The sequence below is a fragment of the Leptodactylus fuscus genome, chromosome 1, assembly GCF_031893055.1.
Source record: "Leptodactylus fuscus isolate aLepFus1 chromosome 1, aLepFus1.hap2, whole genome shotgun sequence".
NCBI lineage: Eukaryota > Metazoa > Chordata > Amphibia > Anura > Leptodactylidae > Leptodactylus > Leptodactylus fuscus.
In genome coordinates, this window is record NC_134265.1 from 74,811,228 (window position 1) to 74,883,316 (window position 72,089).

A 72,089-nucleotide genomic window follows, 5' to 3' on the forward strand; every position below is an offset into this window, starting at 1 on the left:
GCAATATATAGCAGTAGCAAAAATTGTGGGTGCACATAACCCCAATATAATCTTTGAATTCCCAGTGAGACAATGGCACTGTATAGCAGTAGCAAAAATTGTGGGTGCACGTAACCTCCATATATTCTTTGAATTCCCAGTCAGACAGTGGCACTATATACCAGTAGTAAAAATTGTGGGTGCACATAACCCCAATATATTCTTTGAATTCCCAGTGAGACAATGGCACTGTATAGCAGTAGCAAAAATTGTGGGTTTACGTAACCCCCAAATATTCTTTGAATTCCCAGTCAGACAATGGCACTGTATACCAGTAGTAAAAATTGTGGGTGCACATAACCCCAATATATTCTTTGAATTCCCAGTGAGACAATGGCACTGTATAGCAGTAGTAAAAATTGTGGGTGCACATAACCCCAATATATTCTTTGATTTACCAGTCAGAAACTGGCACTATATAGCAGTAGCAAAAATTGTGGGTGCACATAACCCCAATATAATCTTTGAATTCCCAGTGAGACAATGGCACTGTATAGCAGTAGCAAAAATTGTGGGTGCACGTAACCCCCATATATTCTTTGAATTCCCAGTCAGACAATGGCACTGTATACCAGTAGTAAAAATTGTGGGTGCACATAACCCCAATATATACTTTGAATTACCAGTCAGAAACTGGCACTATATAGCAGTAGCAGAAATTGTGGGTGCACATAACCCCAATATAATCTTTGAATTCCCAGTGAGACAATGGCACTGTATAGCAGTAGCAAAAATTGTGGGTGCACGTAACCCCCATATATTCTTTGAATTCCCAGTCAGACAATGGCACTATATACCAGTAGTAAAAATTGTGGGTGCACATGACCCCAATATATTCTTTGAATTCCCAGTGAGACAATGGCACTGTATAGCAGTAGCAAAAATTGTGGGTGCACGTAACCCCCATATATTCTTTGAATTCCCAGTCAGACAATGGCACTGTATACCAGTAGTAAAAATTGTGGGTGCACATAACCCCAATATATTCTTTGAATTCCCAGTGAGACAATGGCACTGTATAGCAGTAGCAAAAATTGTGGGTGCACGTAACCCCCATATATTCTTTGAATTCCCAGTCAGACAATGGCACTGTATACCAGTAGTAAAAATTGTGGGTGCACATAACCCCCATATATTCTTCGAATTCCCAGTCAGACAATGGCACTGTATAGCAGTAGCAAAAATTGTGGGTGCCCGTATCCCCCATATATTCTTTGAATTCCCAGTCAGACAATGGCACTGTATACCAGTAGTAAAAATTGTGGGTGCACATAACCCCAATATATTCTTTGAATTACCAGTCAGAAACTGGCACTATATAGCAGTAGCAAAAATTGTGGGTGCACATAACCCCAATATAATCTTTGAATTCCCAGTGAGACAATGGCACTGTATAGCAGTAGCAAAAATTGTGGGTGCACGTAACCCCCATATATTCTTTGATTTCCCAGTCAGACAATGGCACTATATACCAGTAGTAAAAATTGTGGGTGCACATAACCCCAATATATTCTTTGAATTCCCAGTGAGACAATGGCACTGTATAGCAGTAGCAAAAATTGTGGGTGCACGTAACCCCCATATATTCTTTGAATTCCCAGTCAGACAATGGCACTGTATACCAGTAGTAAAAATTGTGGGTGCACATAACCCCAATATATTCTTTGAATTCCCAGTGAGACAATGGCACTGTATAGCAGTAGCAAAAATTGTGGGTTCACGTAACCCCCATATATTCTTTGAATTCCCAGTCAGACAATGGCACTGTATACCAGTAGTAAAAATTGTGGGTGCACATAACCCCCATATATTCTTCGAATTCCCAGTCAGACAATGGCACTGTATAGCAGTAGCAAAAATTGTGGGTGCACGTAACCCCCATATATTCTTTGAATTCCCAGTCAGACAATGGCAGTGTATACCAGTAGTAAAAATTGTGGGTGCACATAACCCCAATATATTCTTTGAATTACCAGTCAGAAACTGGCACTATATAGCAGTAGCAAAAATTGTGGGTGCACATAACCCCAATATAATCTTTGAATTCCCAGTGAGACAATGGCACTGTATAGCAGTAGCAAAAATTGTGGGTGCACGTAACCCCCATATATTCTTTGATTTCCCAGTCAGACAATGGCACTATATACCAGTAGTAAAAATTGTGGGTGCACATAACCCCAATATATTCTTTGAATTCCCAGTGAGACAATGACACTGTATAGCAGTAGCAAAAATTGTGGGTGCACGTAACCCCCATATATTCTTTGAATTTCCAGTCAGACAATGGCACTATATACCAGTAGTAAAAATTGTGGGTGCACATAACCCCAATATATTCTTTGAATTCCCAGTGAGACAATGGCACTGTATAGCAGTAGCAAAAATTGTGGGTGCACGTAACCCCCATATATTCTTTGAATTCCCAGTCAGACAATGGCACTATATACCAGTAGTAAAAATTGTGGGTGCACATAACCCCAATATATTCTTTGAATTACCAGTCAGAAACTGGCACTATATAGCGGTAGCAAAAATTGTGGGTGCACATAACCCCAATATAATCTTTGAATTCCCAGTGAGACAATGGCACTGTATAGCAGTAGCAAAAATTGTGGGTGCATGTAACCTCCATATATTCTTTGAATTCCCAGTCAGACAATGGCACTATATACCAGTAGTAAAAATTGTGGGTGCACATAACCCCAATATATTCTTTGAATTCCCAGTGAGACAATGGCACTGTATAGCAGTAGCAAAAATTGTGGGTGCACATAACCCCAATATAATCTTTGAATTCCCAGTGAGACAATGGCACTGTATAGCAGTAGCAAAAATTGTGGGTGCACGTAACCCCCATATATTCTTTGAATTCCCAGTCAGACAATGGCACTGTATACCAGTAGTAAAAATTGTGGGTGCACATAACCCCAATATATACTTTGAATTACCAGTCAGAAACTGGCAGTATATAGCAGTAGCAAAAATTGTGGGTGCACATAACCCCAATATAATCTTTGAATTCCCAGTGAGACAATGGCACTGTATAGCAGTAGCAAAAATTGTGGGTGCACGTAACCCCCATATATTCTTTGAATTCCCAGTCAGACAATGGCACTATATACCAGTAGTAAAAATTGTGGGTGCACATGACCCCAATATATTCTTTGAATTCCCAGTGAGACAATGGCACTGTATAGCAGTAGCAAAAATTGTGGGTGCACGTAACCCCCATATATTCTTTGAATTCCCAGTCAGACAATGGCACTGTATACCAGTAGTAAAAATTGTGGGTGCACATAACCCCAATATATTCTTTGAATTCCCAGTGAGACAATGGCACTGTATAGCAATAGCAAAAATTGTGGGTGCACGTAACCCCCATATATTCTTTGAATTCCCAGTCAGACAATGGCACTGTATACCAGTAGTAAAAATTGTGGGTGCACATAACCCCCATATATTCTTCGAATTCCCAGTCAGACAATGGCACTGTATAGCAGTAGCAAAAATTGTGGGTGCACGTAACCCCCATATATTCTTTGAATTCCCAGTCAGACAATGGCACTGTATACCAGTAGTAAAAATTGTGGGTGCACATAACCCCAATATATTCTTTGAATTACCAGTCAGAAACTGGCACTATATAGCAGTAGCAAAAATTGTGGGTGCGCATAACCCCAATATAATCTTTGAATTCCCAGTGAGACAATGGCACTGTATAGCAGTAGCAAAAATTGTGGGTGCACGTAACCCCCATATATTCTTTGATTTCCCAGTCAGATAATGGCACTATATACCAGTAGTAAAAATTGTGGGTGCACATAACCCCAATATATTCTTTGAATTCCCAGTGAGACAATGGCACTGTATAGCAGTAGCAAAAATTGTGGGTGCACGTAACCCCCTTATATTTTTTGAATTCCCAGTCAGACAATGGCACTGTATACCAGTAGTAAAAATTGTGGGTGCACATAACCCCAATATATTCTTTGAATTACCAGTCAGAAACTGGCACTATATAGCAGTAGCAAAAATTGTGGGTGCACATAACCCCAATATAATCTTTGAATTCCCAGTGAGACAATGGCACTGTATAGCAGTAGCAAAAATTGTGGGTGCACGTAACCCCCATATATTCTTTGAATTCCCAGTCAGACAATGGCACTATATACCAGTAGTAAAAATTGTGGGTGCACATAACCCCAATATATTCTTTGAATTCCCAGTGAGACAATGACACTGTATAGCAGTAGCAAAAATTGTGGGTGCACGTAACCCCCATATATTCTTTGAATTCCCAGTCAGACAATGGCACTGTATACCAGTAGTAAAAATTGTGGGTGCACATAACCCCAATATATTCTTTGAATTCCCAGTCAGACAATGGCACTGTATAGCAGTAGCAAAAATTGTGGGTGCACGTAACCCCCATATATTCTTTGAATTACCAGTCAGAAACTGGCACTATATAGCAGTAGCAAAAATTGTGGGTGCACATAACCCTAATATAATCTTTGAATTCCCAGTCAGACAATGGCACTGTATAGCAGTAGCAAAAATTGTGGGTGCACGTAACCCCAATATATTCTTTGAATTCCCAGTCAGACAATGGCACTATATACCAGTAGTAAAAATTGTGGGTGCACATAACCCCAATATATTCTTTGAATTCCCAGTGAGACAATGGCACTGTATAGCAGTAGCAAAAATTGTGGATGCACGTAACCCCCATATATTCTTTGAATTCCCAGTCAGACAATGGCACTGTATACCAGTAGTAAAAATTGTGGGTGCACATAACCCCAATATATTCTTTGAATTCCCAGTGAGACAATGGCACTGTATAGCAGTAGCAAAAATTGTGGGTGCACGTAACCCCCATATATTCTTTGAATTCCCAGTCAGACAATGGCACTATATACCAGTAGTAAAAATTGTGGGTCCACATAACCCCAATATATTCTTTGAATTCCCAGTGAGACAATGGCACTGTATAGCAGTAGCAAAAATTGTGGGTGCACGTAACCCCCATATATTCTTTGAATTCCCAGTCAGACAATGGCACTGTATACCAGTAGTAAAAATTGTGGCTGCACATAACCCCAATATATTCTTTGAATTACCAGTCAGAAACTGGCACTATATAGCAGTAGCAAAAATTGTGGGTGCACATAACCCCAATATAATCTTTGAATTCCCAGTGAGACAATGGCACTGTATAGCAGTAGCAAAAATTGTGGGTGCACGTAACCCCCATATATTCTTTGAATTCCCAGTCAATCAATGGCACTATATACCAGTAGTAAAAATTGTGGGTGCACATAACCCCAATATATTCTTTGAATTCCCAGTGAGACAATGGCACTGTATAGCAGTAGCAAAAATCGTGGGTGCACGTAACCCCCATATATTCTTTGAATTCCCAGTCAGACAATGGCACTATATACCAGTAGTAAAAATTGTGGGTGCACATAACCCCAATATATTCTTTGAATTACCAGTCAGAAACTGGCACTATATAGCAGTAGCAAAAATTGTGGGTGCACATAACCCCAATATAATCTTTGAATTCCCAGTGAGACAATGGCACTGTATAGCAGTAGCAAAAATTGTGGGTGCACGTAACCTCCATATATTCTTTGAATTCCCAGTCAGACAATGGCACTATATACCAGTAGTAAAAATTGTGGGTGCACATAACCCCAATATATTCTTTGAATTCCCAGTGAGACAATGGCACTGTATAGCAGTAGCAAAAATTGTGGGTGCACGTAACCCCCATATATTCTTTGAATTCCCAGTCAGACAATGGCTCTATATACCAGTAGTAAAAATTGTGGGTGCACATAACCCCAATATATTCTTTGAATTCCCAGTGAGACAATGGCACTGTATAGCAGTAGCAAAAATTGTGGGTTCACGTAACCCCCATATATTCTTTGAATTCCCAGTCAGACAATGGCACTGTATACCAGTAGTAAAAATTGTGGGTGCACATAACCCCAATATATTCTTTGAATTCCCAGTCAGACAATGGCACTGTATAGCAGTAGCAAAAATTGTGGGTGCACGTAACCCCCATATATTCTTTGAATTCCTAGTCAGACAATGGCACTATATACCAGTAGTAAAAATTGTGGGTGCACATAACCCCAATATATTCTTTGAATTCCCAGTGAGACAATGGCACTGTATAGCAGTAGTAAAAATTGTGGGTGCACATAACCCCAATATATTCCTTGATTTACCAGTCAGAAACTGGCACTATATAGCAGTAGCAAAAATTGTGGGTGCACATAACACCAATATAATCTTTGAATTCCCAGTGAGACAATGGCACTGTATAGCAGTAGCAAAAATTGTGGGTGCACGTAACCCCCATATATTCTTTGAATTCCCAGTCAGACAATGGCACTATATACCAGTAGTAAAAATTGTGGGTGCACATAACCCCAATATATTCTTTGAATTCCCAGTGAGACAATGGCACTGTATAGCAGTAGCAAAAATTGTGGGTGCACGTAACCCCCATATATTCTTTGAATTCCCAGTCAGACAATGGCACTATATACCAGTAGTAAAAATTGTGGGTGCACATAACCCCAATATATTCTTTGAATTCCCAGTGAGACAATGGCACTGTATAGCAGTAGCAAAAATTGTGGGTGCACGTAACCCCCATATATTCTTTGAATTCCCAGTCAGACAATGGCACTATATACCAGTAGTAAAAATTGTGGGTGCACATAACCCCAATATATTCTTTGAATTCCCAGTGAGACAATGGCACTGTATAGCAGTAGCAAAAATTGTGGGTGCACGTAACCCCCATATATTCTTTGAATTCCTAGTCAGACAATGGCACTGTATACCAGAAGTAAAAATTGTGGGTGCACATAACCCCAATATATTCTTTGAATTACCAGTCAGAAACTGGCACTATATAGCAGTAGCAAAAATTGTGGGTGCACATAACCCTAATATAATCTTTGAATTCCCAGTGAGACAATGGCACTGTATAGCAGTAGCAAAAATTGTGGGTGCACGTAACCCCCATATATTCTTTGAATTCCCAGTCAGACAATGGCACTATATACCAGTAGTAAAAATTGTGGGTGCACATAACCCCAATATATTCTTTGAATTCCCAGTGAGCCAATGGCACTGTATAGCAGTAGCAAAAATTGTGGGTGCACGTAACCCCCATATATTCTTTGAATTCCCAGTCAGACAATGGCACTATATACCAGTAGTAAAAATTGTGGGTGCACATAACCCCAATATATTCTTTGAATTCCCAGTGAGACAATGGCACTGTATAGCAGTAGTAAAAATTGTGGGTGCACATAACCCCAATATATTCTTTGAATTACCAGTCAGAAACTGGCACTATATAGCAGTAGCAAAAATTGTGGGTGCACATAACCCCAATATAATCTTTGAATTCCCAGTGAGACAATGGCACTGTATAGCAGTAGCAAAAATTGTGGGTGCACGTAACCCCCATATATTCTTTGATTTCCCAGTCAGATAATGGCACTATATACCAGTAGTAAAAATTGTGGGTGCACATAACCCCAATATATTCTTTGAATTCCCAGTGAGACAATGGCACTGTATAGCAGTAGCAAAAATTGTGGGTGCACGTAACCCCCATATATTTTTTGAATTCCCAGTCAGACAATGGCACTGTATACCAGTAGTAAAAATTGTGGGTGCACATAACCCCAATATATTCTTTGAATTACCAGTCAGAAACTGGCACTATATAGCAGTAGCAAAAATTGTGGGTGCACATAACCCCAATATATTCTTTGAATTCCCAGTGAGACAATGGCACTTTATAGCAGTAGCAAAAATTGTGGGTGCACGTAACCCCCATATATTCTTTGAATTCCCAGTCAGACAATGGCACTGTATACCAGTAGTAAAAATTGTGGGTGCACATAACCCCAATATATTCTTTGAATTCCCAGTCAGACAATGGCACTGTATAGCAGTAGCAAAAATTGTGGGTGCACGTAACCCCCATATATTCTTTGAATTCCCAGTCAGACAATGGCACTATATACCAGTAGTAAAAATTGTGGGTGCACATAACCCCAATATATTCTTTGAATTCCCAGTGAGACAATGGCACTGTATAGCAGTAGCAAAAATTGTGGGTGCACGTAACCCCCATGTATTCTTTGAATTCCCAGTCAGACAATGGCACTGTATACCAGTAGTAAAAATTGTGGGTGCACATAACCCCAATATATTCTTTGAATTACCAGTCAGAAACTGGCACTATATAGCAGTAGCAAAAATTGTGGGTGCACATAACCCTAATATAATCTTTGAATTCCCAGTGAGACAATGGCACTGTATAGCAGTAGCAAAAATTGTGGGTGCACGTAACCCCAATATATTCTTTGAATTCCCAGTCAGACAATGGCACTATATACCAGTAGTAAAAATTGTGGGTGCACATAAACCCAATATATTCTTTGAATTCCCAGTGAGACAATGGCACTGTATAGCAGTAGCAAAAATTGTGGATGCACATAACCCTAATATAATCTTTGAATTCCCAGTGAGACAATGGCACTGTATAGCAGTAGCAAAAATTGTGGGTGCACGTAACCCCAATATATTCTTTGAATTCCCAGTCAGACAATGGCACTATATACCAGTAGTAAAAATTGTGGGTGCACATAAACCCAATATATTCTTTGAATTCCCAGTGAGACAATGGCACTGTATAGCAGTAGCAAAAATTGTGGATGCACGTAACCCCCATATATTCTTTGAATTCCCAGTCAGACAATGGCACTGTATACCAGTAGTAAAAATTGTGGGTGCACATAACCGCAATATATTCTTTGAATTCCCAGTGAGACAATGGCACTGTATAGCAGTAGCAAAAATTGTGGGTGCACTTAACCCCCATATATTCTTTGAATTCCCAGTCAGACAATGGCACTATATACCAGTAGTAAAAATTGTGGGTCCACATAACCCCAATATATTCTTTGAATTCCCAGTGAGACAATGGCACTGTATAGCAGTAGTAAAAATTGTGGGTGCACATAACCCCAATATATTCTTTGATTTACCAGTCAGAAACTGGCACTATATAGCAGTAGCAAAAATTGTGGGTGCACATAACCCCAATATAATCTTTGAATTCCCAGTGAGACAATGGCACTGTATAGCAGTAGCAAAAATTGTGGGTGCACGTAACCCCCATATATTCTTTGAATTCCCAGTCAGACAATGGCACTGTATACCAGTAGTAAAAATTGTGGCTGCACATAACCCCAATATATTCTTTGAATTACCAGTCAGAAACTGGCACTATATAGCAGTAGCAAAAATTGTGGGTGCACATAACCCCAATATAATCTTTGAATTCCCAGTGAGACAATGGCACTGTATAGCAGTAGCAAAATTTGTGGGTGCACGTAACCCCCATATATTCTTTGAATTCCCAGTCAGACAATGGCACTATATACCAGTAGTAAAAATTGTGGGTGCACATAACCCCAATATATTCTTTGAATTCCCAGTGAGACAATGGCACTGTATAGCAGTAGCAAAAATTGTGGGTGCACGTAACCCCCATATATTCTTTGAATTCCTAGTCAGACAATGGCACTGTATACCAGTAGTAAAAATTGTGGGTGCACATAACCCCAATATATTCTTTGAATTACCAGTCAGAAACTGGCACTATATAGCAGTAGCAAAAATTGTGGGTGCACATAACCCTAATATAATCTTTGAATTCCCAGTGAGACAATGGCACTGTATACCAGTAGCAAAAATTGTGGGTGCACGTAACCCCCATATATTCTTTGAATTCCCAGTCAGACAATGGCACTATATACCAGTAGTAAAAATTGTGGGTGCACATAACCCCAATATATTCTTTGAATTCCCAGTGAGACAATGGCACTGTATAGCAGTAGCAAACATTGTGGATGCATGTAACCCCCATATATTCTTTGAATTCCCAGTCAGACAATGGCACTATATACCAGTAGTAAAAATTGTGGGTGCACATAACCCCAATATATTCTTTGAATTCCCAGTGAGACAATGGCACTGTATAGCAGTAGTAAAAATTGTGGGTGCACATAACCCCAATATATTCTTTGAATTCCCAGTCAGACAATGGCACTATATACCAGTAGTAAAAATTGTGGGTGCACATAACCCCAATATATTCTTTGAATTCCCAGTGAGACAATGGCACTGTATAGCAGTAGCAAAAATTGTGGGTGCACGTAACCCCCATATATTCTTTGAATTCCCAGTCAGACAATGGCACTATATACCAGTAGTAAAAATTGTGGGTGCACATAACCCCAATATATTCTTTGAATTCCCAGTGAGACAATGGCACTGTATAGCAGTAGTAAAAATTGTGGGTGCACATAACCCCAATATATTCTTTGAATTACCAGTCAGAAACTGGCACTATATAGCAGTAGCAAAAATTGTGGGTGCACATAACCCCAATGTAATCTTTGAATTCCCAGTGAGACAATGGCACTGTATAGCAGTAGCAAAAATTGTGGGTGCACGTAACCCCCATATATTCTTTGAATTCCCAGTCAGACAATGGCACTGTATACCAGTAGTAAAAATTGTGGGTGCACATAACCCCAATATATTCTTTGAATTACCAGTCAGAAACTGGCACTATATAGCAGTAGCAAAAATTGTGGGTGCACATAACCCCCATATATTCTTTGAATTCCCAGTCAGACAATGGCACTATATACCAGTAGTAAAAATTGTGGGTGCACATAACCCCAATATATTCTTTGAATTCCCAGTGAGACAATGGCACTGTATAGCAGTAGCAACAATTGTGGGTGCACGTAACCCCCATATATTCTTTGAATTCCTAGTCAGACAATGGCACTGTATACCAGTAGTAAAAATTGTGGGTGCACATAACCCCAATATATTCTTTGAATTACCAGTCAGAAACTGGCACTATATAGCAGTAGCAAAAATTGTGGGTGCACATAACCCTAATATAATCTTTGAATTCCCAGTGAGACAATGGCACTGTATACCAGTAGCAAAAATTGTGGGTGCACGTAACCCCCATATATTCTTTGAATTCCCAGTCAGACAATGGCACTATATACCAGTAGTAAAAATTGTGGGTGCACATAACCCCAATATATTCTTTGAATTCCCAGTGAGACAATGGCACTGTATAGCAGTAGCAAAAATTGTGGGTGCACGTAACCCCCATATATTCTTTGAATTCCCAGTCAGACAATGGCACTATATACCAGTAGTAAAAATTGTGGGTGCACATAACCCCAATATATTCTTTGAATTCCCAGTGAGACAATGGCACTGTATAGCAGTAGTAAAAATTGTGGGTGCACATAACCCCAATATATTCTTTGAATTACCAGTCAGAAACTGGCACTATATAGCAGTAGCAAAAATTGTGGGTGCACATAACCCCAATATAATCTTTGAATTCCCAGTGAGACAATGGCACTGTATAGCAGTAGCAAAATTTGTGGGTGCACGTAACCCCCATATATTCTTTGAATTCCCAGTCAGACAATGGCACTATATACCAGTAGTAAAAATTGTGGGTGCACATAACCCCAATATATTCTTTGAATTCCCAGTGAGACAATGGCACTGTATAGCAGTAGCAAAAATCGTGGGTGCACGTAACCCCCATATATTCTTTGAATTCCCAGTCAGACAATGGCACTATATACCAGTAGTAAAAATTGTGGGTGCACATAACCCCAATATATTCTTTGAATTACCAGTCAGAAACTGGCACTATATAGCAGTAGCAAAAATTGTGGGTGCACATAACCCCAATATAATCTTTGAATTCCCAGTGAGACAATGGCACTGTATAGCAGTAGCAAAAATTGTGGGTGCACGTAACCCCTATATATTTTTTTAATTTCCCAGTCAGACAATGGCACTATATACCAGTAGTAAAAATTGTGGGTGCACATAACCCCAATATATTCTTTGAATTCCCAGTGAGACAATGGCACTGTATAGCAGTAGCAAAAATTGTGGGTGCACGTAACCCCCATATATTCTTTGAATTCCCAGTCAGACAATGGCACTATATACCAGTAGTAAAAATTGTGGGTGCACATAACCCCAATATATTCTTTGAATTCCCAGTGAGACAATGGCACTGTATAGCAGTATCAAAAATCGTGGGTGCACGTAACCCCCATATATTCTTTGAATTCCCAGTCAGACAATGTCACTATATACCAGTAGTAAAAATTGTGGGTGCACATAACCCCAATATATTCTTTGAATTACCAGTCAGAAACTGGCACTATATAGCAGTAGCAAAAATTGTGGGTGCACATAACCCCAATATAATCTTTGAATTCCCAGTGAGACAATGGCACTGTATAGCAGTAGCAAAAATTGTGGGTGCACGTAACCTCCATATATTCTTTGAATTCCCAGTCAGACAATGGCACTATATACCAGTAGTAAAAATTGTGGGTGCACATAACCCCAATATATTCTTTGAATTCCCAGTGAGACAATGGCACTGTATAGCAGTAGCAAAAATTGTGGGTGCACGTAACCCCCATATATTCTTTGAATTCCCAGTCAGACAATGGCACTATATACCAGTAGTAAAAATTGTGGGTGCACATAACCCCAATATATTCTTTGAATTACCAGTCAGAAACTGGCACTATATAGCAGTAGCAAAAATTGTGGGTGCACATAACCCCAATATAATCTTTGAATTCCCAGTGAGACAATGGCACTGTATAGCAGTAGCAAAAATTGTGGGTGCACGTAACCTCCATATATTCTTTGAATTCCCAGTCAGACAATGGCACTATATACCAGTAGTAAAAATTGTGGGTGCACATAACCCCAATATATTCTTTGAATTCCCAGTGAGACAATGGCACTGTATAGCAGTAGCAAAAATTGTGGGTGCACGTAACCCCCATATATTCTTTGAATTCCCAGTCAGACAATGGCTCTATATACCAGTAGTAAAAATTGTGGGTGCACATAACCCCAATATATTCTTTGAATTCCCAGTGAGACAATGGCACTGTATAGCAGTAGCAAAAATTGTGGGTTCACGTAACCCCCATATATTCTTTGAATTCCCAGTCAGACAATGGCACTGTATACCAGTAGTAAAAATTGTGGGTGCACATAACCCCAATATATTCTTTGAATTCCCAGTCAGACAATGGCACTGTATAGCAGTAGCAAAAATTGTGGGTGCACGTAACCCCCATATATTCTTTGAATTCCTAGTCAGACAATGGCACTATATACCAGTAGTAAAAATTGTGGGTGCACATAACCCCAATATATTCTTTGAATTCCCAGTGAGACAATGGCACTGTATAGCAGTAGTAAAAATTGTGGGTGCACATAACCCCAATATATTCCTTGATTTACCAGTCAGAAACTGGCACTATATAGCAGTAGCAAAAATTGTGGGTGCACATAACACCAATATAATCTTTGAATTCCCAGTGAGACAATGGCACTGTATAGCAGTAGCAAAAATTGTGGGTGCACGTAACCCCCATATATTCTTTGAATTCCCAGTCAGACAATGGCACTATATACCAGTAGTAAAAATTGTGGGTGCACATAACCCCAATATATTCTTTGAATTCCCAGTGAGACAATGGCACTGTATAGCAGTAGCAAAAATTGTGGGTGCACGTAACCCCCATATATTCTTTGAATTCCCAGTCAGACAATGGCACTATATACCAGTAGTAAAAATTGTGGGTGCACATAACCCCAATATATTCTTTGAATTCCCAGTGAGACAATGGCACTGTATAGCAGTAGCAAAAATTGTGGGTGCACGTAACCCCCATATATTCTTTGAATTCCCAGTCAGACAATGGCACTATATACCAGTAGTAAAAATTGTGGGTGCACATAACCCCAATATATTCTTTGAATTCCCAGTGAGACAATGGCACTGTATAGCAGTAGCAAAAATTGTGGGTGCACGTAACCCCCATATATTCTTTGAATTCCTAGTCAGACAATGGCACTGTATACCAGAAGTAAAAATTGTGGGTGCACATAACCCCAATATATTCTTTGAATTACCAGTCAGAAACTGGCACTATATAGCAGTAGCAAAAATTGTGGGTGCACATAACCCTAATATAATCTTTGAATTCCCAGTGAGACAATGGCACTGTATAGCAGTAGCAAAAATTGTGGGTGCACGTAACCCCCATATATTCTTTGAATTCCCAGTCAGACAATGGCACTATATACCAGTAGTAAAAATTGTGGGTGCACATAACCCCAATATATTCTTTGAATTCCCAGTGAGCCAATGGCACTGTATAGCAGTAGCAAAAATTGTGGGTGCACGTAACCCCCATATATTCTTTGAATTCCCAGTCAGACAATGGCACTATATACCAGTAGTAAAAATTGTGGGTGCACATAACCCCAATATATTCTTTGAATTCCCAGTGAGACAATGGCACTGTATAGCAGTAGTAAAAATTGTGGGTGCACATAACCCCAATATATTCTTTGAATTACCAGTCAGAAACTGGCACTATATAGCAGTAGCAAAAATTGTGGGTGCACATAACCCCAATATAATCTTTGAATTCCCAGTGAGACAATGGCACTGTATAGCAGTAGCAAAAATTGTGGGTGCACGTAACCCCCATATATTCTTTGATTTCCCAGTCAGATAATGGCACTATATACCAGTAGTAAAAATTGTGGGTGCACATAACCCCAATATATTCTTTGAATTCCCAGTGAGACAATGGCACTGTATAGCAGTAGCAAAAATTGTGGGTGCACGTAACCCCCATATATTTTTTGAATTCCCAGTCAGACAATGGCACTGTATACCAGTAGTAAAAATTGTGGGTGCACATAACCCCAATATATTCTTTGAATTACCAGTCAGAAACTGGCACTATATAGCAGTAGCAAAAATTGTGGGTGCACATAACCCCAATATATTCTTTGAATTCCCAGTGAGACAATGGCACTTTATAGCAGTAGCAAAAATTGTGGGTGCACGTAACCCCCATATATTCTTTGAATTCCCAGTCAGACAATGGCACTATATACCAGTAGTAAAAATTGTGGGTGCACATAACCCCAATATATTCTTTGAATTCCCAGTGAGACAATGGCACTGTATAGCAGTAGCAAAAATTGTGGGTGCACGTAACCCCCATGTATTCTTTGAATTCCCAGTCAGACAATGGCACTGTATACCAGTAGTAAAAATTGTGGGTGCACATAACCCCAATATATTCTTTGAATTACCAGTCAGAAACTGGCACTATATAGCAGTAGCAAAAATTGTGGGTGCACATAACCCTAATATAATCTTTGAATTCCCAGTGAGACAATGGCACTGTATAGCAGTAGCAAAAATTGTGGGTGCACGTAACCCCAATATATTCTTTGAATTCCCAGTCAGACAATGGCACTATATACCAGTAGTAAAAATTGTGGGTGCACATAAACCCAATATATTCTTTGAATTCCCAGTGAGACAATGGCACTGTATAGCAGTAGCAAAAATTGTGGATGCACATAACCCTAATATAATCTTTGAATTCCCAGTGAGACAATGGCACTGTATAGCAGTAGCAAAAATTGTGGGTGCACGTAACCCCAATATATTCTTTGAATTCCCAGTCAGACAATGGCACTATATACCAGTAGTAAAAATTGTGGGTGCACATAAACCCAATATATTCTTTGAATTCCCAGTGAGACAATGGCACTGTATAGCAGTAGCAAAAATTGTGGATGCACGTAACCCCCATATATTCTTTGAATTCCCAGTCAGACAATGGCACTGTATACCAGTAGTAAAAATTGTGGGTGCACATAACCGCAATATATTCTTTGAATTCCCAGTGAGACAATGGCACTGTATAGCAGTAGCAAAAATTGTGGGTGCACTTAACCCCCATATATTCTTTGAATTCCCAGTCAGACAATGGCACTATATACCAGTAGTAAAAATTGTGGGTCCACATAACCCCAATATATTCTTTGAATTCCCAGTGAGACAATGGCACTGTATAGCAGTAGTAAAAATTGTGGGTGCACATAACTCCAATATATTCTTTGATTTACCAGTCAGAAACTGGCACTATATAGCAGTAGCAAAAATTGTGGGTGCACATAACCCCAATATAATCTTTGAATTCCCAGTGAGACAATGGCACTGTATAGCAGTAGCAAAAATTGTGGGTGCACGTAACCCCCATATATTCTTTGAATTCCCAGTCAGACAATGGCACTGTATACCAGTAGTAAAAATTGTGGCTGCACATAACCCCAATATATTCTTTGAATTACCAGTCAGAAACTGGCACTATATAGCAGTAGCAAAAATTGTGGGTGCACATAACCCCAATATAATCTTTGAATTCCCAGTGAGACAATGGCACTGTATAGCAGTAGCAAAATTTGTGGGTGCACGTAACCCCCATATATTCTTTGAATTCCCAGTCAGACAATGGCACTATATACCAGTAGTAAAAATTGTGGGTGCACATAACCCCAATATATTCTTTGAATTCCCAGTGAGACAATGGCACTGTATAGCAGTAGCAAAAATTGTGGGTGCACGTAACCCCCATATATTCTTTGAATTCCTAGTCAGACAATGGCACTGTATACCAGTAGTAAAAATTGTGGGTGCACATAACCCCAATATATTCTTTGAATTACCAGTCAGAAACTGGCACTATATAGCAGTAGCAAAAATTGTGGGTGCACATAACCCTAATATAATCTTTGAATTCCCAGTGAGACAATGGCACTGTATACCAGTAGCAAAAATTGTGGGTGCACGTAACCCCCATATATTCTTTGAATTCCCAGTCAGACAATGGCACTATATACCAGTAGTAAAAATTGTGGGTGCACATAACCCCAATATATTCTTTGAATTCCCAGTGAGACAATGGCACTGTATAGCAGTAGCAAACATTGTGGATGCACGTAACCCCCATATATTCTTTGAATTCCCAGTCAGACAATGGCACTATATACCAGTAGTAAAAATTGTGGGTGCACATAACCCCAATATATTCTTTGAATTCCCAGTGAGACAATGGCACTGTATAGCAGTAGTAAAAATTGTGGGTGCACATAACCCCAATATATTCTTTGAATTCCCAGTCAGACAATGGCACTATATACCAGTAGTAAAAATTGTGGGTGCACATAACCCCAATATATTCTTTGAATTCCCAGTGAGACAATGGCACTGTATAGCAGTAGCAAAAATTGTGGGTGCACGTAACCCCCATATATTCTTTGAATTCCCAGTCAGACAATGGCACTATATACCAGTAGTAAAAATTGTGGGTGCACATAACCCCAATATATTCTTTGAATTCCCAGTGAGACAATGGCACTGTATAGCAGTAGTAAAAATTGTGGGTGCACATAACCCCAATATATTCTTTGAATTACCAGTCAGAAACTGGCACTATATAGCAGTAGCAAAAATTGTGGGTGCACATAACCCCAATGTAATCTTTGAATTCCCAGTGAGACAATGGCACTGTATAGCAGTAGCAAAAATTGTGGGTGCACGTAACCCCCATATATTCTTTGAATTCCCAGTCAGACAATGGCACTGTATACCAGTAGTAAAAATTGTGGGTGCACATAACCCCAATATATTCTTTGAATTACCAGTCAGAAACTGGCACTATATAGCAGTAGCAAAAATTGTGGGTGCACATAACCCCCATATATTCTTTGAATTCCCAGTCAGACAATGGCACTATATACCAGTAGTAAAAATTGTGGGTGCACATAACCCCAATATATTCTTTGAATTCCCAGTGAGACAATGGCACTGTATAGCAGTAGCAACAATTGTGGGTGCACGTAACCCCCATATATTCTTTGAATTCCTAGTCAGACAATGGCACTGTATACCAGTAGTAAAAATTGTGGGTGCACATAACCCCAATATATTCTTTGAATTACCAGTCAGAAACTGGCACTATATAGCAGTAGCAAAAATTGTGGGTGCACATAACCCTAATATAATCTTTGAATTCCCAGTGAGACAATGGCACTGTATACCAGTAGCAAAAATTGTGGGTGCACGTAACCCCCATATATTCTTTGAATTCCCAGTCAGACAATGGCACTATATACCAGTAGTAAAAATTGTGGGTGCACATAACCCCAATATATTCTTTGAATTCCCAGTGAGACAATGGCACTGTATAGCAGTAGCAAAAATTGTGGGTGCACGTAACCCCCATATATTCTTTGAATTCCCAGTCAGACAATGGCACTATATACCAGTAGTAAAAATTGTGGGTGCACATAACCCCAATATATTCTTTGAATTCCCAGTGAGACAATGGCACTGTATAGCAGTAGTAAAAATTGTGGGTGCACATAACCCCAATATATTCTTTGAATTACCAGTCAGAAACTGGCACTATATAGCAGTAGCAAAAATTGTGGGTGCACATAACCCCAATATAATCTTTGAATTCCCAGTGAGACAATGGCACTGTATAGCAGTAGCAAAATTTGTGGGTGCACGTAACCCCCATATATTCTTTGAATTCCCAGTCAGACAATGGCACTATATACCAGTAGTAAAAATTGTGGGTGCACATAACCCCAATATATTCTTTGAATTCCCAGTGAGACAATGGCACTGTATAGCAGTAGCAAAAATCGTGGGTGCACGTAACCCCCATATATTCTTTGAATTCCCAGTCAGACAATGGCACTATATACCAGTAGTAAAAATTGTGGGTGCACATAACCCCAATATATTCTTTGAATTACCAGTCAGAAACTGGCACTATATAGCAGTAGCAAAAATTGTGGGTGCACATAACCCCAATATAATCTTTGAATTCCCAGTGAGACAATGGCACTGTATAGCAGTAGCAAAAATTGTGGGTGCACGTAACCCCTATATATTTTTTTAATTTCCCAGTCAGACAATGGCACTATATACCAGTAGTAAAAATTGTGGGTGCACATAACCCCAATATATTCTTTGAATTCCCAGTGAGACAATGGCACTGTATAGCAGTAGCAAAAATTGTGGGTGCACGTAACCCCCATATATTCTTTGAATTCCCAGTCAGACAATGGCACTATATACCAGTAGTAAAAATTGTGGGTGCACATAACCCCAATATATTCTTTGAATTCCCAGTGAGACAATGGCACTGTATAGCAGTATCAAAAATCGTGGGTGCACGTAACCCCCATATATTCTTTGAATTCCCAGTCAGACAATGTCACTATATACCAGTAGTAAAAATTGTGGGTGCACATAACCCCAATATATTCTTTGAATTACCAGTCAGAAACTGGCACTATATAGCAGTAGCAAAAATTGTGGGTGCACATAACCCCAATATAATCTTTGAATTCCCAGTGAGACAATGGCACTGTATAGCAGTAGCAAAAATTGTGGGTGCACGTAACCTCCATATATTCTTTGAATTCCCAGTCAGACAATGGCACTATATACCAGTAGTAAAAATTGTGGGTGCACATAACCCCAATATATTCTTTGAATTCCCAGTGAGACAATGGCACTGTATAGCAGTAGCAAAAATTGTGGGTGCACGTAACCCCCATATATTCTTTGAATTCCCAGTCAGACAATGGCACTATATACCAGTAGTAAAAATTGTGGGTGCACATAACCCCAATATATTCTTTGAATTCCCAGTGAGACAATGGCACTGTATAGCAGTAGCAAAAATTGTGGGTTCACGTGACCCCCATATATTCTTTGAATTCCCAGTCAGACAATGGCACTGTATACCAGTAGTAAAAATTGTGGGTGCACATAACCCCAATATATTCTTTGAATTCCCAGTCAGACAATGGCACTGTATAGCAGTAGCAAAAATTGTGGGTGCACGTAACCCCCATATATTCTTTGAATTCCTAGTCAGACAATGGCACTATATACCAGTAGTAAAAATTGTGGGTGCACATAACCCCAATATATTCTTTGAATTCCCAGTGAGACAATGGCACTGTATAGCAGTAGTAAAAATTGTGGGTGCACATAACCCCAATATATTCCTTGATTTACCAGTCAGAAACTGGCACTATATAGCAGTAGCAAAAATTGTGGGTGCACATAACACCAATATAATCTTTGAATTCCCAGTGAGACAATGGCACTGTATAGCAGTAGCAAAAATTGTGGGTGCACGTAACCCCCATATATTCTTTGAATTCCCAGTCAGACAATGGCACTATATACCAGTAGTAAAAATTGTGGGTGCACATAACCCCAATATATTCTTTGAATTCCCAGTGAGACAATGGCACTGTATAGCAGTAGCAAAAATTGTGGGTGCACGTAACCCCCATATATTCTTTGAATTCCCAGTCAGACAATGGCACTATATACCAGTAGTAAAAATTGTGGGTGCACATAACCCCAATATATTCTTTGAATTCCCAGTGAGACAATGGCACTGTATAGCAGTAGCAAAAATTGTGGGTGCACGTAACCCCCGTATATTCTTTGAATTCCTAGTCAGACAATGGCACTGTATACCAGTAGTAAAAATTGTGGGTGCACATAACCCCAATATATTCTTTGAATTACCAGTCAGAAACTGGCACTATATAGCAGTAGCAAAAATTGTGGGTGCACATAACCCTAATATAATCTTTGAATTCCCAGTGAGACAATGGCACTGTATACCAGTAGCAAAAATTGTGGGTGCACGTAACCCCCATATATTCTTTGAATTCCCAGTCAGACAATGGCACTATATACCAGTAGTAAAAATTGTGGGTGCACATAACCCCAATATATTCTTTGAATTCCCAGTGAGACAATGGCACTGTATAGCAGTAGCAAACATTGTGGATGCACGTAACCCCCATATATTCTTTGAATTCCCAGTCAGACAATGGCACTATATACCAGTAGTAAAAATTGTGGGTGCACATAACCCCAATATATTCTTTGAATTCCCAGTGAGACAATGGCACTGTATAGCAGTAGTAAAAATTGTGGGTGCACATAACCCCAATATATTCTTTGAATTCCCAGTCAGACAATGGCACTATATACCAGTAGTAAAAATTGTGGGTGCACATAACCCCAATATATTCTTTGAATTCCCAGTGAGACAATGGCACTGTATAGCAGTAGCAAAAATTGTGGGTGCACGTAACCCCCATATATTCTTTGAATTCCCAGTCAGACAATGGCACTATATACCAGTAGTAAAAATTGTGGGTGCACATAACCCCAATATATTCTTTGAATTCCCAGTGAGACAATGGCACTATATACCAGTAGTAAAAATTGTGGGTGCACATAACCCCAATATATTCTTTCAATTCCCAGTGAGACAATGGCACTGTATAGCAGTAGCAAAAATTGTGGGTTCACGTAACCCCCAAATATTCTTTGAATTCCTAGTCAGACAATGGCACTGTATACCAGTAGTAAAAATTGTGGGTGCACATAACCCCAATATATTCTTTGAATTACCAGTCAGAAACTGGCACTATATAGCAGTAGCAAAAATTGTGGGTGCACATAACCCTAATATAATCTTTGAATTCCCAGTGAGACAATGGCACTGTATACCAGTAGCAAAAATTGTGGGTGCACGTAACCCCCATATATTCTTTGAATTCCCAGTCAGACAATGGCACTATATACCAGTAGTAAAAATTGTGGGTGCACATAACCCCAATATATTCTTTGAATTCCCAGTGAGACAATGGCACTGTATAGCAGTAGCAAAAATTGTGGGTGCACGTAACCCCCATATATTCTTTGAATTCCCAGTCAGACAATGGCACTATATACCAGTAGTAAAAATTGTGGGTGCACATAACCCCAATATATTCTTTGAATTCCCAGTGAGACAATGGCACTGTATAGCAGTAGTAAAAATTGTGGGTGCACATAACCCCAATATATTCTTTGAATTACCAGTCAGAAACTGGCACTATATAGCAGTAGCAAAAATTGTGGGTGCACATAACCCCAATATAATCTTTGAATTCCCAGTGAGACAATGGCACTGTATAGCAGTAGCAAAAATTGTGGGTGCACGTAACCCCCATATATTCTTTGAATTCCCAGTCAGACAATGGCACTGTATACCAGTAGTAAAAATTGTGGGTGCACATAACCCCAATATATTCTTTGAATTACCAGTCAGAAACTGGCACTATATAGCAGTAGCAAAAATTGTGGGTGCACATAACCCCAATATAATCTTTGAATTTCCAGTGAGACAATGGCACTGTATAGCAGTAGCAAAAATTGTGGGTGCACGTAACCCCCATATATTCTTTGAATTCCCAGTCAGACAATGGCACTATATACCAGTAGTAAAAATTGTGGGTGCACATAACCCCAATATATTCTTTGAATTCCCAGTGAGACAATGGCACTGTATAGCAGTAGCAAAAATTGTGGGTGCACGTAACCCCCATATATTCTTTGAATTCCCAGTCAGACAATGGCTCTATATACCAGTAGTAAAAATTGTGGGTGCACATAACCCCAATATATTCTTTGAATTACCAGTCAGAAACTGGCACTATATAGCAGTAGCAAAAATTGTGGGTGCACATAACCCCAATATAATCTTTGAATTTCCAGTGAGACAATGGCACTGTATAGCAGTAGCAAAAATTGTGGGTGCACGTAACCCCCATATATTCTTTGAATTCCCAGTCAGACAATGGCACTATATACCAGTAGTAAAAATTGTGGGTGCACATAACCCCAATATATTCTTTGAATTCCCAGTGAGACAATGGCACTGTATAGCAGTAGCAAAAATTGTGGGTGCACGTAACCCCCATATATTCTTTGAATTCCCAGTCAGACAATGGCTCTATATACCAGTAGTAAAAATTGTGGGTGCACATAACCCCAATATATTCTTTGAATTACCAGTCAGAAACTGGCACTATATAGCAGTAGCATAAATTGTGGGTGCACATAACCCCAATATAATCTTTGAATTCCCAGTGAGACAATGGCACTGTATAGCAGTAGCAAAAATTGTGGGTGCACGTAACCTCCATATATTCTTTGAATTCCCAGTCAGACAATGGCACTATATACCAGTAGTAAAAATTGTGGGTGCACATAACCCCAATATATTCTTTCAATTCCCAGTGAGACAATGGCACTGTATAGCAGTAGCAAAAATTGTGGGTTCACGTAACCCCCAAATATTCTTTGAATTCCCAGTCAGACAATGGCACTGTATACCAGTAGTAAAAATTGTGGGTGCACATAACCCCAATATATTCTTTGAATTCCCAGTGAGACAATGGCACTGTATAGCAGTAGTAAAAATTGTGGGTGCACATAACCCCCATATATTCTTTGAATTCCCAGTCAGACAATGGCACTGTATACCAGTAGTAAAAATTGTGGGTGCACATAACCCCAATATATTCTTTGAATTCCCAGTGAGACAATGGCACTGTATAGCAGTAGTAAAAATTGTGGGTGCACATAACCCCAATATATTCTTTGATTTACCAGTCAGAAACTGGCACTATATAGCAGTAGCAAAAATTGTGGGTGCACATAACCCCAATATAATCTTTGAATTCCCAGTGAGACAATGGCACTGTATAGCAGTAGCAAAAATTGTGGGTGCACGTAACCCCCATATATTCTTTGAATTCCCAGTCAGACAATGGCTTTGTATACCAGTAGTAAAAATTGTGGGTGCACGTAACCCCAATATATTCTTTGAATTACCAGTCAGAAACTGGCACTATATAGCAGTAGCAAAAATTGTGGGTGCACATAACCCCAGTATAATCTTTGAATTCCCAGTGAGACAATGGCACTGTATAGCAGTAGCAAAAATTGTGGGTGCACGTAACCCCCATATATTCTTTGAATTCCCAGTCAGACAATGGCACTATATACCAGTAGTAAAAATTGTGGGTGCACATGACCCCAATATATTCTTTGAATTCCCAGTGAGACAATGGCACTGTATAGCAGTAGCAAAAATTGTGGGTGCACGTAACCCCCATATATTCTTTGAATTCCCAGTCAGACAATGGCACCGTATACCAGTAGTAAAAATTGTGGGTGCACATAACCCCAATATATTCTTTGAATTCCCAGTGAGACAATGGCACTGTATAGCAGTAGCAAAAATTGTGGGTGCACGTAACCCCCATATATTCTTTGAATTCCCAGTCAGACAATGGCACTGTATACCAGTAGTAAAAATTGTGGGAGCACATAACCCCCATATATTCTTTGAATTCCCAGTCAGACAATGGCACTGTATAGCAGTAGCAAAAATTGTGGGTGCACGTAACCCCCATATATTCTTTGAATTCCCAGTCAGACAATGGCACTGTATACCAGTAGTAAAAATTGTGGGTGCACATAACCCCAATATATTCTTTGAATTCCCAGTGAGACAATGGCACTGTATAGCAGTAGCAAAAATTGTGGGTGCACGTAACCCCCATATATTCTTTGAATTCCCAGTCAGACAATGGCACTATATACCAGTAGTAAAAATTGTGGGTGCACATAACCCCAATATATTCTTTGAATTCCCAGTGAGACAATGGCACTGTATAGCAGTAGCAATAATTGTGGGTGCACGTAACCCCCATATATTCTTTGAATTCCCAGTCAGACAATGGCACTGTATACCAGTAGTAAAAATTGTGGGTGCACGTAACCCCAATATATTCTTTGAATTACCAGTCAGAAACTGGCACTATATAGCAGTAGCAAAAATTGTGGGTGCACATAACCCCAATATAATCTTTGAATTCTCAGTGAGACAATGGCACTGTATAGCAGTAGCAAAAATTGTGGGTGCACGTAACCCCCATATATTCTTTGAATTCCCAGTCAGACAGTGGCACTATATACCAGTAGTATAAATTGTGGGTGCACATAACCCCAATATATTCTTTGAATTCCCAGTGAGACAATGGCACTGTATAGCAGTAGCAAAAATTGTGGGTGCACGTAACCCCCATATATTCTTTGAATTCCCAGTCAGACAATGGCACTATATACCAGTAGTAAAAATTGTGGGTGCACATAACCCCAATATATTCTTTGAATTCCCAGTGAGACAATGGCACTGTATAGCAGTAGCAAAAATTGTGGGTGCATGTAACCCCCATATATTCTTTGAATTCCCAGTCAGACAATGGCACTGTATACCAGTAGTAAAAATTGTGGGTGCACATAACCCCAATATATTCTTTGAATTCCCAGTGAGACAATGGCACTGTATAGCAGTAGCAAAAATTGTGGGTGCACGTAACCCCAATATATTCTTTGAATTCCCAGTCAGACAATGGCACTATATACCAGTAGCAAAAATTGTGGGTGTATATAGCCCCAATTCTATTGCTAGGGGACTTGCAGGGTATTTCTGAGGTGAAGGTGGGGGGGAACACCGTTGGAACGGGGATTTGGGGTGTATATATGGGGTATACGGGAATACACTGTCAGTGTGTTCCATTCAGGATCCTGGGAAAGCTGGGTTGCGGCGATTGAGCCTGTCAGTGCCACGTTACACTGACAAGCTTCTCCCTGGAATTGAAGTTATATGTAAGCCCAATATATTCTTTGAATTCCCAGTGAGACAATGGCACTATATGGCAGTAGCAAAAATAGTGGGATCCGCGGAAAGCTGGGTTGCGGCGATTGAGCCCTTCAGTGCCACGTTACACTGACAAGCTTCTCCCTGGAATTTAGCTCTTATAAGAGCTGTTGGTTGTCTTCTCCTTCCTATCCTAGCCTGTCCCTGCCTACCCAGAATCTAAGCCCTAGCTAACTGGACGGAAACCTCCGTCCTCGGTGAATTGCAAGCTCAGAATGACGCGAACCTGGGCGGCGCTGTTCTTTTAAATTAGAGGTCACATGTTTTCGGCAGCCAATGGGTTTTGCCTACTTTTTTCAACGTCACCGGTGTCGTAGTTCCTGTCCCACCTACCCTGCGCTGTTATTGGAGCAAAAAAGGCGCCAGGGAAGGTGGGAGGGGAATCGAGTAATGGCGCACTTTACCACGCGGTGTTCGATTCGATTCGAACATGCCGAACAGCCTAATATCCGATCGAACATGAGTTCGATAGAACACTGTTCGCTCATCTCTAAATATAACATATTACCTACTGGGATTATATTATAGTGCTGGATCAGCACTGGACTTGGGTTTATCATACTGTAAATGCTTCTATTATAGGCTCAAAGGAGCCAAACCAGCTCTATGCCAGTGTGTATTAGCCTAAATACCTTTCCAGTTTAACCCTTAAGGTGCAGCCTACATTGAACCTTAAGAACCAAGCATCATTGTATTCTAAAGTCCATTTTGTTGGTGTAAATGTTTAAAGACTTGTCATTGCTAGATGGGTAATACTTTTCAATGGCCATCATGCCAATCCCACAGGTCTTGGTGGCTTTGCAAACTGATAAAAGAAACACTCCAGTGTTCCATCTGAATCTGATAACCTCTGCCAATTGGATGGAAAGCTGTGGGTGGCCAAATTTCTGTACAGGGGAAAGAAGCAAAGAGTTCTATAAGAATGAATATAACATAGGCATGTATGTTGTTGTAGCACTCATTTTTTGTGTTGGAATTTTTCAGTATTGTTCTGCTTTCCTCTATCCCCTCTATCATAAATAGTTTACTTACGCAGGTTAAATCCATGTCAGGTTAAATCCATGCACAGGTGTTTTTATGTAGCCCTGAGCTATTCTGGTTGACACTGATGAGAAATTTGGTCCCCCAGTTTACAATTTCAATTATTCTTTATTATTATCCTTAATTCATTAAAGGGAGTCTATCGTTGACTCTAGTGATGTTTAACTAAGCATATATTTGCATAGCCCTTAGAAAGGCTATTCTAGATATACCTTTTATTCATTATTCCTCACAGCCAATTTTCAATTTGCTCGCTTTTATTCATATGCTATTTATCCATCACGGAGCACCCGGAAGTCTTTGTGATGTTCTCTGATCACTGCATGTGTGATATGTGTAAAGAAGGGGGAGAACCAGGAAAGGCTGATGACACAACCAGTACTCGGGGAACATCACAAAGACTTCTGGGTGCTCTGTGCTGGATAATTAGCATATCAATAAAAGCGGTCTAATTCAACAGGTTTTCTTCCAGGATTGACCTGTATTTAGCTCCATCTATCTTCCTCCTGACGAAGGCTGTCGCCGAAACACGCGTCGGGCTATGGGGAGTGAGTGCTTGTCCCTGATAGAGTCTATCTACATCTCCAGAATGGGTAAGCTGTAATGTCATTGTACTTACAAGGCTATTTATGGTATGGGTAATTACATCCTCACCTAGTGAGAGTCCCATGCTGTGTGTTTACTATAGAAGTGGTTACTAAATACTGAATACTTGTAGTGTGTGCATAATACATGTTGGTTGATACTCAGCCTTGGGCTGATTTGTACACCTTCAACATTGTATATTTGTTGTTATGTGAGATAAAAGGACTCTAGGGACAGTCTTTCATCTTTGCACGTCACTAGACCCAGTTTTCTTTGTACATGTAGATTTTTCCTTTTATGTCCAAATTTTTAAACACGGTTTGTAATTTAATAAAATATGATTTAATGTATTTAAATAATATGTGTGAAATAAAAAAACTTTTTTACATACATATTAGGTGTCATACTTACCTTTTCTTTTTTGCTTGTTGGTACTTTGTACATGGTAAGGACATTGATCATTTAGGGCCTTGCAGAGTTGATAGGGGACCTATGCATCCCTTTATACATTTTCGGTTGCTTATCTATGTGTTCTGTTTTTTGTTTGTTATCTTCCTATCAACTCTGACCAGCGCTCCTGCTGAAGAAGAGCATCCCCACAGCATGACACTCCCACCACCATGTGTCTTTTTGCAGTAGTGGATGTCATTTGCGTGTGATTCCTCTCAGCGTCTCCAGGTGTGGGTTATATGTGACAACCAGGGCACCCGATTGTTTTCCTGTTTGGTATTGTATTTTAATAAATCCGATCTTGGTAACCTGGTGGCCCTGGTGATTTGGTTATCAACTGTTCTTGGATGTAACCCTGCCTCAAGAATGTGTTTTTGAGGCCTCCAAGGTGTTTGTCTCTATCTGCAGGGTTTGAACATATGCGATGATATCTGATGGCCTGGCTGTATAAAATGGAGTTCTTTACGTGTTTCGGATGAAAGCTATCCCATCTAAGTTGTTTGGGCGGTCAATTGATTTCCGATACAGTGATGTCTCAATTTTGTTGTCCTGTATCTTGATGACTGCGTCCAGGAAGTTAATTTCAGAGAAGGAGTTTATACGTATATAGTAGTAAGCCTCTTCCCCCCTCCCTCCTGAAATCCTATCCCTGTGTCCAGTTATACATAAATATGCAGCCTGCAGAAAGTGTTTTTAGATATATCTGAAGGAGAAGCCCAGAGTAAGCTTCGAAACGTCATATTCTGTCATCATTATGAGTTAGCCATTAAAAAAGATATCACCTACTGAAGACTTGCAAGTTTTATGTTTTTTTATATCTTAAAATCTCAACAAAATGCATTTAAGTTTGTGGTTGTAAAGTGACAAAAGTTCTAGGGGTAAGAAATACTTTTGCAAGCCACTGTAATCTAGCAGTTTAGATAGGATTCTTGAGATGCGAATAACCTTTCAGTAATAGCAACCAGCTGACAACTTTATTCATAAATGTAATGTTAATAGTCTTCTTTAGTATACCATACTGTAGCCCAATTTTCAGTTCACATTTGCTGACAAACAAATCCAGTAATTTCACCTTGTGATGCTAAAATGTATAATGTGCTGACACTTGTATAACTGTGCATTAACGAAAATAATGTTATACAAAATCAAATGAAAAATGTATTTGGACTTATTGAATGATACATACTGTAGTAGCTATATTTCCTCATAGCTATGTTATTAATGATTAGAGATGAGCGAACAGTGTTCTATCGAACTCATGTTCGATCGGATATTAGGCTGTTCGGCATGTTCGAATCGAATCGAACACCGCGTGGTAAAGTGCGCCATTACTCGATTCCCCTCCCACCTTCCCTGGCGCCTTTTTTGCTCCAATAACAGCGCAGGGTAGGTGGGACAGGAACTACGACACCGGTGACGTTGAAAAAAGTAGGCAAAACCCATTGGCTGCCGAAAACATGTGACCTCTAATTTAAAAGAACAGCGACGCCCAGCTTCGCGTCATTCTGAGCTTGCAATTCACCGAGGACGGAGGTTTCCGTCCAGCTAGCTAGGGCTTAGATTCTGGGTAGGCAGGGACAGGCTAGGATAGGAAGGAGAAGACAACCACAACAGCTCTTATAAGAGCTAAATTCCAGGGAGAAGCTTGTCAGTGTAACGTGGCACTGACGGGCTCAATCGCCGCAACCCAGCTTTCCCAGGATCCTGAATGGAATACACTGTCAGTGTATTCCCGTATACCCGATATATACCCCGATACCCGTTCCAACGGTGTGCCCCCCCACCTTCACCCCAGAAATACCCTGCAAGTCCCCTAGCAATAGAATTGGGGCTATATACACCCACAATTTTTACTACTGGTATACAGTGCCATTGTCTGACTGGGAATTCAAAGAGTATATTGGGAATACAAATACCCTCATTTCTTGCTACTGCCATATAGTGCCAGTTTCTGACTGGTAATTCAAAGAATATATTGGGGTTACGTGCACCCACAATTTTTACTACTGGTATACAGTGCCATTGTCTGACTGGGAATTCAAAGAATATATTGGGAATACAAATACCCTCATTTCTTGCTACTGCCATATAGTGCCAGTGTCTGACTGGGAATTCAAAGAATATATTGGGGTTACGTGCACCCACAATTTTTACTACTGGTATACAGTGCCATTGTCTGACTGGGAATTCAAAGAGTATATTGGGAATACAAATACCCTCATTTCTTGCTACTGCCATATAGTGCCAGTTTCTGACTGGGAATTCAAAGAATATATTGGGGTTACGTGCACCCACAATTTTTACTACTGGTATACAGTGCCATTGTCTGACTGGGAATTCAAAGAGTATATTGGGAATACAAATACCCTCATTTCTTGCTACTGCCATATAGTGCCAGTTTCTGACTGGGAATTCAAAGAATATATTGGGGTTACGTGCACCCACAATTTTTACTACTGGTATACAGTGCCATTGTCTGACTGGGAATTCAAAGAGTATATTGGGAATACAAATACCCTCATTTCTTGCTACTGCCATATAGTGCCAGTTTCTGACTGGTAATTCAAAGAATATATTGGGGTTACGTGCACCCACAATTTTTACTACTGGTATACAGTGCCATTGTCTGACTGGGAATTCAAAGAGTATATTGGGAATACAAATGCCCTCATTTCTTGCTACTGCCATATAGTGCCAGTTTCTGACTGGGAATTCAAAGAATATATTGGGGTTACGTGCACCCACAATTTTTACTACTGGTATACAGTGCCATTGTCTGACTGGGAATTCAAAGAGTATATTGGGAATACAAATACCCTCATTTCTTGCTACTGCCATATAGTGCCAGTTTCTGACTGGTAATTCAAAGAATATATTGGGGTTACGTGCACCCACAATTTTTACTACTGGTATACAGTGCCATTGTCTGACTGGGAATTCAAAGAGTATATTGGGAATACAAATACCCTCATTTCTTGCTACTGCCATATAGTGCCAGTTTCTGACTGGGAATTCAAAGAATATATTGGGGTTACGTGCACCCACAATTTTTACTACTGGTATACAGTGCCATTGTCTGACTGGGAATTCAAAGAGTATATTGGGAATACAAATACCCTCATTTCTTGCTACTGCCATATAGTGCCAGTTTCTGACTGGGAATTCAAAGAATATATTGGGGTTACGTGCACCCACAATTTTTACTACTGGTATACAGTGCCATTGTCTGACTGGGAATTCAAAGAATATATTGGGGTTATAAATACCCTCATTTCTTGCTACTGCCATATAGTGCCAGTTTCTGACTGGTAATTCAAAGAATATATTGGGGTTACGTGCACCCACAATTTTTACTACTGGTATACAGTGCCATTGTCTGACTGGGAATTCAAAGAGTATATTGGGAATACAAATACCCTCATTTCTTGCTACTGCCATATAGTGCCAGTTTCTGACTGGGAATTCAAAGAATATATTGGGGTTACGTGCACCCACAATTTTTACTACTGGTATACAGTGCCATTGTCTGACTGGGAATTCAAAGAGTATATTGGGAATACAAATACCCTCATTTCTTGCTACTGCCATATAGTGCCAGTTTCTGACTGGGAATTCAAAGAATATATTGGGGTTACGTGCACCCACAATTTTTACTACTGGTATACAGTGCCATTGTCTGACTGGGAATTCAAAGAGTATATTGGGAATACAAATACCCTCATTTCTTGCTACTGCCATATAGTGCCAGTTTCTGACTGGGAATTCAAAGAATATATTGGGGTTACGTGCACCCACAATTTTTACTACTGGTATACAGTGCCATTGTCTGACTGGGAATTCAAAGAGTATATTGGGAATACAAATACCCTCATTTCTTGCTACTGCCATATAGTGCCAGTTTCTGACTGGGAATTCAAAGAATATATTGGGGTTACGTGCACCCACAATTTTTACTACTGGTATACAGTGCCATTGTCTGACTGGGAATTCAAAGAGTATATTGGGAATACAAATACCCTCATTTCTTGCTACTGCCATATAGTGCCAGTTTCTGACTGGGAATTCAAAGAATATATTGGGGTTACGTGCACCCACAATTTTTACTACTGGTATACAGTGCCATTGTCTGACTGGGAATTCAAAGAGTATATTGGGAATACAAATACCCTCATTTCTTGCTACTGCCATATAGTGCCAGTTTCTGACTGGGAATTCAAAGAATATATTGGGGTTACGTGCACCCACAATTTTTACTACTGGTATACAGTGCCATTGTCTGACTGGGAATTCAAAGAATATATTGGGGTTATAAATACCCTCATTTCTTGCTACTGCCATATAGTGCCAGTTTCTGACTGGTAATTCAAAGAATATATTGGGGTTACGTGCACCCACAATTTTTACTACTGGTATACAGTGCCATTGTCTGACTGGGAATTCAAAGAGTATATTGGGAATACAAATACCCTCATTTCTTGCTACTGCCATATAGTGCCAGTTTCTGACTGGGAATTCAAAGAATATATTGGGGTTACGTGCACCCACAATTTTTACTACTGGTATACAGTGCCATTGTCTGACTGGGAATTCAAAGAGTATATTGGGAATACAAATACCCTCATTTCTTGCTACTGCCATATAGTGCCAGTTTCTGACTGGGAATTCAAAGAATATATTGGGGTTACGTGAACCCACAATTTTTACTACTGGTATACAGTGCCATTGTCTGACTGGGAATTCAAAGAGTATATTGGGAATACAAATACCCTCATTTCTTGCTACTGCCATATAGTGCCAGTTTCTGACTGGGAATTCAAAGAATATATTGGGGTTACGTGCACCCACAATTTTTACTACTGGTATACAGTGCCATTGTCTGACTGGGAATTCAAAGAGTATATTGGGAATACAAATACCCTCATTTCTTGCTACTGCCATATAGTGCCAGTTTCTGACTGGGAATTCAAAGAATATATTGGGGTTACGTGCACCCACAATTTTTACTACTGGTATACAGTGCCATTGTCTGACTGGGAATTCAAAGAATATATTGGGAATACAAATACCCTCATTTCTTGCTACTGCCATATAGTGCCAGTTTCTGACTGGGAATTCAAAGAATATATTGGGGTTACGTGCACCCACAATTTTTACTACTGGTATACAGTGCCATTGTCTGACTGGGAATTCAAAGAGTATATTGGGAATACAAATACCCTCATTTCTTGCTACTGCCATATAGTGCCAGTTTCTGACTGGGAATTCAAAGAATATATTGGGGTTACGTGCACCCACAATTTTTACTACTGGTATACAGTGCCATTGTCTGACTGGGAATTCAAAGAGTATATTGGGAATACAAATACCCTCATTTCTTGCTACTGCCATATAGTGCCAGTTTCTGACTGGGAATTCAAAGAATATATTGGGGTTACGTGCACCCACAATTTTTACTACTGGTATACAGTGCCATTGTCTGACTGGGAATTCAAAGAGTATATTGGGAATACAAATACCCTCATTTCTTGCTACTGCCATATAGTGCCAGTTTCTGACTGGGAATTCAAAGAATATATTGGGGTTACGTGCACCCACAATTTTTACTACTGGTATACAGTGCCAATTTCTAACTAGGAATTCAAAATGCGCAAGGCTCCCGGAAAGGGACGTGGACGAGGCCGTGGGCGAGGTCGGGGGAATGGTTCTGGGGAGCAAGGTAGCAGTGAAGCCACAGGGCGTCCCGTGCCTACTCCTGTGGGGCAGCAAGCATTGCGCCACTCCACAGTGCCAGGGTTGCTTGCCACATTAACTAAACTGCAGGGTACAAACCTTAGTAGGCCCGAGAACCAGGAACAGGTCTTGCAATGGCTGTCAGAGAACGCTTACAGCACATTGTCCAGCAGCCAGTCAGACTCTGCCTCCTCTCCTCCTATTACCCAACAGTCTTGTCTTCCTTCCTCCCAAAATTCCGAAGCTTTACAGAACAATAACCCAAACTGTCCCTGCTCCCCAGAGCTGTTCTCCGCTCCTTTCATTGTCCCTCAACCTGCCTCTCCACGTCACGATTCCACGAACCTAACAGAGGAGCATCTGTGTCCAGATGCTCAAACACTAGAGTCTCCTCCATCTCCGTTCGATTTGGTGGTGGATGACCAGCAACCCACCCTCATCGACGATGATGTGACGCAGTTGCCGTCAGGGCATCCAGTTGACCGGCGCATTGTGCGGGAGGAGGAGATGAGACAGGAGTTGGAAGAGGAAGTGGTGGATGATGAGGACACTGACCCGACCTGGACAGGGGGGATGTCAAGCGGGGAAAGTAGTGTGGATGTTGAGGCAGGTGCAGCACCAAAAAGGGTAGCTAGAGGCAGAGGCAGAGGTCAGCAGCTTAGGCGAAGCCAGGCCACACCCGGAATCTCCCAAGATGTTCCAGTTCGTACCCAGCCCCGAAAAACTCCCACCTCGAGGGCACGTTTCTCGAAGGTGTGGAGTTTTTTCAAGGAATGCGCCGAGGACAGATATAGTGTTGTCTGCACAATTTGCCTCTCGAAATTGATTAGGGGCTCTGAGAAGAGCAACCTGTCCACCACTTCAATGCGCCGTCATTTGGAATCCAAGCACTGGAATCAGTGGCAGGCAGCAACGGCAGGACAAAGGCCGCCTGCCGTTCACGCCACTGCCACTGCCTCTGCCTCTGCCACTGCCACTGCTGACTGTGCTGGCGATGCACTCCAGAGGACGAGCCAGGACACCACTTCATCTGCCTCCGCCACTTTGTTGACTTCTACCTCATCCTCCCCTGGTCCTGTCTTATCTCCTTCTCCTGCACCATCAAAGGCACCATCAGGCGTTTCTTTACAACAACCCACCATCTCTCAGACATTGGAGCGGCGGCAGAAATACACTGCTAACCACCCACACGCGCAAGCCTTGAACGCCAACATCGCTAAACTGCTGGCCCAGGAGATGTTGGCGTTCCGGCTTGTTGAAACTCCCGCCTTCCTGGACCTGATGGCAACTGCGGCACCTCGCTATGCCGTCCCTAGCCGTCACTACTTCTCCCGGTGTGCCGTCCCCGCCTTGCACCAGCACGTGTCACTCAACATCAGGCGGGCCCTTAGTTCCGCGCTTTGCACAAAGGTCCACTTGACCACCGACGCGTGGACAAGTGCATGCGGACAGGGACGCTACATTTCACTGACGGCACACTGGGTGAATGTAGTTGAGGCTGGGACTGCTTCCCAAACTGGCCCGGTGTACCTCGTCTCCCCGCCTAACATTCCTGGCAGGGACACGAGAAGAACACCCCCCTCCTCCTCCTCCTCTACCGCCTCCTCCTCCGCCACCGCCTCCTCCTCCGCCACCGCCTCCTCCTCCGCTGTTAGATTGACCCCAGCTACGAGTTGGAAACGTTGCAGCACTGGCGTTGGTAGACGTCAGCAGGCTGTGCTGAAGCTGATCAGCTTGGGGGACAGACAGCACACTGCCTCCGAGGTGAGGGATGCCCTCCTCGATGAGACGGCAATATGGTTTGAGCCGCTGCACCTGGGCCCAGGCATGGTCGTTTGTGATAACGGCCGGAACCTGGTAGCAGCTCTGGAGCTTGCCGGACTCCAACATGTTCCATGCCTGGCCCACGTCTTCAACCTAGTGGTGCAACGTTTCCTAAAGAGCTACCCCAATGTTCCAGAGCTACTGGTGAAAGTGCGGCGCATGTGCGCCCACTTTCGCAAGTCGACAGTAGCCGCTGCTAGCTTAAAATCTCTCCAGCAACGCCTGCATGTGCCACAACACCGGCTTTTGTGCGACGTCCCCACACGCTGGAACTCAACGTTTCAGATGTTGAATAGAGTGGTTGAGCAGCAGAGACCTTTGATGGAATACCAGCTACAAAACCCTAGGGTGCCACAAAGTCAGCTGCCTCAGTTTCACATCCATGAGTGGCCATGGATGAGAGACCTTTGTGACATCCTACGGGTCTTTGAGGAGTCCACAAGGAGGGTGAGCTCTGAGGATGCGATGGTGAGCCTTACAATCCCGCTCTTGTGTGTTCTGAGAGAATCCCTGATTGACATCAGGGATAACTCAGATCACACAGAGGAGTTAGGGATAGCATCCGATCCGTCACAGCTGGAGAGTAGGTCCACACATCTGTCCGCTTCACTGCGTTTAATGGAGGAGGAGGAGGAGGAGGAGGAGGAAGAAGAGTTGTCCGATGATGTGATGGTGATACAGGAGGCTTCCGGGCAACTTCGAATCGTCCCATTGTTGCAGCGCGGATGGGTAGACATGGAGGATGAGGAGGAAATGGAGATTGAACTTTCCGGTGGGGCCAGAGGAGTCATGCCAACTAACACTGTGGCAGACATGGCTGAGTTCATGTTGGGGTGCTTTACAACCGACAAGCGTATTGTCAAAATCATGGAGGACAACCAGTACTGGATCTTTGCTATCCTTGACCCCCGGTATAAAAACAACATCTCGTCTTTTATTCCGGTAGAGGGGAGGGCCAATCGCATCAATGCTTGCCACAGGCAATTGGTGCAGAATATGATGGAGATGTTTCCAGCATGTGACGTTGGCGGCAGGGAGGGCAGTTCCTCCAGTAGGCAACCAAGTTCTCACCGGTCCACACAAACGAGGGGCACACTGTCTAAGGTCTGGGACACCTTGATGGCACCCCCTCGCCAAAGTGCCGCCACGGAGGGTCCTAGTGTCACCAGGCGTGAGAAGTATAGGCGCATGTTGCGGGAATACCTTTCCGACCACAGCCCTGTCCTCTCCGACCCCTCTGCGCCCTACACGTATTGGGTGTCGAAGTTGGACCTGTGGCTTGAACTTGCCCTATATGCCTTGGAGGTGCTGTCCTGTCCTGCCGCCAGCGTCCTATCTGAGAGGGTGTTCAGTGCAGCCGGTGGCATCATCACTGACAAGCGCACCCGTCTGTCAGCTGAGAGTGCCGACCGGCTCACTTTGATAAAAATGAACCACCACTGGATAGAGCCTTCATTTTTGTGCCCACCTGTGTAAAGCACCCCAACATGAAACTCCATGTCTGTACTCAACCTCTCCAATTCCTCCGCATCCTCATACTCATCCACCATAAGCGTTGCACAATTCTGCTAATACTAGGCTCCCTCCAACATGATTTCCCCCAACTCTGCTGGTTAGAGGCTCCCTCCACCCTGATTTCCACCAACTCTGCTGGTTAGAGGCTCCCTCCACCCTGCTTTCCCACAACTCTGCTGGTTAGAGGCTCCTTCCACCATGAATTTGCCCAAACTGGGCTGTTTAGAGGCTCCCTCCACCATGAATTGGTCCAAACTGCGTTTTTTAGAGGCTCCCTCCACCATGAATTGGTCCAAACTGGGCTGGTTAGAGGCTCCCTCCACCATGAATTGGTCCAAACTGGGCTGGTTAGAGGCTCCCTCCACCATGAATTTGCCCAAACTGGGCTGTTTAGAGGCTCCCTCCACCATGAATTGGTCCAAACTGGGCTGGTTAGAGGCTCCCTCCACCATGAATTTCCCAAAACTTGGCTGTTTAGAGGCTCCCTCCACCATTAATTGGTCCAAACTGGGCTGGTTAGAGGCTCCCTCCACCATGAATTTGCCCAAACTGGGGTGGTTAGAGGCTCCCTCCACCATTAATTGGTCCAAACTGGGCTGGTTAGAGGCTCCCTCCACAATTAATTGGTCCAAACTGGGCTAATTAGAGGCTCCCTCCACCATGAATTGGTCCAAACTGGGTTTTTTAGAGGCTCCCTCCACCATGAATTTGCCCAAACTGGGCTGTTTAGAGGCTCCCTCCACCATGAATTGGTCCAAACTGGGCTGGTTAGAGGCTCCCTCCACCATGAATTGGTCCAAACTGGGCTGGTTAGAGGCTCCCTCCACCATGAATTTCCCAAAACTTGGCTGTTTAGAGGCTCCCTCCACCATTAATTGGTCCAAACTGGGCTGGTTAGAGGCTCCCTCCACCATGAATTTGCCCAAACTGGGCTGTTTAGAGGCTCCCTCCACCATGAATTTGCCCAAACTGGGCTGGTTAGAGGCTCCCTCCACCATGAATTGGTCCAAACTGGGCTGGTTAGAGGCTCCCTCCACCATGAATTTGCCCAAACTGGGCTGTTTAGAGGCTCCCTCCACCATGAATTTGCCCAAACTGGGCTGGTTAGAGGCTCCCTCCACCATGAATTGGTCCAAACTGGGCTGGTTAGAGGCTCCCTCCACCATGAATTTGCCCAAACTGGGCTGTTTAGAGGCTCCCTCCACCATGAATTTGCCCAAACTGGGCTGGTTAGAGGCTCCCTCCACCATGAATTGGTCCAAACGGGTTTTTAGAGGCTCCCTTCACCATGAATTGGTCCAAACTTGGCTGTTTAGAGGCTCCCTCCACCATGAATTGGTCCAAACTGGGGTGGTTAGAGGCTCCCTCCACCATGAATTTGCCCAAACTGGGCTGTTTAGAGGCTCCCTCCACCATGAATTGGTCCAAACTGGGTTTTTTAGAGGCTCCCTCCACCATGAATTGGTCCAAACTGGGCTGGTTAGAGGCTCCCTCCACCATGAATTGGTCCAAACTGGGGTGGTTAGAGGCTCCCTCCACCATTAATTGGTCCAAACTGGGCTGGTTAGAGGCTCCCTCCACCATTAATTGGTCCAAACTGGGCTGGTTAGAGGCTCCCTCCACCATGAATTTGCCCAAACTGGGCTGGTTAGAGGCTCCCTCCACCATGAATTGGTCCAAACTGGGGTTTTTAGAGGCTCCCTCCACCATGAATTGGTCCAAACGGGTTTTTAGAGGCTCCCTTCACCATGAATTGGTCCAAACTTGGCTGTTTAGAGGCTCCCTCCACCATGAATTGGTCCAAACTGGGGTGGTTAGAGGCTCCCTCCACCATGAATTTGCCCAAACTGGGCTGTTTAGAGGCTCCCTCCACCATGAATTGGTCCAAACTGGGTTTTTTAGAGGCTCCCTCCACCATGAATTGGTCCAAACTGGGCTGGTTAGAGGCTCCCTCCACCATGAATTGGTCCAAACTGGGGTGGTTAGAGGCTCCCTCCACCATTAATTGGTCCAAACTGGGCTGGTTAGAGGCTCCCTCCACCATTAATTGGTCCAAACTGGGCTGGTTAGAGGCTCCCTCCACCATGAATTTGCCCAAACTGGGCTGGTTAGAGGCTCCCTCCACCATGAATTGGTCCAAACTGGGGTTTTTAGAGGCTCCCTCCACCATGAATTGGTCCAAACTGGGGTTTTTAGAGTCTCCCTCCACCATGAATTGGTCCAAACTGGGGTTTTTAGAGGCTCCCTCCACCATGAATTTGCCCAAACTCTGCTGGTTAGAGGCTCAATCCACCCTGATTTTCAAAACAAATGTTGGTGCCAACCTCAACTTACTACAAGGGCCAAATTCACTGCTGGTGACAAGCTCTCCTCACTGCAAGTGCCAAATACACATGTTTCAAGGTGTTTTCCTACTGTCAGAGAGGTGGTATTGAGTGTGTAAAGTGTGTAGTTGTTAGGCTGTGATGTTGGGGTAATAGAGGGTCTTTGGTGTGTTAGATGCCCCCAGACATGCTTCCCCTGCTGTCCCAGTGTGATTCCAGAGGTGTTGGCATCATTTCCTGGGGTGTCATAGTGGACTTGGTGACCCTCCAGACACGGATTTGGGTTTCCCCCTTAACGAGTATCTGTTCCCCATAGACTATAATGGGGTTCGAAACCCGTTCGAACACACGAACATTGAGCGGCTGTTCGAATCGAATTTCGAACCTCGAACATTTTAGTGTTCGCTCATCTCTATTAATGATGACAAATGTATGAAGAAAATTCTTAAGCTAATGTAACTGGCATTTCTTAGTAGAGTTCCAATGTTTATAGGGCAGGATGAGACCATGCATGAAGAAGTCTACAAGCTATGTTCATTAGAGATGAGCGAACAGTGTTCTATCGAACTCATGTTCGATCGGATATTAGGCTGTTCGGCATGTTCGAATCGAATCGAACACCGCGTGGTAAAGTGCGCCATTACTCGATTCCCCTCCCACCTTCCCTGGCGCCTTTTTTGCTCCAATAACAGCGCAGGGTAGGTGGGACAGGAACTACGACACCGGTGACGTTGAGAAAAGTAGGCAAAACCCATTGGCTGCCGAAAACATGTGACCTCTAATTTAAAAGAACAGCGCCGCCCAGGTTCGCGTCATTCTGAGCTTGCAATTCACCGAGGACGGAGGTTTCCGTCCAGCTAGCTAGGGCTTAGATTCTGGGTAGGCAGGGACAGGCTAGGATAGGAAGGAGAAGACAACCACAACAGCTCTTGCAAGAGCTAAATTCCAGGGAGAAGCTTGTCAGTGTAACGTGGCACTGACGGGCTCAATCGCCGCAACCCAGCTTTCCCAGGATCCTGAATGGAATACACTGTCAGTGTATTCCCGTATACCCGATATATACCCCCGATACCCGTTCCAACGGTGTGCCCCCCCACCTTCACCCCAGAAATACCCTGCAAGTCCCCTAGCAATAGAATTGGGGCTATATACACCCACTATTTTTGCTACTGCCATATAGTGCCATTGTCTGACTGGGAATTCAAAGAATATATTGGGGTTACGTGCACCCACAATTTTTACTACTGGTATACAGTGCCAGTTTCTGACTGGGAATTCAAAGAATATATTGGGGTTATAAATACCCTCATTTCTTGCTACTGCCATATAGTGCCAGTTTCTGACTGGTAATTCAAAGAATATATTGGGGTTATAAATACCCTCATTTCTTGCTACTGGTATATAGTGCCATTGTCTGACTGGGAATTCAAAGAATATATTGGGGTTACGTGCACCCACAATTTTTACTACTGGTATACAGTGCCAGTTTCTGACTGGGAATTCAAAGAATATATTGGGGTTACAAATACCCTCATTTCTTGCTACTGCCATATAGTGCCAGTTTCTGACTGGTAATTCAAAGAATATATTGGGGTTACGTGCACCCACAATTTTTACTACTGGTATACAGTGCCATTGTCTGACTGGGAATTCAAAGAATATATTGGGGTTATAAATACCCTCATTTCTTGCTACTGCCATATAGTGCCAGTTTCTGACTGGTAATTCAAAGAATATATTGGGGTTATAAATACCCTCATTTCTTGCTACTGCTATATAGTGCCATTGTCTGACTGGGAATTCAAAGAATATATTGGGGTTACGTGCACCCACAATTTTTGCTACTGGTATATAGTGCCAATTTCTAACTGGGAATTCAAAATGCGCAAGGCTCCCGGAAAGGGACGTGGACGAGGCCGTGGGCGAGGTCGGGGGAATGGTTCTGGGGAGCAAGGTAGCAGTGAAGCCACAGGGCGTCCCGTGCCTACTCCTGTGGGGCAGCAAGCATTGCGCCACTCCACAGTGCCAGGGTTGCTTGCCACATTAACTAAACTGCAGGGTACAAACCTTAGTAGGCCCGAGAACCAGGAACAGGTCTTGCAATGGCTGTCAGAGAACGCTTACAGCACATTGTCCAGCAGCCAGTCAGACTCTGCCTCCTCTCCTCCTATTACCCAACAGTCTTGTCCTCCTTCCTCCCAAAATTCCCAAGCTTCACAGAACAATAACCCCAACTGTCCCTGCTCCCCAGAGCTGTTCTCCGCTCCTTTCATTGTCCCTCAACCTGCCTCTCCACGTCACGATTCCACGAACCTAACAGAGGAGCATCTGTGTCCAGATGCTCAAACACTAGAGTCTCCTCCATCTCCGTTCGATTTGGTGGTGGATGACCAGCAACCCACCCTCATCGACGATGATGTGACGCAGTTGCCGTCAGGGCATCCAGTTGACCGGCGCATTGTGCGGGAGGAGGAGATGAGACAGGAGTTGGAAGAGGAAGTGGTGGATGATGAGGACACTGACCCGACCTGGACAGGGGGGATGTCAAGCGGGGAAAGTAGTGTGGATGTTGAGGCAAGTGCAGCACCAAAAAGGGTAGCTAGAGGCAGAGGCAGAGGTCAGCAGCTTAGGCGAAGCCAGGCCACACCCGGAATCTCCCAAGATGTTCCAGTTCGTACCCAGCCCCGAAAAACTCCCACCTCGAGGGCACGTTTCTCGAAGGTGTGGAGTTTTTTCAAGGAATGCGCCGAGGACAGATATAGTGTTGTCTGCACAATTTGCCTCTCGAAATTGATTAGGGGCTCTGAGAAGAGCAACCTGTCCACCACTTCAATGCGCCGTCATTTGGAATCCAAGCACTGGAATCAGTGGCAGGCAGCAACGGCAGGACAAAGGCCGCCTGCCGTTCACGCCACTGCCACTGCCTCTGCCACTGCCTCTGCCTCTGCCACTGCCACTGCTGACTGTGCTGGCGATGCACTCCAGAGGACGAGCCAGGACACCACTTCATCTGCCTCCGCCACTTTGTTGACTTCTGCCTCATCCTCCCCTGTTCCTGTCTTATCTCCTTCTCCTGCACCATCAAAGGCACCATCAGGCGCTTATTTACAACAACCCACCATCTCTCAGACATTGGAGCGGCGGCAGAAATACACTGCTAACCACCCACACGCGCAAGCCTTGAACGCCAACATCGCTAAACTGCTGGCCCAGGAGATGTTGGCGTTCCGGCTTGTTGAAACTCCCGCCTTCCTGGACCTGATGGCAACTGCGGCACCTCGCTATGCCGTCCCTAGCCGTCACTACTTCTCCCGGTGTGCCGTCCCCGCCTTGCACCAGCACGTGTCACTCAACATCAGGCGGGCCCTTAGTTCCGCGCTTTGCACAAAGGTCCACTTGACCACCGATGCGTGGACAAGTGCATGCGGACAGGGACGCTACATTTCACTGACGGCACACTGGGTGAATGTAGTTGAGGCTGGGACTGCTTCCCAAACTGGCCCGGTGTACCTCGTCTCCCCGCCTAACATTCCTGGCAGGGACACGAGAAGAACACCCCCCTCCTCCTCCTCCTCTACCGCCTCCTCCTCCGCCACCGCCTCCTCCTCCGCCACCGCCTCCTCCTCCGCTGTTAGATTGACCCCAGCTACGAGTTGGAAACGTTGCAGCACTGGCGTTGGTAGACGTCAGCAGGCTGTGCTGAAGCTGATCAGCTTGGGGGACAGACAGCACACTGCCTCCGAGGTGAGGGATGCCCTCCTCGATGAGACGGCAATATGGTTTGAGCCGCTGCACCTGGGCCCAGGCATGGTCGTTTGTGATAACGGCTGGAACCTGGTAGCAGCTCTGGAGCTTGCCGGACTCCAACATGTTCCATGCCTGGCCCACGTCTTCAACCTAGTGGTGCAACGTTTCCTAAAGAGCTACCCCAATGTTCCAGAGCTACTGGTGAAAGTGCGGCGCATGTGCGCCCACTTTCGCAAGTCGACAGTAGCCGCTGCTAGCTTAAAATCTCTCCAGCAACGCCTGCATGTGCCACAACACCGGCTTTTGTGCGACGTCCCCACACGCTGGAACTCAACGTTTCAGATGTTGAATAGAGTGGTTGAGCAGCAGAGACCTTTGATGGAATACCAGCTACAAAACCCTAGGGTGCCACAAAGTCAGCTGCCTCAGTTTCTCATCCATGAGTGGCCATGGATGAGAGACCTTTGTGACATCCTACGGGTGTTTGAGGAGTCCACAAGGAGGGTGAGCTCTGAGGATGCGATGGTGAGCCTTACAATCCCGCTCTTGTGTGTTCTGAGAGAATCCCTGATTGACATCAGGGATAACTCAGATCACACAGAGGAGTCAGGGATAGCATCCGATCCGTCACAGCTGGAGAGTAGGTCCACACATCTGTCCGCTTCATCGCGTTTAATGGAGGAGGAGGAGGAGGAGGAAGAAGAGTTGTCCGATGATGTGATGGTGATACAGGAGGCTTCCGGGCAACTTCGAATCGTCCCATTGTTGCAGCGCGGATGGGTAGACATGGAGGATGAGGAGGAAATGGAGATTGAACTTTCCGGTGGGGCCAGAGGAGTCATGCCAACTAACACTGTGGCAGACATGGCTGAGTTCATGTTGGGGTGCTTTACAACCGACAAGCGTATTGTCAAAATCATGGAGGACAACCAGTACTGGATCTTTGCTATCCTTGACCCCCGGTATAAAAACAACATCTCGTCTTTTATTCCGGTAGAGGGGAGGGCCAATCGCATCAATGCTTGCCACAGGCAATTGGTGCAGAATATGATGGAGATGTTTCCAGCATGTGACGTTGGCGGCAGGGAGGACAGTTCCTCCAGTAGGCGACCAAGTTCTCACCGGTCCACACAAACGAGGGGCACACTGTCTAAGGTCTGGGACACCTTGATGGCACCCCCTCGCCAAAGTGCCGCCACAGAGGGTCCTAGTGTCACCAGGCGTGAGAAGTATAGGCGCATGTTGCGGGAATACCTTTCCGACCACAGCCCTGTCCTCTCCGACCCCTCTGCGCCCTACACGTATTGGGTGTCGAAGTTGGACCTGTGGCTTGAACTTGCCCTATATGCCTTGGAGGTGCTGTCCTGTCCTGCCGTCAGCGTCCTATCTGAGAGGGTGTTCAGTGCAGCCGGTGGCATCATCACTGACAAGCGCACCCGTCTGTCAGCTGAGAGTGCCGACCGGCTCACTTTGATAAAAATGAACCACCACTGGATAGAGCCTTCATTTTTGTGCCCACCTGTGTAAAGCACCCCAACATGAAACTCCATGTCTGTACTCAACCTCTCCAATTCCTCCGCATCCTCATACTCATCCACCATAAGCGTTGCACAATTCTGCTAATACTAGGCTCCCTCCAACATGATTTCCCCCAACTCTGCTGGTTAGAGGCTCCCTCCACCCTGATTTCCACCAACTCTGCTGGTTAGAGGCTCCCTCCACCCTGCTTTCCCACAACTCTGCTGGTTAGAGGCTCCCTCCACCATGAATTTGCCCAAACTGGGCTGGTTAGAGGCTCCCTCCACCATGAATTGGTCCAAACTGGGGTTTTTAGAGGCTCCCTCCACCATGAATTTGCCAAAACTGGGCTGTTTAGAGGCTCCCTCCACCATGAATTGGTCCAAATTGGGGTTTTTAGAGGCTCCCTCCACCATGAATTTGCCCAAACTGGGCTGGTTAGAGGCTCCCTCCACCATGAATTGGTCCAAACTGGGCTGGTTAGAGGCTCCCTCCACCATGAATTGGTCCAAATTGGGGTTTTTAGAGGCTCCCTCCACCATGAATTGGTCCAAACTGGGCTGTTTAGAGGCTCCCTCCACCATGAATTGGTCCAAACTGGGGTTTTTAGAGGCTCCCTCCACCATGAATTGGTCCAAACTGGGCTGGTTAGAGGCTCCCTCCACCATGAATTGGTCCAAACTGGGTTTTTTAGAGGCTCCCTCCACCATGAATTGGTCCAAACTGGGGTTTTTAGAGGCTCCCTCCACCATGAATTGGTCCAAACTGGAGTTTTTAGAGGCTCCCTCCACCATGAATTGGTCCAAACTGGGGTTTTTAGAGGCTCCCTCCACCATGAATTTGCCCAAACTGGGCTGTTTAGAGGCTCCCTCCACCATGAATTGGTCCAAACTGGGCTGTTTAGAGGCTCCCTCCACCATGAATTGGTCCAAACTGGGGTTTTTAGAGGCTCCCTCCACCATGAATTGGTCCAAACTGGGCTGGTTAGAGGCTCCCTCCACCATGAATTGGTCCAAACTGGGTTTTTTAGAGGCTCCCTCCACCATGAATTGGTCCAAACTGGGGTTTTTAGAGGCTCCCTCCACCATGAATTTGCCCAAACTGGGCTGTTTAGAGGCTCCCTCCACCATGAATTGGTCCAAATTGGGGTTTTTAGAGGCTCCCTCCACCATGAATTTGCCCAAACTGGGCTGGTTAGAGGCTCCCTCCACCATGAATTGGTCCAAACTGGGCTGGTTAGAGGCTCCCTCCACCATGAATTGGTCCAAATTGGGGTTTTTAGAGGCTCCCTCCACCATGAATTGGTCCAAACTGGGCTGTTTAGAGGCTCCCTCCACCATGAATTGGTCCAAACTGGGTTTTTAGAGGCTCCCTCCACCATAAATTGGTCCAAACTGGGCTGGTTAGAGGCTCCCTCCACCATGAATTGGTCCAAACTGGGTTTTTTTAGAGGCTCCCTCCACCATGAATTGGTCCAAACTGGGGTTTTTAGAGGCTCCCTCCACCATGAATTGGTCCAAACTGGGGTTTTTAGAGGCTCCCTCCACCATGAATTGGTCCAAACTGGGGTTTTTAGAGGCTCCCTCCACCATGAATTTGCCCAAACTGGGCTGTTTAGAGGCTCCCTCCACCATGAATTGGTCCAAACTGGGTTTTTTAGAGGCTCCCTCCACCATGAATTGGTCCAAACTGGGGTTTTTAGAGGCTCCCTCCACCATGAATTGGTCCAAACTGGGGTTTTTAGAGGCTCCCTCCACCATGAATTTGCCCAAACTGGGCTGTTTAGAGGCTCCCTCCACCATGAATTGGTCCAAACTGGGGTTTTTAGAGGCTCCCTCCACCATGAATTTGCCCAAACTGGGCTGGTTAGAGGCTCCCTCCACCATGAATTTGCCCAAACTGGGCTGTTTAGAGGCTCCCTCCACCATGAATTGGTCCAAACTGGGCTGTTTAGAGGCTCCCTCCACCATGAATTGGTCCAAACTGGGTTTTTTAGAGGCTCCCTCCACCATGAATTGGTCCAAACTGGGGTTTTTAGAGGCTCCCTCCACCATGAATTGGTCCAAACTGGGGTTTTTAGAGGCTCCCTCCACCATGAATTTGCCCAAACTCTGCTGGTTAGAGGCTCAATCCACCCTGATTTTCAAAACAAATGTTGGTGCCAACCTCAACTTACTACAAGGGCCAAATTCACTGCTGGTGACAAGCTCTCCTCACTGCAAGTGCCAAATACACATGTTTCAAGGTGTTTTCCTACTGTCAGAGAGGTGGTATTGAGTGTGTAAAGTGTGTAGTTGTTAGGCTGTGATGTTGGGGTAATAGAGGGTCTTTGGTGTGTTAGATGCCCCCAGACATGCTTCCCCTGCTGTCCCAGTGTCATTCCAGAGGTGTTGGCATCATTTCCTGTGGTGTCATAGTGGACTTGGTGACCCTCCAGACACGGATTTGGGTTTCCCCCTTAACGAGTATATGTTCCCCATAGACTATAATGGGGTTCGAAACCCGTTCGAACACACGAACAGTGAGCGGCTGTTCGATTCGAATTTCGAACCTCGAACATTTTAGTGTTCGCTCATCTCTAATGTTCATTGATTCTCCTTAATCACTATATAAGACTAATAAAGTTGTACTCCTGGTTGCTTCAAGATTAATTAATGGGCTCCAGTCTTATTTTATATGTGTCAAAAATGTTATTAGTATTTTCCCATGATGCAGTTCCTCAATAGGAATATCTGCAATATATTAAAATAATAAGAAATATGGATCAAATCATCTTATGTACTATACATCACACAACAGGAATACTTTTCCTGTGTACATACCTTCCATGAAGTATACTTCTCTGGGCGTTCCACCTTATATACACTTTTTGTGTATTGGCTTTCGGGACTTCTGCTATGTATGTTTGGCGTCCAGGTTTTACACTATATATGTATCTCTGCTGTGTATATTGATACTTGTCTACTTTCATTCCTGTTTGAATGTTCTTTTGTCTGTATGCCTTAGCCTAAGTCCTGGACTTGGACCAGTATTCTATCCCTTGTATCTGAGCTATGTATCCGGTCCTGAATCTGAGCCACGTATCCTGTCTTTACGAGATACACTTTAACTTTTTGTCTACAATACAGATATGGTTATGTTCATGAAAAAAACCTTTAAGCACGGTAGTTCTTATCAGCTGTGTCTAAATGTTGAGTTTTTCTATTTTGAGGACCAATTGGTAGGGACAGAAGGTAGGAATGGGCGGACTGAGGACTATGGCCCTTCATTACATGACTTCAACAAAGAAACTTCTTCCTAGCTGTCTCACTGACTAATAAAGGTATGTTTGGAATTTTAAAGATGAAATCATTGAGTAATTGCAATTCTTAAAGTAATAAATCAGCCTCCTATAATAATGAAATATATGGATGATTAAGTCATCTGTTTTAATTTTACATTAAGAAGTTGGAAATGGAATTGATAGATCTTTAAAAATAGACATAAGTTAATTATAAAACAAAGACAAATTATTGTAATTAGATCCTATGAGTAATTTGAAAATCCTCAATATTTTAAAGTCGCTAACTCATTCTCAGAATAGATGGAAAAGTACTAAGTACGTTGCAGTACATACAGTACTGGTAAAATATAGAACTGATAGTGGTAGCCATAGGAGGTACCGCTATACTGCTAAGAGCTTCACTGGATGGGGGGGATTACACCCAATAAGATCAGCATGGCTAAATGGAAAGAGGTTCTTGAAGCCACATTTCCCAATGTAGCAGACGTGGCCATATTAGTACATATTAATACTGGAGTTCTTAGTCATTGAAGACACTTCAAGGGAATTAAGTCACATGGAAAGTACAGTTTCATCTGCAAGAAGCATATTATAGAGCAAGAGGAGCTGAGCAGATTGAAATTACTGAAATATAGTTTTGTGGGAAAAGATTCAGCAGAACTTGTAACTTATTAATTTTTGTTCTTTCTATGCTGAGAAGTCAAGGGGGGAGGGGGTAGTACTCAGGGTAACAGTTATTATTGAATGCACAATCATATAGTGAAGGCTGTCAGTCACTAGATAGGGCCGCTCCTTCGCTTCTCAGCATAGTAAGAGCAAAAATGAAATGAATAAATTGCAAGTTGTACTTAACCTTTACCCTCAAAGCCATGTATCAATCTGCTGAGCTCCTTCTGTTCTATAACATGTCGTAACATCTTTTCCTGTTCAGGCTTTTGTGCCATCCTCAGGTCACATGCTATGACACAGGAGGTGTGTCCATTTGTGATCCTTTGCTTCTGTTGTTTTAGCACAGCTGAGTATTCGTTGCAGTGTGTCAGTCCAGCCAGCGCTATGAGTTCCTCTGGGTACTAAGGAGTTAATGCGAATAGCTCTTTGATTGACATCCTCACTTGCCAATCAAGCTTGTGGTGGGTTCTTGTTACCCTTTATATAGTTTTCCAGCCCTCTTTTGGATGCTTGCTATTAGCTTCTCTGAGCGTGCTGGCTATATTCTGTTTGCTGATATTATATTTCTGACCTTTTTCCTTTGACTATTCTTCTGGTTCTGATTCTGTACTTCACTTTCCCCTTGGTTCTGACCCTTGGCTCTCTTGATTATTCTACTTGTTTGTTAGTCTTGTCTGTGTTTTTTGCGTTCCACTCATATTATATGAAGGGACTGTCACCCAGTTGTCCTCTACTGCTTAGGGTAGTTAAGGCAAGTAGGGAGGGACTGGCGGTGGATAAAGCATTAGGACTCACTGTATCTGTCATTCCCCTTCCCCCTCCCAGGTTCCTGCAGCAGTTTCCGGGGAATTCATTAACTGGCAATTTCCTAACACATGTCCTGCAGATTAGAATGCATTTTTCATGTGTCAGGTTCACATTATCTATGTCTTGTAAGCACTAGATATTGCATTATTAATAAGTAGATGGGCTTTCCATTGCAGGCTCTGGCTTTTTCTATTTCTGAGTTTAATGGCTTTAAAGGAACACATTTGTATACATGTCATAACAATACTATTCCAGGAAACTTTGAAGCAAAAGGAGATATTTTCATGTTGCCATATCCTTGGCCACCTTATAAATACATTTCTTATGCCTTAGGTAATGCTTAACTCATGCTCTAGTAGTTCCATTTGGACCTCTTCAACACAAAGCAGGAATCTGTTTCAAGTTGTGAAATTTTACATATACAGCCTTAGGAATTTTTCCTTAGAATCAGCAGAAAAGTCATATTTTATGGATTTTTTTGTATTTCTATTTATCTACATTGAAGGTTCTCATTTCAGAAATAGTCTTAAAATGTGCCTTGGCTATTAGCTAGCCTGAAACTCCCATCTCTGGTTAAATCCTTTTCAAGTAATACACTTGAAACCTGCTGGCTCAGCAAATCCAGAGGCCCAGGTGTCAGGAGGTACGTAGCTGACCAGTCAGGGGAGTTAGTGCTGTCACAGAGTGCTTGATTCTTACTTGCGTCTGCTCTGCACTTTTGCCTGTCCTGGTTATTGTTTACTGTCATCTAGTCTGTTAAGCTAATGATATTGAACTGTTTGCTTCATTTTTAAACACAGTTTTGACTTTGACCTATTTCCATTTCTCTAATGCATATTCTTTGTCTTTGATGTTATACTGTCTGTTAGTGCTTTTCTGGAACTTCTAGTTTCTATGGCTGGATTATGACTCTGCTGTGTCTCGGACATAGATATTGCTTTCTCCTTGGCTGTTGCGATTTATCTATTGATTTCCTAGTGTTTATTGGACCATTGTTTTTTATTTTCATTTTTTTACTGTTAACTCTGCAGGTTGAAGATGTCTCTGTGGAAACAACATGGGGATTTGCAGCAACAAAATACAGATCCATGTATAGGGATAAAGCTTAGCTAAACTTTTGAATAACCTTTGATTTTAAAGCAGCATTTTGTAATATACCTTTTAAGCAAATTCTGTCTCCTTTCTGTGAAATCCTATGCTTTTTTATTCTTTTTCTTGTTTCTTTATTGGCAGCTGAGAGCTTCTCATGGGTATCCAGGCTTCTGTATAATACAGGAAAGAAGAGGTGGGGGGAACTTCAAACAATTACACCTCAAATATTATAAAACTTAGACCTGTGCTTTTGGTGTCATATGTAAGATGAGATTCTCAGCCATCTCCATCCTTCCTGTAAGATCTCCATAGAAAGCACAGTTGAGATTAGAAGGAGCTACAGATGCATATAAATATACCAAACTGAACTGTGTTTTAAAGAGGACCTTTCACCGATTTGGGCACAGACAGTTCTATATACTGCTGGAAAGCTGACAGGGCACTGAATTCAGTGCACTATTGGCTTTCCCGATCTGTGCCCTGGGTAAAGAGCTATTGGTCCCAGTACCGTAGCTCTATACAGTCAGAAGGGCGTTTCTGACAGTCTGTCAGGAACGTCCTTCTCCACATCAGCGCCTATTGCGCTGTACAGTGTGAGTGGGGAGGAACGTCCCCTCCCTCTGCTCACAGTGCTCGTCCATAGATGAGTATTATCAGGAAGGGAAGGGGCGTTCTTCCCCGCTCACACTGTACAGTGTGATAGGCGCTGCTGTGGAGAAGGACGTATCTGACTGACTGTCAGGAACGCCCTTCTGACTATAAAGAGCTACGGTACCGGGACTGATAGCTCTTTACCCGGGGGAACAGATCAGGAAAGCCGACTGCACTGAATTCAGCGCACTGTAGGTCCTCATTAACTAGTGATTCCTCTGGAAATGTAACAGCCAGAACTGGGATCTTAAAGTCACATCAAAGCAAAGGATCTCATTATAAGACACCAGATATGCCATAAGACATCATATGGAACTGTTCTAGTTTCTAAAATGCCCTAGATGTAACTATTTGAAGTGACCCTCCTGCCTCAGCTTCACTGCATTACACAAGAGCCCACCCCCCTTATTCCAGTCTGAAGCAGTGCACTTCTCTCAATATAGAAACATGGGAAAGAATGAAAAAGTGCAGGATTTCATAGAATAAAACCAAAATTAGTTAATAAAAGAAAATACAAAATGTATTAATGGCTCAAAAGATGTTTGAAAGTTGCCTTTCAAGGTGTGAAAACCTGCTTTTTCTTCTAACAAAAGTAGCTCTAGCCAAGTCTGAAAAACTCTATCATAAACAGAAGAGCTGACTGTCACATTTCACTTTTAGATGTCATCAAAGATGAATGTGAATTTGATAAGCTGAGTGTGATGCTATGGATGTGGTCTATCTGATTTCTGGCTAAACTGCTTGAAAAAAAACGATGCAATTATCTTACACAGCCGTCTACTTTTCCCTAAGGAGTCTTTGCCTAAAGTCATTCCATATTCCTGCTGATTTTTCAGAAGAACAGTTGGTTACGATAAGGCTAGATGTATGCAAGAAAGTTATAAGACAATATTATGCACAGTATCTTAAACGGGGCTGTCAAGGACCTGACAGCACTGCTGGCCCTACTTTCCCAGCAGGACCTCTTCTACTTTGGTCCCAATAAAGGGGAAGAAGACTTCCACTCTCTTACCTTACTGGTTTAAATTGAGAATACTGATTTGCTTAAAGGTTATTGGTTAGAGATGAGCGAACAGTGTTCTATCGAACACATGTTCGATCGGATATCAGGGTGTTCGCCATGTTCGAATCGAATCGAACACCACGTGGTAAAGTGCGCCAAAATTCGATTCCCCTCCCACCTTCCCTGGCGCCTTTTTTGCACCAATAACAGCGCAGGGGAGGTGGGACAGGAACTACGACACCAGGGGCATTGAAAAAAATTGGAAAAAGTCATTGGCTGCCGAAATCAGGTGACCTCCATTTTAGACGAATAGTGGATTTCAAATCCGGGTCATATGAGAATGTGAACTTTGTGACTATGAGACAGGGATAGCTGTACAGGCAGGGATAGCTAGGGATAACCTTTATTTAGGGGGGAATGTTATTAAAAATAACTTTTTGGGGCTCTATCGGGTGTGTAATTGTGATTTTTGTGAGATAAACTTTTTCCCATAGGGATGCATTGGCCAGCGCTGATTGGCCGAATTCCGTACTCTGGCCAATCAGCGCTGGCCAATGCATTCTATTAGCTTGATGAAGCAGAGTGTGCACAAGGGTTCAAGCGCACCCTCGGCTCTGATGTAGCAGAGCCGAGGCTGCACAAGGGTTCAAGCGCACCCTCGGCTCTGATGTAGGAGAGCCGAGGGTGCACTTGAACCCTTGTGCACCCTCAGCTCTGCTACATCAGAGCCGAGGGTGCGCTTGAACCCTTGTGCACACTCTGCTTCATCAAGCTAATAGAATGCATTGGCCAGCGCTGATTGGCCAATGTATTCTATTAGCCTGATGAAGTAGAGCTGAATGTGTGTGCTAAGCACACACATTCAGCTCTACTTCATCGGGCTAATAGAATGCATTGGCCAGCGCTGATTGGCCAGAGTACGGAACTCGACCAATCAGCGCTGGCTCTGCTGGAGGAGGCGGAGTCTAAGATCGCTCCACACCAGTCTCCATTCAGGTCCGACCTTAGACTCCGCCTCCTTCGGCAGAGCCAGCGCTGATTGGCCGAAGGCTGGCCAATGCATTCCTATGCGAATGCAGAGACTTAGCAGTGCTGAGTCAGTTTTGCTCAACTACACATCTGATGCACACTCGGCACTGCTACATCAGATGTAGCAATCTGATGTAGCAGAGCCGAGGGTGCACTAGAACCCCTGTGCAAACTCAGTTCACGCTAATAGAATGCATTGGCCAGCGCTGATTGGCCAATGCATTCTATTAGCCCGATGAAGTAGAGCTGAATGTGTGTGCTAAGCACACACATTCAGCACTGCTTCATCAAGCCAATACAATGCATTAGCCAGTGCTGATTGGCCAGAGTACGGAATTCGGCCAATCAGCGCTGGCTCTGCTGGAGGAGGCGGAGTCTAAGATCGCTCCACACCAGTCTCCATTCAGGTCCGACCTTAGACTCCGCCTCCTCCAGCAGAGCCAGCGCTGATTGGCCGAATTCCGTACTCTGGCCAATCAGCACTGGCTAATGCATTGTATTGGCTTGATGAAGCGGTGCTGAATGTGTGTGCTTAGCACACACATTCAGCTCTACTTCATCGGGCTAATAGAATGCATTGGCCAATCAGCGCTGGCCAATGCATTCTATTAGCGTGAACTGAGTTTGCACAGGGGTTCTAGTGCACCCTCGGCTCTGCTACATCAGATTGCTACATCTGATGTAGCAGTGCCGAGTGTGCATCAGATGTGTAGTTGAGCAAAACTGACTCAGCACTGCTAAGTCTGCATTCGCATAGGAATGCATTGGCCAGCCTTCGGCCAATCAGCGCTGGCTCTGCCGGAGGAGGCGGAGTCTAAGGTCGGACCTGAATGGAGACTGGTGTGGAGCTATCTTAGACTCCGCCTCCTCCAGCAGAGCCAGCGCTGATTGGCCGAATTCCGTACTCTGGCCAATCAGCACTGGCTAATGCATTGTATTGGCTTGATGAAGCAGTGCTGAATGTGTGTGCTTAGCACACACATTCAGCTCTACTTCATCGGGCTAATAGAATGCATTGGCCAGCGCTGATTGGCCGAATTCCGTACTCTGGCCAATCAGCACTGGCTAATGCATTGTATTGGCTTGATGAAGCAGTGCTGAATGTGTGTGCTTAGCACACACATTCAGCTCTACTTCATCGGGCTAATAGAATGCATTGGCCAATCAGCGCTGGCCAATGCATTCTATTAGCGTGAACTGAGTTTGCACAGGGGTTCTAGTGCACCCTCGGCTCTGCTACATCAGATTGCTACATCTGATGTAGCAGTGCCGAGTGTGCATCAGATGTGTAGTTGAGCAAAACTGACTCAGCACTGCTAAGTCTGCATTCGCATAGGAATGCATTGGCCAGCCTTCGGCCAATCAGCGCTGGCTCTGCCGGAGGAGGCGGAGTCTAAGGTCGGACCTGAATGGAGACTGGTGTGGAGCGATCTTAGACTCCGCCTCCTCCAGCAGAGCCAGCGCTGATTGGCCGAATTCCGTACTCTGGCCAATCAGCACTGGCTAATGCATTGTATTGGCTTGATGAAGCAGTGCTGAATGTGTGTGCTTAGCACACACATTCAGCTCTACTTCATCGGGCTAATAGAATGCATTGGCCAATCAGCGCTGGCCAATGCATTCTATTAGCGTGAACTGAGTTTGCACAGGGGTTCTAGTGCACCCTCGGCTCTGCTACATCAGATTGCTACATCTGATGTAGCAGTGCCGAGTGTGCATCAGATGTGTAGTTGAGCAAAACTGACTCAGCACTGCTAAGTCTGCATTCGCATAGGAATGCATTGGCCAGCCTTCGGCCAATCAGCGCTGGCTCTGCCGGAGGAGGCGGAGTCTAAGGTCGGACCTGAATGGAGACTGGTGTGGAGCTATCTTAGACTCCGCCTCCTCCAGCAGAGCCAGCGCTGATTGGTCGAGTTCCGTACTCTGGCCAATCAGCACTGGCCAATGCATTTCTATGGGGAAAAGTTAGCTTGCGAAAATCGCAAACTGACAGGGATTTCCATGAAATAAAGTGACTTTTATGCCCCCAGACATGCTTCCCCTGCTGTCCCAGTGTCATTCCAGGGTGTTGGTATCATTTCCTGGGGTGTCATAGTGGACTTGGTGACCCTCCAGACACGAATTTGGGTTTCCCCCTTAACGAGTTTATGTTCCCCATAGACTATAATGGGGTTCGAAACCCATTCGAACACTCGAACAGTGAGCGGCTGTTCGAATCGAATTTCGAACCTCGAACATTTTAGTGTTCGCTCATCTCTATTATTGGTGGAGTCTTTTTTGAGTAAAATATACTATTTAGTACAATTAAAGGGGTTTACCGGGCCCCTCCATTTTATACACCAATGATTTATCCACAGGATAAGCCATCAGTGTCTTATTGGTGGGGGTCCAACAGGTCCAACAGCCTCCTGGCATTGGAAGCTATAGAGTGGATGGAGCCTGAAGAAGCCACTTCTATACAGTGAACAGGGCTACAGCTCTATACTATTTACTTCAATGTAAAGTATATTGGTCAAAGAATGATAAAACTCAGTTGCTGGTACGGATTATTTCTCCCTGTACATATAAAGAAGTCCATGTTATTTATTCCATATCTTTGTCTGGTTATATATGGTAATGAATAATGAGGAAGATGAGGACAAATCTCTTCTTAGAGTAAAGAGTACAGAAAAAGTATCAGATAAAGTGTTCTTATCTTATTACTTTGTGAATCAATGGCAGGCATCTTTCCAAGAAGAGCATTTGAATTGCAGTTCACCCCTGAATAAATGTCTGCATATGAGAAGACATTTCTGAAATGACAATGTGTATTTATCAATGGATACAGATGGATGCATTATCATACAGGAACACTGACAAAGTTTTAGTCAGATTTAGCTTTGCATGTCTTTATCCTAGTAACATAAAATATATTCACTTGTAAAACACTTAATAGAAAGCAGATAGAACTAAATTTCCACTGAGGAGAGATTTTGTTATAGCCTCAGATGAGGGATGTGACATTGGAAAGTTCTTGTTAGACCCTTAGCCTAACAAGGCTAAGGAGAGAAAATGCCAGTTTGGAGTAGAAGTTGAGGTTCGCTAGAGCAGTGGTCAACAACCTTCAGCATCTATGCAGAGGATGGCGATCCTAAATGTGAAAGTTTGTGTGTTTGGATGTTTGTGGGTTTGTGTGTTTGGATGTTTGTTCCTTAATCACACCCGAATGGCTGAATGGATTGCTTTGAAATTTCACACACACTTACATATTGGCTAGGAAGGATACATAGGCTACTTTGAAAGTGTCTCACTCACCACAAATCGCCACCGCGACCCTCAAAAGTTGGCTTCGGCTCCGCTGTTGGCCCTGCCATCACGTCAGCGCAGGTAGTGACACGCAGCTCCGATTGGTGCATGGCGGTGTGGGGGCGGGATAGGAAGACAGCACAGCGGACCCATAGGTTATCACCGAAATGTGGGCGTGGCCAGCTCGTGAGGACACTTGCCTGAGCATGGCGGCTGCCTGGATGTTCCCAATGCTAGTCACATGCCGCCGCCCACACATCACCTAATGGTGGCATTACATGCAGCAGCGCAAGCAGTCCGCAACCGCACAGCCGCCCGTACCCACTGTTACTAACACTGCTGACATGCCGGCCACACATTTCCTCCTGCCGGCATAACATGCAGCAGTGTGGCCAGGCCTCAAGCCCACAGCCGCCCGTACCAGCGTACTGTGCGGCCGGGAACAGATAGCACTCATGCCATCTCATGTCGTGGTCACTACAGACAGACCTCCCCAGCATATTCAAGGTGAGTGTTGGGGGGTTCCGTGATTGCCAGTTTCCTTAGTGTGTGTGATGGGGGGTTACAACAGTTGGTGTGTACGGGGCTGGGGGGAGATGTGGTGGTACTCTGGTCCCAGGAACTGTAAGCGCGATGTGATGACATCATTCACATCACTGAACACTCAGAAGCGAACACACTTCTCCAGAGCAGCAGGGGAGCGAGGATCTGTGTTTTTATCCTGTTAAATTGTGGGGGGAAATGGAGGGGAACATTAAATTAGCGGCAGATGAATGGGTGACATTAAACTAGTAGCAGATGAAGGGGTGACATTAAACTAGTGGCAGATGAATGGGGACATTAAACTGGGGGAAGATGGAGGGGGAACATTAAAATGAAGGCAGAAGGAGGGGGAACATAAAACTGGGGGCAGATAGAAGGAGCATTAAACTGGGGGAGATGAAGAGGGGACATTAAACTGGAAACAGATGAAAGGGGAGATTAATCTTGGGGCATATGGAGGGGGGGCATTACACTGGAAGCACATGAAGGGGGATGTTAAATTGGGGGCAGATGAACGGGGGGGCATTAAACTGAGGATAGATGAAGGGGACATTAAACTGGGGACAGATCGAGGGGAGGCATTAAACTGGGAAAAAGGTGGAGGGGGAACATTAAACTGGGGGTAGATGAAGAAGAACATGAAACTGGGGAGGCAGATAGAGGGTGACATTAACTCGGGGGGGGGGGGATAGATGGAGAGTGACATTAAACTGGGGGCAGCTGGAGGGGGTCATTAAATAGTGAGGGTTGCTGGGCGGGGACATTAAACCGGGTGCAAGTTAGAGAGGGACATTAAACTGTGGGAGTATTTGGAGGAGGCCATGTCTGCCTCTAGTTGCTCCCAGTTCAATGTTATCCTCCAGCTACCCCTACGGTTTAATGTCCCCTTCCATGTGCCTCCATGGTTTATTGTCCCCCTCCGGCTGTTTTTGAATAAAACTCTTACTGATATGCAAATTCTGTGCATGGAGCAAGGGGGCATTACTTCTGTGCTCTGAGCACAGCACCATCATCAGCAACATTCCACGTCCTCCTGCTTTCAGAGACACCCCCTTCTTTCATCATGAGTCCTTCTCTTCATCCTCTTCGCTGCCTCAATAACCAAGATCCAAATCCTGCGCAGGAGCAACACGTTCCTGTAGTTCTAAGGAGTCTTAGCTAACACAAGCGGTTGTGTACATGAGACCTAAGGAAGTGCAGAGAGCAGGTGCCACTGGGAAGTGTTGATTCCACTAGTGAAGCAGTCACATTTTAGGCAGCTAATTGTGGCAGATCTTAGATGAGAGGGCAGATAGGAGGTGGGTGAAGTCATAATGAAGATGTATACACTGCAGTTTTGCAAACTTTTTGGGGTAAGGCTCAAATGTCTACCTGTTCAATTCACCCTGAGCTGTACTGGGATTCCCTGCACAGAAGACAATAGCAGTAGGCCCACCTATTTCAGTGGTCCTTGGGATCTGCCTGAGCTTACCAAGTGCTGATGCTTAATCCTAACATTACACATGAGATACAAAATAATTAAAGGGATTCTATCATTGGATACCCTTTTTTTCTGACTTACACGTAGGAATAGCCTTAAGAAAGGCTATTCTTCTCCTACATTTAGATGTCTTCTCAGTGCCGCCATTCGGTAGAAATCCGGGTTTTCATCAGTATGTAAATGAGTTCTCTTGCAGAAACAGTGTACTGTGTAAGCGGCCATTTATTTGTGGCCGCCGGCATACGCAGTTGGCTCCAATGTCCTCAGTGCTGTTTGAGTGCTAGGGACCACCCCCAGTGCTGCAAGAGAACTCATTTGCATACCGAGAAAAACCCATATTTTTACCAAATGGTGGAGCGGAGAAGACATCTTAAGGTAGGAGAAGAATAGCCTTTCTTGAGGCTATTCCTACATGTTAGTCAGAAAAAAAGGGTATCCAATGATAGGATCCCTTTAAACAGTAAAAAATACATAGTATCAATGAATTTGCAGGAAGGTCATATACTATGGACCTGGTCAGTTTTGATTATGTACTCTGAAACATACCCTTTATTGCATGGGTGAAAAAGACTAGCTGAACCAGACAACCTTACCGCTTCCTTTGCCCTCAGGTATTGCAGTGTGACGTATACACAGGGACCTGTTCTGTATCAGAAGCACTAACATGTAAGAATCTCAGAAGCAATATCTGCAAAATGAAATGACAGGCATTGAATTAATACACTCTGATCCATCTGACCTTTCAAAAGGTCATCAGGCTTCCCTTCTTCTTCTTTTAAGTGTTGTAGATGATATTCTTTTCATGGTTTGCTACAAAGACATGGATATTTTTGATCTCTGTAGCTAGCATGAGGACTGAAAGAAACTGTATGTGCGGTATGAACATATCATTGATTAATCTTCTCATGCCATATTCCTCAAACTATCTGTACATTACAAGTGCTCAGAAATATCTAACAATGTAAATCTAGAACTTCAGGTTCTGGGGTGATTCTATTTTTTCTGGAGACAAAAAAATATTCTGCCACCTCTTCCAAATTGGATAGACTGTTCATGTATGGAATGATAACCCAGTCATAATAAAGGTTCGTTCACATTAGCATTCAGGGGACTCTGTCCCCCATTCCACTTGAAATAGGCAGAGACAAAAGTCCTGCAAGCATTTTAATACTGAAATTGGCAAAAAACTGGTAGACCTCATTATAGTCTATGGGGTACACCGGGTTTCTGCAGGTAAACACGACTAAGGGCGGGTTCACACCAGCGCCCGATCTCCACTTTGTGGGCTTCCGTCTTCTGCCGACAGGAGACGGAAACCCAGTATTCATTGTCCGCCAGTGAGTGCCCGTGAGCGTCATCTGCTCTCCGTGGCGGAACAGTTTTTTTTTTTAACCAGACACAAAGTCCTGCAAGTCCAACTTTGTGTCCGTTTAAAAAAAAACGGTTTCACCGTGGAGAGCAGAAGATGCTCATGGGCAGACACTTTACAAACCCATTCAAATGAATGGGTTTGAAAACTGCCTGCCGGTTTCCGTCTCCTATCCAGTTTCTTGAGCAGGAAATGGAAACCTGCAAAGTGGAGGTGTGAACCCGCCCTTACTGTTTCTTAAGTGGATAGGGTTTCCTTTTTTTGGGACCCAAAGAATGGAAATTCTAATGCTAGTTTGAAACTAGCACAAAGAAATTATGGCTGCGTTTCAGAACCTAGAAGGTTTCTGCATTCATGGTCATATCTGAGCAAACAAGACAAAAGACTGTCAACACAATGATGGTTAGGGAAATCCCTAAAACTCTGCTCAATCTTAATCTAGTTATAGGTTGCTTTTACTACACAATTTTGGTTTCAGACAGGGAATTAATCTCTTTGATGAACGCAAAAATCTGACCTGTTGACTAGGGTTGAGCGATCGGGATTCCGATCGGCGATCGAGTAAATTTCACGATTGCGATCGGAATTCCGATCCTGATCTTTTCTGGCGGGATTGATGTCGGAGGTTATCTCAAGATTGCCTCAACCCTATTCATGTATACATCATTCATGGGGTTGAGGGATCGGGAAAGATCGGATCCCAATCGTCGATCGAGCAAATTTCACGATCGGGATCGGCTGGAAAATGATCGACAATCAGATTTTAAAAATGATCCTGAAATCGGCTCAACCCTACTGTTGACCAATACCCATCAATACGCATCATAATTTTTGCTGCATCCAGCAATAATTAATCTGTTGACCAATTTGCATTTTTGTTGGAAAAAACTGACTTTTCCATATAACCAATCAAAAAAAAAAAAATTTTTTTTTGGTTGTATCTAGAAAAAAAACAACCTGATTCCCTGTTTCACTGTTTATTTATTGTATACAAAATTAAAGGGAGTCTGTCAACACAAAGCTAAGATATAAACTAATCATGGTAACTTGTAGGGCTGTCAGTACAGTTTATAATGATATATTTCTTATTTAGGGCCACTGCTCCATTCTTGTAAAAATCATCCCTTTTATCCCTATGCAAATGAGCATAAAAGGGCTTTGGGAGCATTGCTTTCCATCAATGGACTATACTATACTCTCCTGCTGCTAACTGCTGCTCAGCTCTGCCCACTAACTGTACATATCTTGGGAGATTTTCCTAGTGTATATGCAACATTACATGGGAAGTGGTATGGAACAGTAGTATAGACTCAAAATGGTGGCTTGACTTTTCTTCTCATTGAGTGAACATGGTTTCTTTCATGTTAAAATCTCCTGCTGGCCCTAAGAAGATGTAGCGATACGAAGTATGTACCCTTGTAGTGGATGGTGATATTAGCTCCCCTAGGACACAACCTTGTGTGGGTCTTTTGGCTGAAGGTGGTTATTGCACCCTTGATGTGCAAGGGAGAAGCAGTGCAATAAGTGAAGCAATAGGCACAGCTTGTGGTTTATCTTTAGGATGCCCATACTATGTGCTGCATGGATCCTGAAGCAGATGTTCCGTGTCTTGCACAGTGACCAGATACTGGTTCTGCAGCTTCAGTTCTGGTACCTGGCCACTATACAGGAAACAGAACTATTTTCTTCTTGCTCCATACAGTGTATTTTATGGGCATGGGAAGTAACCCTGAACTGCCTGTAAATCCACCACCGATCAGATATTTATGACCATAAATAAAAAATTCTTTATACTGTCAAATTATCATGTAGACACGGAACATGCAAGATCATTGCTGAATGTTGCAGCATCTACTTACAGGGTTATCTACAACATGGAAAGAATGGTGCCTGCTCCTTACTCCCTCCTCTATTACTCTGTCTCTTTCCTTTGCAGCAAATACCGTATATACTCGAGTATAAGCCAACCCGAATATAAGCCGAGGCCCCTAATTTTACCACAAAAAATTGGGAAAACTTATTGACTCGAGTATAAGTCTGGGGGGGGGGGGGGGAATGCAGCAGCTACTGGAAAATTCATTAATTTCAAAAATTAAAATGGTCAGAGTTTTTGGGGGCAGTAGTTGCTGGATGCTGGCGAAGGGGAGAGGGTGTTTTGGTTGTCTGTCTGCCCCTTCCCTGAGCTTGAGGACTGAGTCCCCCCCACACTTGGAATTCAGCCTGGCTGAATATAGGATACAGTCTTATGAAAAAGTTTGGACACCCCTATTAATCATGTTCCAAAATACCTTCATCCAGGATCCAGGAACTGATTAAAAGCTACAGGAAGTGACTAGAGGCTGTTATCTTTGCAAAAGGAGGATCTACTAAATATTAATGTCACTTTTCTGTTGAGGTGCCCATACTTTTGCACCAGTCAAATTTTGGTTTAATGCACATTGCACATTTTCTGTTAGTACAAAAAACCTCATTTCAATCCTGAAATATTACTGTGTCCATCAGTTATTAGATATATCAAACTGAAATGGCTGCTGCAAACACCAAAATATTTAGAACTAAAAATGATTAAGATTAATAGGGGTTCCCAAACTTTTTCATAGGACTGTATGTGCTGAAAGTAAAACATTAACATGATATAAACAGAGTCTAACAAAGGTATGGTGGTTGCTGCAAACAAATCATTTTGACTGGAGAATATTTTAATTCTTTAGACACCTTGTGGCATTCATACTAATGTCCCTATAAACATGCATGCTCTGCTTGGCACAGCAGGGAATTCACAATAAGAACCAATTGACATCTCTGGTGACAGCTTACCACCCATAAGTACAAGAATTTGGGGATTTTGAAATCCAACATGCTCAAGTTTGTCTTCCATAAACAAATGCCATCAAAATAAATTTTGGGCACCTCATTCACATTAGATTGGATGTTCATCTAATCTGTATGGCTAACTTTACTAGTACTTGATTTCTTTTCCCTAAAGATAAGTGGTTTAGCGAGGAATTATATCCCTTCACAATTCATGCCTATCACAGTAGACTCGGTACACAAGAGGGGCAAAGACCACAGAGTACTCGGGATTCATTATATTGCCAGGTACGCTTGTCTTTTCATGGTCATCCCATATTGCTGTGTTCATGTCCTTTCCTATGCGGTTATATACAATAGACCAAAGTAATATCTTAATTTTTACTACATTGTTTATACTTAATATGTGCCAAAATACCAAGTGTTCCATAAGGTTTCTTTGTTGTCTTTGTGTGTAGAGAAGCTTTGTCCTTATCTTTGGGTCAGATATTTTTAATTGTCTTTCATGACTTAATAAAGAATTAAAAAAAAGACATAAAATAATTTATCTATTGCCAAACCAGGTGCCAACTTCTTGACAACCCCTGTGCTCCTATAGATAGCATCTATAAATAATCTTTATATCACTGACAAGTGGATGAATGAGGAGATGGAAGGGAAAGTGATAAAAATATTAAATATGTTAGTAGATGATCTGCTGATCATTCAGGATATATTTTAATACACTGGAACAATTATTATGGAGAAATTGAGAAAATTATGTGGGCTCATGTGATTCTACACCAGCTGTCAGTATTTGCAAAATTTCACTCCTTGAGTTCTTCCTACAGTCTGTTCTTGCTGGATTGTTGCATGTTATTGCAGAGAGGAGGATTTAATGAAACTCGGGTTGTAACAGTAAAATCATTATGGACCCTTGCCAGGAAATAAAACAACTTGCAATATGGTTTGGGATGTTCAGTAAATCTGAAAATTAAAATTCCTCATGAATGCTGTAATTAAACTTCTATAATGTGTACATGAGCCAATTTGACCAATTTCTGCCGGTATGTAATGGTCAACTGTTCTTTAGTGCTTACTAGAAGTAGAATGTTGGTCGCATCAATTTATTTATGTTTAAAGTGTTCTCAACCCGCCAAGTCAGAATATTAAATACATGATAGTCTGTTATTATGGGTAAAATCACCAATTCAGAAGTTATGAGACCACGAAATTCACTTATGTGGCACTTACCGTGCCTGGACTCATACTCAGGAGGACTCATACTCAGCACCTTCTATTTATTTGCTAATCCTTCCTTGGTGAACCTGCAAGCTACTGTTAATGCTTTCTAATATTGTAATCAATAGACTATTGTCGTACAATGGATTCAAGTGCTGGATGCTGGACCTCATTGACCTGGCCTAAGTTCAGTGTCACAATGGAAGCGCAATAATTGAAGGAATTAAGTATCCTTGTGCTGTCATTGTGACTTATGTGTAATGTATCACTGTGCCTTTAAAGGAGCAAACCACTGGGATGAGAGTTGAGTTGATGGTGCAACCCCTGACTTAGGAACCTCTATTGAGGGAGAGGAAGGAGACAGTATCTTCCTCCCTGAGTTAGTAGTGGCAACAAGGCTGATCCTCCCTCAGTTACAAGGAGAGTAGGCTGGGGTCTTGGTTAGGCGGGCCCAAGCTAGCTATAAGGCAGCCATTGTGTTGGTCTACAGTCAGGAGATGGGAGAAGTCCCTGCTGTTATAGGCAGCATTGAAATAAGCAGCATTGTTTGTCCTTCATATTCTCTGTTTCTTATAGTTTTTAAAAAACAAAAGTGCATCAAACCTGCACCGTGTAAGAAGCTTCTTTAAAAAAAAAAAAAAAATAGCCTTATTTCATTCAGTGTATAAGTTAAATCTAGCCTAATGTATTGACGCTTGTTGTGACACATATGAATCACTATCTGAGTGCTATGAGTAAGAAGCTCACACCTTGAAACGTGTAAGCCAAGTTATTATGATGTTTTTGTGTTGTTTTTTTTCTTTTCTTTCTTTTTTCTTGTGAAATTTCATAAATGTTTCTAAATCCTGGCCAAGCAGCAAGCCCATGGTTAACCTTTACAAAGTGATGAGCATGGTGCAAGTAGTTCTATATTTTGGATCAAATGGTTAATAGATGTGTGGTTTTGTTTTATAAATTCTTTATTTATAACAAAACAATGCATAAAAACAGCCACACAGGACCCACAAGACAAAAGGGAGGCGCAATACAAAAGTAAAAACAGAACAAAATGCAGGCACAAACGACAGAACACGGTAATTGATGTTATGGTGCAGATAAAAAAAAAAACATAATCGACAAGACAGAAGAAAGAAAGAGAGAAAAATTAGAGAGGAGGAGAAAAAGAGAAAAAGGAGAAAGAAAAAAAAAAGAAAATAGGAGTTTGTGATCGACCCCCGATCCCAGCCGTGGGGACCAAAAATGCAAAGTGACCTCAACAAACCAGATCTCTGCCGGATTGAGTGTCCTGGAAGAGGATCCATGGAGTTCGAGTCTCCATAGCAGGCATGGTAGGCATCAGAGCGGCACCCTCGCGGAAATGGGTCTCTTGGATGAAAGCCACGTTAGTTTATCTGCTCCAAAGCAAATGGAGCAAGTAAGATCTCTGCTTTGGGGTGTTGAGTCCATTGGCGTTGATGGAGGAAAACACGGGAGAGTCTATCGCCCAGATCCGAAGGCCCACATGGGAGAAGAAAAGAAAAAGAGAGAGAGAAAAGGAAAAAAAAAAAAAAAAGGGAAAAGGAGAGGTAGGTAGTAGAGATGAGCGAACGGCGTTCAATCGAATTGATATTCGATCGAATATTAGGCCGTTTGAAGTGTTCGATTCCAAACGAACACCAGGTGGCAAACTCACTAAAAATTCGATTCCCCTCCCACCTTCCTTGGTGCATGTTTTGCACCAATAACCGCGCAGGGGAGGTGGGACAGGAACTACGACAACGTAGGCAGTGAAAAAAAAATCGGAAAAAGGAAATGGTGGCCGGAAACAGATAACCTCCAATTTAGACAAATGGTGGATTTACCATTCAACTAATTTGGGACTGTGAACTATATGAATGTGAGACAGGGACAGATCTACAGGCAGGCTTCGCTAGGGATTACCTTTATTTAGGGGGGAATGTCATTCACCTAGCTCTTTGGGGCTCTATCTTGTCGGGATCCCTGTCAGCTTGCGATATGCACGAGCTGACATTTTCCCATAGGAATGCATTGGCCAGCGTTGATTGGCTGAATGCCCATACACTGGCCAATCAACGCTGGTCAATGCATTTCTATAGTGAGATATAGCAGAGCCCGTGCAGTTAGCCCGGCTACTCCAGACACCGGAGATGAAAGAGCTCTGCACTACACCCAACCATCCCTCCAGCTACTCCTCCTGTACTAACACGACTAGCTCAGCTTGGCTGCTAAGGAATAGCCGAGCTGAGCGTGTTAGTAGTACTAAGGAATAGCCAAGCTGAGCATGTTAGTCTGCTGCATATCTGCCAGCTCTCCTACATCTCCTACACACTCAGATGGCTATTCCTTAATACTACTAACACGCTCAGCTCGTCTATTCCTTAGTGTAATAGCCCAGCTGAGCGTGTTAGTAGTACTAAGGAATAGCCCCGCCTTCTCTATAATACCTCTGAAGACCAGACAGAGGACCGGACCACACACAAAAAAAACAGGGAGCTGCAGGTAAGCGGACACCAGTGTGGGGGAGGGGGTCAATCAATACACAGTGTGGGGTCCAAAAATTAAAAAAAATTTGGACTACATGCTGTGTAGTGAATAGGATCGTCTTTAAAATCCCAGTCCTGCTTCATCTCCGATGTAGTGATGTCCGATGCTACACACTCAGCTCTGCTGCATCGGACTGCTACATTGGCCAGCTCTGCTACATCTGCCAGCTCTGCTACATTGGGCCGTGCGCTCAGCTCAACTACTCCGGAGATGCAGTCAAGCAGAGCGCAGTACTGCTACATCGGACACTGCTACATCGCTACATCAGAGCTGGGCGTGCACTCTGCCTGGTTGCATCACCAGAGTAGTTGAGCTGAGTGCACGGCCCGATGTAGCAGAGCTGGCCGATGTAGCAGTCCAATGCAGCAGAGCTGAGTGTGAGCGCTCTGCTACATCTGACAGCTCTACTACGTCGGGCCGTAGCTCAACTACTCTGGAGATGCAGCCAAGCAGAGCGCACGTCCAGCTCTGCTTCATCTCCAATGTAGCAGTACTGCGCTCTGCTTGGCTGCATCTTCAGAGTAGTTGAGCTAAACGCACGGCCCGATGTAGCAGAGCTGGCTGATGTAGCAGTCCAATGCAGCAGAGCTAACACACTCAGCTCTGCTGCATTGGACTGCTACATTGGCCAGCTATTCTACATCTGCCAGCTCTGCTACATCAAGCCGTGCGCTCAGCTCAACTACTCCGGAGATGCAGCCATGCAGAGCGCACGCCCAGCTCTGCTTCATCTCCAATGTACAGTACTGTGTCAGCACTGCTACATCTGAGATCGGACCACAATGGAAACTGCTGTGGGCGGATCTTAGACTCCGCCTCCTCCAGCAGAACCAGCATTGATTGGCCGAATGCTGTACACTGGCCAATCAACGCTGGTCAATACATTCCTATGGGAAAAAGTCAGCTCTGGCATATCGCAAGCTGACAGGGGATCCCGACATAATAAAGTACTTGATGCCCCCAGACATGCTTCCCCTGCTGTCCCAGTTGCTTTCCAGGGTGTTTGCATCATTTCCTGGGGTGTGATAGTGGACTTGGTGACCCTCTTGAGTCGAATGGTAGGATCCCCTGTAGTGAAGCATTTTCTCCCATAGACTATAATGAGGTTCGATATTCGATCGAATAGTCGGATATTGAGTGGCTATTCGAAACGAATATCGAATCTCGAACATTTTACTGTTCGCTCATCTCTAGTAGGTAGCAAAGAAACAAGTAGAAAGACAAACAATACAAGCATCACCGATCTAAGCTAATCCCAGAGCAGGTGACACCAAACAGTGGAAAAAATCCCACTAGAGCAAGTCTCCGAGGCACGTTGCAGCACGCAATGGGAGAGCCACCAAAACCCTAACTAACGGGGGGAAAGTGAGGCTACAGTGAATAGCGACCCATTCCCAAAGCAGTAAAAAGAAAGAAAACAAAAACCGGGGGAAAAACGAGCGAGGAATAAAGATATCACCATGAAAAGAACTACCTGGGTGGATCAGATGGCAACAAGGGACCTGCGCCGCGGCCCCGACCCAATAGGGCACGAGGAAAAGCGCTCAGAGTGGCGAGAAGTGACAACGACGACCCGCCAACAGAGGAAAGAAGACAAGGGGCAAAGGCTGCGGTGCACCCCCAGGCAGGAGGGCGAGATACACTGACGGGAGAGGCCGCTGACCAAGGTCCGCGGCAGCCCCCGCCAGGACACAGAACTTAAAGGCCAATAAATAGCATACACAAGTCAAGACTTAGCACTTCAGGTAACTAGAAACCAAGTAAAGTCCGGGCATCGGTGCAAAGTCCGCAATACACAAAAAGGATACGGTCTGCCTCAGAGAGACTTATGCTGAACCATCCGTCAGGTGCTGCTTGCGAGGGCGTGAAGGGGAAGAAGCATGATCAGCCGCTGAAGCGGGAGACAACGGGAAGGCCAGCCAGTCCGGCAATAGCAGGTCAGGAGAGTCGAGGAATTGGACCAGCTCAGCCGCCTGATCAGGAGAGTGAAGGGCAAACACCGCCCATTCTGACAGATCTGGAGGTGGAATGGGAGGCCCCATTGGTAAGTGGCACCAGAGTCCAGTATCATCTGAAGGAGTGGTTTGAGAGTCCTCCGCATAGCCAAGGTGCGGCGAGAAACGTCCGGTAGGATATGAACCGATGAATCAAGATAGGAGACCGGGCCATGCCGCCAAGCGGCCTGAAGAATGTCCTCTTTTTCTCTGAAGAAGTGAATTCTACACAGAACGTCCCAAGGTAGAGGAGGGGCGTCTGTGGCCCAGCACACGATGAACCCTGTCCAGTGGCGTAACTAGGAATGGCGGGGCCTGTGGCGAACTTTTGACATGGGTCCCCCTCCCCCCCATCCCAACTGACGTGGAAGACCTCGAACGACCCCCTCCTCCGCACTCTATTATGTTCCTTAGTAAGCCCTTCACACAGTATTATGTCCCTTAGTGGCCCCTGCACACAGTATTATGTCCCTTACTGGCCCCTGCACAAAGTATTATCCCCCATAGTGACCCCTGCACACAGTATTATGTCCCTTACTGGCCCCTGTATACAGTATTATGTCCCTTACTGGCCCCTGCACACCGTATTATCCCCAATAGTGTCTCCTGCACAAAGTATTATCCCCCATAGTGGCCCCTACACACAGTATTATCCCCCATAGTGGCCCCTGCACACAGTGTTATCCCCAATAGTGTCCCCTGCACACAGTATTGTGTCCCATATTGGCCCCTGCACACAGTATTAACCCCAATAGTGGCCCTTGCACACAGTATTAACCCCAATAGTGGCCCCTGCACACAGTATTATGTCCCTCTGTGGATACCCATAAACAATTATTATACTCTGATCAGACAAAGTAGGACGGAGGCCTGGCAGGATCGTGGAGAGGTAAGTAACAGTTTTTTATATTTCTTACCTCTCCGGTCCGCTGATCATTATCCTCGGGGGTCTGCAAAGACCCCCGAGTATAATGATAGTATTTGTGGGGCCCGTGGTGTCACTTGCCGATTCCGGCCCAGCCAGGATCGGCAAGTGAATAGGGCCCATAACAGCCTATTGAAAACAAACCGAGGTAGCGGCTGTCACCGGGCCCCCTAATGGCCCAGGCCCTGTGGCAGCCGCCTCCACTGCCTCTACGATAGTTACGCCCCTAACCCTGTCAATGTTAATTTCTGTCTCCATAGGGTGATAGAGAACAGTGTTAAAGATTGCAGTGACCGTGAAGCGAAGCTCAGCCGGGGAGACCATCGCAGGGATACCACGGAGTTTCACATTGTTCCGCCTGCCTCTATTCTCTAATTCATCAACTTGAAGAAGAACATGCTGGTTGAAAGCCCATTGGGTGGAGATAAACTGTTCAACATCACTGAGACAATGATCCAGGGAAGCCGACTGCTGCTGTTGAGAGGAGACCTGTCCAGCCAGAGATTGGAGTTCCGTTTTAAATTCTGCCAGAATCGCATCCTGTTTCTCCTCCACTCTGCGCACCATGGTCTCCAAGTCTGGTTTGGTGCACAGAGAGCTCAAAAGACGCCAAATATCATCCAGTTTATGGTGTTTAGAGCGGAGGGTGGAGGGAGCCTCATCACCCGTGGAAGAGTCATAGAAGTCAGAGGCCGACGGTCCGCGCAAGTTGACTGGGGTCAGTGAGAAGTCAGGATCTGGGCCAGGATCAGGGGCCACAGAGGCAGGATGCACCCTAGGAGTGGGGGATGGTGAATGTACATCCATACCCTCAGAAGCGAGATCAGCAAGGCACACAGGAGTAGGGGGAGAAAAGACTGCCAGTGAGTCCATAGTAGAAGATGCAGCAAGAGGGCCCACAGATAGGGCAGCAACTGGGGCACCAGACAGTAGAAGTGCAGAGCCAGGCAGGTCACATGCTGCTTGCAGGGTTTGGGGGCGAGAAGAGGCAGGGGTAGATTCTGGAGGATCTGGCTGGGTGGACACTGCAGATCGCACATGGCGCAGAGCAGCGGGTCAGAAGACAGTGGTGGCGCAGGGGTTACCTGGCTTGCAGTGAGCGAGGAAACCGGCAGAGGTCCTGCAGCGCTGCTGCGGCCGCCATCTTGGATGAGGTGAGTCGGAGTATCCAAGCCCGGACACAGGGCCAGTGCCACAGCAGGCTGCAGGGGGGGAAGGCAGGGTGAGCCCAGGCATTGTGGAGGAAGCCGACAGGAGCTGCTGTGAGGCCGCGTTGAGAGCAGAATGGATCGCTGTGGAGGCGTGCCCTGGCGCCATCTTTGAACCTGTGGCGGAGGCCGAAGAGAGGAGGTATCGGGCCATTTGCGGCTCAACACCGGCTGATGATGGGGCCTTGCGACCCAGGCATCGGACCATGTTGGCAGGAGGGGATAGGAGAAGGGTTAAATCCCCGTAAGGTAAGTGGAAGCTGCTTTGGGTCCGGGAGCTGATGAGAAGCACGACTTCATGCAGCCATGGTTAGGACACGCCCCAATAGATGTGTTCTAGAGCAAATACACTGTTCTGGAGTAAAATGTGCAAAACAAAGATGCAGATACATTGGGTAATAATCCGATTGTCAACTATTTTAGTAAAACTGCATATTCCCTCACCTTGCCTCAGGATATTACCTTCCACTCTGTGTATTACTTACTTGATTGTGATTGGTGGCGCTCTTAGAAATTCTTAAAGGAGTTTTTCAGGTTAACTGGAAAACCCAGGATTAGACAGATGACACCTGTGACCTCAATGACCTCAGTGGGCACATGTTTGGTACCAATGACTGCTTATAGATCACCGGCAGCCAACATGTCATGGCTGAGGGAAGTGATCAGTTGCTCTGGTCACATGATGCCCTGCACTTCCAGCCAAATCAGTGCCTGCACTGTAAAGAACATGGCCATCTGAATGAAGGTCCTGAGATAGGTGACTGTCACTTTTTAAATCTTACCCCCCTTGAAACACCCATTTAATTACTACAATTGGTGTTCCTGAGGCGGTAAATTAGAAGGATTGTAATAATGTGAAGTTGCTCCTTAAAGGGTTTTCTAATGAACATAACTATATTTAATTTGTAGACAATTCAAAGTTAAACATTTTGCTTTAAAAAATTTGTTTTAAAGATTTTCTCTAACCGGCTTAGTCGTGAAAGTTTTTGCTGTTTTCCTTTGCATTTTTTCCCCTATCAAATTTATACAGGTAAATTAACAGGCTGATTGTCAAAAATGGATAATTTTTAGAATACATTTTTTCTGCAGCTTTTTTTTTCTACTTTGCTGATTTTGTAAAATGTAATGCTTTTTTCAGCTGTGTTTCTTCAGAAACCAAAAATACTGCATTTCTGCAACACAGGGCCGTAGCTTTAAATGTTCTCAGACAACTTAGTCTCATTCCATACAGCATGTACTGTAATTCTGGACCAACTTGTATTTGCATTTATTTAAAAATGCTGCTTTTTTGTCTGAAAAACCTCTCTAAGGCTAAGGCCCCACGGGCCGTAATCACAGCACTAAAGTGCTGCGGAAAGAACCATGGCGTGAACGCACTGTGGTTCTTTCCGCAGTGCTTTCAACATAAAGTTTGCAGAGTTTTCCTCTGCGGACTTTCTCTTAACATTATATCTACGCAAAAGCCGCCGGCGTTTCCGTAGATATAATCGACATGCTGCGATTTGCAAAGCCGCAACGCATCCCATCCCCTTTGCCTGCACTGTAAAACACTGCGATTTTTCCCACGGCATCTCCGCTGTGGGCGAATCGCGGCATTTACGTCCCATGGGGCCTCGGCCTAAAGTTCTTGCCACTAGGTATCTCCCTTCTATCTAATTTACTGTTGGCTGCTTTCTTTTCAGGGAAATACTGTTAGGATAACAGATGC